The 70,386-nt window shown below is 49.0% G+C and overlaps 5 protein-coding genes across 8 annotated transcripts; all 5 read left to right on the top strand.

Annotated features, from left to right (window-relative positions):
• Positions 1-14,565: 14,565 nt before the first annotated feature.
• Positions 14,566-18,288, top strand: LOC102453166 (olfactory receptor 52K2-like). The gene has a single exon (XM_075923151.1). It carries the CDS (start codon positions 16,070-16,072, stop codon positions 17,030-17,032), a length of 963 nt encoding a protein of 320 aa, XP_075779266.1. The 5' UTR covers positions 14,566-16,069; the 3' UTR covers positions 17,033-18,288.
• Positions 18,289-20,286: 1,998 nt separating this feature from the next.
• On the top strand, positions 20,287-28,403 carry LOC102452917 (olfactory receptor 52K2-like). Of its 4 annotated transcripts, none has more exons than XM_075923155.1 (3): positions 20,287-21,270; positions 26,963-27,129; positions 27,215-28,403. In XM_075923155.1, exon 3 carries the CDS (start codon positions 27,266-27,268, stop codon positions 28,205-28,207), a length of 942 nt encoding a protein of 313 aa, XP_075779270.1. In that variant the 5' UTR covers positions 20,287-21,270; positions 26,963-27,129; positions 27,215-27,265; the 3' UTR covers positions 28,208-28,403. The 4 variants fall into 4 exon arrangements, with proteins under 4 accessions (XP_075779270.1, XP_075779268.1, XP_075779269.1 ...); XM_075923153.1 differs by having other exon boundaries at positions 26,967-27,129; XM_075923154.1 differs by having other exon boundaries at positions 20,287-21,210.
• A 10,327-nt stretch (positions 28,404-38,730) lies between these two features.
• Positions 38,731-39,723, top strand: LOC102452654 (olfactory receptor 52M1-like). Its single transcript, XM_006127848.3, has one exon. It carries the CDS (start codon positions 38,731-38,733, stop codon positions 39,721-39,723), a length of 993 nt encoding a protein of 330 aa, XP_006127910.3.
• Positions 39,724-51,321: 11,598 nt separating this feature from the next.
• LOC102452407 (olfactory receptor 52R1-like) lies at positions 51,322-52,326 on the top strand. Its single transcript, XM_006127847.3, has one exon. The coding sequence runs from the start codon at positions 51,322-51,324 to the stop codon at positions 52,324-52,326; it is 1,005 nt and encodes a 334-aa protein (XP_006127909.3).
• A 16,734-nt stretch (positions 52,327-69,060) lies between these two features.
• On the top strand, positions 69,061-70,104 carry LOC142830808 (olfactory receptor 52E8-like). The gene has a single exon (XM_075938140.1). It carries the CDS (start codon positions 69,100-69,102, stop codon positions 70,102-70,104), a length of 1,005 nt encoding a protein of 334 aa, XP_075794255.1. The 5' UTR covers positions 69,061-69,099.
• The last annotated feature ends 282 nt before the right edge of the window (positions 70,105-70,386 follow it).

The raw sequence follows: 70,386 nt of genomic DNA on the forward strand, positions 1-70,386 counted from the left end.
GCTCATGATACCATCTACGTATTTTGTTAGTCTCTGAGGTGCTTCAAGACTATTCACTGTTTTTTATTTTTTTTTCCAGTTACAGACTAATTCGGCTGCCCCTCTGAAGCTGGTAAATCATTAATGTAAGGATACATCTAGACTACAGGCTTTTGTTGACAGAAATTTTGTCGACAGACTGCATCCAGTTCTGTCGACAAAGCAAGCCGCTTTGTAGACATGACAGTGTAGACGCAAGGACAGTGTAGATGCAATAACGCCTTCTGTCGACAGAACTCAAAAGGCGTTATTCCTCGTGGAATGAGGTTTACAGCCGTCGACAAAACTGCCGAGTTTTCTTCAGAAAAGCTCCCTGGGAGAGATAAGCAGTGACACACACAGATTGACTCCAGGCTGTGGCTTTTACGTGATCCTAAGCGATGGGCAAAAGACTCGCAGTTCATCAGCAAAGGAAACGAAAATATAAACTCATAGTCTACATTCTCAAGCATATTATACGGGGTGACAAATAGATTAAGCAGTTTTTTCCTCACCCCATTATAGTCCTTCATATACAGGATTCTACCTTAAACAGAGGCTGGTCTCCTCCGTTGGGTTCTTCAGTCTTCTTTTCAGTATCTTTGTGGTTGGCAGCAGAGGTGGGTGCAGGGGAAAGGCCCAGCATATGTTCTGTGTTATAGCCTCCATCTCATGGAGTTGGGAGCCAAGGTCCAGGTATGTCTGGTGGGCAGAGCTGAGCTTCTAAGCAACATTGTGTAGTTCCCAGGTGTGTCCTCACACAAGTGAGTCATTGAATTGTAGTTCTCTGGCTGGACAATGCCTGGTTAGTTCTGGTCAGCACCCACCCGGGAGTTGGTTTCCTCTCATGTCATTGTCTCTGGAGACCTCTTATCTGGGCAACTCCCAAAGCTAAGAGAAAGAGAGGCTAAGAGAAAGAGAGGGAGACAGACAGTTCTACGTTCAGCAGCCTGTGTGTGTGTGTGTGTGTGTGTGTGTGTGTGTGTGTGTGTGTGATTTGTAGTGGGCAATCTTCAATTCCTAATCAGGGATGTCGAGTCAAACTCTATCGATTAGGCTCCTGGAAGCATATTCATGGCCTCGATGATGGCACAGAGTTACAGGCAGTGCGTGGACCCTGCCTGGCAGTGTATGGTAAACAAGCAAGACAAGTCTGAAGACTGAACTGTGTGGAAACCTCTTTTTGTGGATGTACTTTAAGAAACTTCTCCTATTTAGCAAGGTGGCAATCCTATCAGTGAGTGAGTTGTGCCTAGTCTAACTATTCACTTTGTCATGCTGATATAGCACAGTAAGGTCAGGAAACAATTTAATGTCTCTTTGACTGTCCAGTGATTCAGGGCAGAGGGGCTGGTATCGTGTCCCTGGACACCTCTGCTTAGAGAGAGAGCCAGAGCACTAGGGCTGTGTCCAGACTCAGGGGTTTTTTCGAAAAAAGTAGCCTTTTTTCGAAAAAACTTCCCCTGCATCCAGACTCAAGCCTCATTTCACGAGGAAGAACGCCTTCTTTCGAAAGTTCCTCTTTCGAAAGAAGGCGTTCTTCAATGTAAATAGGGCTTCTTCGAAAGAGAGCATCCAGACTCACTGGATGCTTTCTTTCGAAAAAGCAAGCCGCTTTTTCGAAAGTTCAACGTGCAGTCTAGACGCTCTCTTTCGAAAGAGGCTTGCAGTCTACACACCGGAGCTTAACTCAAAATAAGCTAGGCAAATTGAGCTATGTCAATTTCATAGCTTATTTCGAAATTGGGAGAGACTACAAAATAAATCCAGGCTAGCAAAGCACAATGTGACAGAGAGACTGTAATAATTACTGATGTGGATGTCGGCAGAGGCAAGCTTCACCCGAGCCATGTGCTCGTAATTCGAGTGGGGAATGATGTTGGTTCTGCAATATGACCACTGCCTCACACTGCTCAAGCCACAGCCCCATCTGTAGCCTCAAATTCAGCGCTAGCACTGCTTCTGCTTTGCCTCCAACTCCCCAGCCTGGCTCCCTGGCTCTGGCTGGCACAGCTCTGCTCCCAGCTCAACCCAGGCCCCTGCTCTCCCCTTAACTCTGCCCTGTTCTGGCTCAGACATTCCCAGCTCATGTGGAGAGTACGATTCCTGGATTCCTGACTCCCTCATTGGTCTGCCTGCCCTATCGATCAAGTGGGCCAGGAGATAGGGCCACTCTCCATTTCCTCTGGGGTCAGTCTCTGGAGCCTGGTTTCTCGTTGATGCTTCCCCTTTCTTTTGGTGCCGGGAAAGGGCCGATCAAAAGTCCTTTCTACGTTTTAGTGATTCCCACCATTCTGATTGCTTGTTTCTGACTGCTGCTGTGCACTGAGCAGATCTTCTCAGACAACTGTCCACACTGACTCCAAATCTCTCTTGAGTAGTGTGAACGCTAATGAAAGGGTGGCTAGTCAACTGAATAGCAGCACTTGGCTAACAATAGGCCTTAATAGGTGCCAATCCACATCTGAGGAACTGTTGTGAATGTCCAGACCCTCATGAGAGCAATGGCTGCTACGAACACGTGCATGGACAGGTGACTTGCTCATGTGACAAACTCCATCTGGGGTTGACTTTCACAAAATAATGCTCTCCATTTGAGCAAGGACATAGAGGATCCAGGGGATTCCTCCATCCTGGTCTCCATTCCTGTCTTCATTCCAGCTCATCACTTCTGAAACATCTTTGCTGGGAACTGAGCCCAAAAGGACCGATGGACCAACATTACAGAGGATGTACTCCAGGGAATTCTAAGACAGATTTATCCATCTTGGCTACAAGTCTGCACCAAGAAACTTGTAACTTGATTCCTTTAGCAACTTTACTCTCAACCTTTTCCTTCCTTCCTTCCTTCCTTCCTTCCTTCCTTCCTTCCTTCCTTCCTTCCTTTGCTACATCTAGACTAAAATGTTTTTAAGGGAGGTATCCCGGAAAAACAATGCTGCGTCCAAGGAACGCATCTGCTTTTCTGAAAAAAATTTCAGAAAATCAGACCCGTTCTTTCGCCATCCCTGTAAACCTCGTTTTACAAGGAAGAACGGATGGCTCAAAAGAGCAGGTTTTTCTGAAATCTGGTGTGTGTAGATGCGCCACATTTTGGAAAAGCCTCTTTTGTAAGAAAATCAGAAAAAGATACGCAAATTGCAATCTGTTTTTTTTCTGACTTGTCTTTGTCATCTAGATGTAACCTTTCTTTCTTTCTTTCTTTCTTTCTTTCTTTCTTTCTTTCTTTCTTTCTTTCTTTCTTTCTTTCTTTCTTTCTTTCATACACCCTGGCTGTGTCTAGACTGGCCAGTTTTTCCGGAAAATCAGCCACTTTTCCGGAAAAACTTGCCTGTCTACACTGGCCGCTTGAATTTCCGCAAAAGTACTGATGATCTCATGTAAGATTGTCAGTGTTCTTGTGGAAATACTGTGCTGCTCCCATTCGGGCAAAAGTCCTTTTGCGCAAAACTTTTGCACAAAAGGGCCGGTGTAGACAGCTCAGATTTGTTTTCCACCAAAAAGCCCCAATCGCGAAAATGGCGATCGGGGCTTTTTTGCGGAAAAGCGTTCATGCCAATCTAGAAGCTCTGTTCCGAAAATGCTTTTAACAGAAAATTTTCCGCTAAAAGCATTTCCGGAAAATCATGCCAGCCTAGATGTAGCCCCTTAGGGTGTGTCTAGACTATAGGGTTTTTTTTTTAAAGTGGCCTTTTTTCGAAAAAAAACTTTCCCTGCATCTAGACTGCTGCTGCGTTCTTTTGAAAGTAAATCGAAAGAATGCAGCAATTTTTTTGACCGCGGAAAACCTCGTTTTATGAGGAAGAATGCCTTTATTCGAAAGTGCTTTTTCGAAAAAAGGCTCTATGTAATGCAAACTGTGCTTTTTTGAAAGAGAGCATCCAGACTGCCTGAGTGCTTTCTTTGGAAAAAGCAGCTTGCTTTTTCGAAAGTACTGGTTGTAGTGTAGACGCTCGTTTTCAAAAGTGGCTTTTTTTAAAGTATCTTTCGAAAAAGCCTCTTTCGAAACAGACTTGCAGTCTAGACATAGCCTTAGCTTTTAGATTCTAAAGGATTGGCACAGCATGCTCTTATGGGTAAGATCTGAGGCATACATTGACCTGGGACTGGGGCTATTCCTTTGGGATCAGAAGAACTGGAAGCCCTACACCGAGTCCAATTCCCCCGGCACATGGAACACACCCAACAAGACTCAAAGAATTTTGCCAGTTTTTGAAATATTTTGTTTGGAGTAATTAACTTTTTCGGTGCAGAATTCTCTCAGGAGTCATATGATTCTGCTCTTTCTTCAACATCTAGGGACACCACCAGTGTGACCTCTTCTCTCTCTCTGTTAGATTGTGTACTCTGGTATTACTGGCTCCTATTGACTATCCTCCTTCCTCCATGTTTCTATGATGCCCATCACATCAACAACCGCATTCAGTAAGAGGCACTGCAGTTCATAGAATCATAGAATCATAGGACTGGAAGGGACCTCAAGAGGTCATCGAGTCCAGCCCCCCGCCCTCAAGGCAGGACCAAGCTCCGTCTACACCATCCCTAACAGATGTCTAGCTAACCTGTTCTTAAATATCTCCAGAGAGGGAGATTCCACCACCTCCCTTGGCAATTTATTCCAATATTTGACCACCCTGACAGTTAGGAATTTTTTCCTAATGTCCAATCTAAACCTCCCCTGCTGCACTTTAAGCCCATTACTCCTTGTCCTGTCCTCAGAAACCAAGAGGAACAAATTTTCTCCTTCCTCCTTGTGACACCCTTTTAGATATTTGAAAACCGCTATCATGTCCCCCCTTTATTGATCAATAAAGCTGGTTGTTAGCCTCCTAAACACAGAGAAGTCTTTTGCTTCGACAATGGGTAGATGTAGACCAGGGGTGGGCAATAAAAAAAATGCAGCCTGCATGATTAGTCCCTGGCGAGCCACCCCCACTATGTTTACCTGCGCCTCAGCAGGTATCGGAGATTCTCATCTCTGGTTGGCCATGAATCACTGTTCGCAGCCAATGAGAAGTGCAGGAAGTGCCACAGACCGGGACGCCATTTCCCGCCACTTGCGTTGGCTGTGAACGGCGATTTGTGGCTGTAGGGAATAATTCCGGACACACTGGGTGCAAGTGAAAACAAGCAGAGGATTTATTGAAAACCAGCACTGGTGGAGTACCAACCAGGGGTTAACCTGGAGAGCACTAACTTAACCAAAACATACATTAGATTATATAGGTAGCAGATGGACGGAGGGGAAGTGATTTGATAGGTCTAGCAGTGGAAATTAGATGTGCACATAAGCCAATGAACTAAGAAGGTTACACAGTATCTCCGCCCATTGCCAATTAAACACGTTATCACTAATAAAGGTAGTTATTCCTAACAAGCTAAATGAGCCAACATAAACAAAATGGACATATTGATGTTAACTTGTTTTGCTGAAATTGTGATGTGTCTACTGTGAGAGGACTACTTCCTTGTGTTGGCAGAGTCCTTGGGATCCAGGCTGATTAATCTGAAATTACAGGAGACAGTAAGAAAAACCGCGCAGCCTGGCTGGTACCAACCAGGCCTTATCAGAGTGAGGCCCCTTTGGAATGTAGTTGCCAGGGGAACCAGGGTCACGGTAACTGTATGCTTCCCTGGCCTGGCCTACTGACTTAGGATTTGAGCTGCACGTTCTCAGCAAGATACCACGGTCTACCTCATTTTTCCCTATAGCAGCCAACCAGAGCTGCAATCCTTCAATACTTGTGGAGGCTTAGGTAAACAAGGAGGTGGAGGCCTGTCAGGGACTAACCTTGCAGACCGGATCCTGCCCGTGGGACAGAATTTGTCCACCCTGATGTAGACAGACAGATCTGGGGACAGATGACTTAGGGAAGATACAAACAGATTTCTGCACACGCATGGGACTGTTGATAAGGATAAGTGATCAGTAATTGTCATCGGTAGCTATAGTTATATTGAACTACACATTTTGTTCATGGATCCTCAAAATACCTAGCAAAGAAAATGACAGATGGACCCAGGAGTCCTGATTTCCCTTTTCTAGCCATTGTCTTTTCAGTGGTAACGGAGTGACAAGGGGAATTGGAGTTAGAGCCTAAGTTCACCCCAGCTCCGCAGATTAGCACCCCATTGCTGAACCATCTTGCTCTGGCCAGAAGCCTGATAAATGAGAGCTTTATGACTCAGTTCACACCTCCCTCAATCAATGTTCCCTCTAGTTTTTCCCATCCATTTGTGCAAAACATTGTATTGTGTGCACAGAGGCAGGCTGCTGGCTGTGGGCGGCTCGGGGCGCTCTGCTGATCACCTGGGCAGCATCTGAACCTCTCCTGGGCGGCCACCCAAGGGCCCAGCATACAGGGAATCCTGCCCTCAATGTGGAGAGGACCATGCACCAACCTCTGTTCCTCAACAGATTTCTCGTTTTCATTTCAAACAACACAGTTTTAGGTTTCCAAAAATATAAAATAGATTCATTAAGTACAGTAAGATAGATTTTAAGTCATTATAAGTACTGCATGTACAAATCAATGTAGATTACCTAAGAAATGAAATAAACTCACAATCTGCTTTCTGGGGGAGGTCTAGGTTGGATATTAGGAAAAACAATTTCCCTAGGAGGGTGGGGAAGCACTGGAATGGGTTCCCTAGGAAGGGGGCGGAATCTCTCTAGAGGTTTTTAAGTCCCCGCTTGACAGAGCCCTGGCTGGGATGATTGAGTTGGGGTTGGTCTTGCTTTGGGCAGGGGGCTGGACTCTATGACTTCCTGAGGTCTCTTCCAATCCTAGGATGCTAGGATTCGAGGATTCTAAGATATGTACTATCAGGAGCTCCAGCTGTTGCCCAGTAGTGATGGCTTGTGAGTATGGGAGACAGAACTTGCATGGATATTTCATTGGAGCTAATATTGTGCAAACAAGTCTCAGTGGATTCAGACACAGGACACATCCTCCCAGGTCTGTGTGAGTTGAATGTTGGATCAAGCCCTGAGACAAGCGTGCCCATACTCTTTGCTGGCACAACCCCATTTTCGTGAATTGTTTCCTCCTGGCACCCCAGACAACACGGAGGATGGCATTTCGAAGAGCAAAATGGCACCTTCCCACACAGCGTGACGTCTTGCATATGGTGCCGGTGAGGTCACTCCCTGCAGAAGTGCCATTTTGTCAAGGAAAACGGTGTCCTCCATGCATCAATGGCCTTGCACGCCCCAGACATGGGAGGTCCCACTATGAAGATCCAAATGGGGTCCTCTGTACACTCGGCATCAACCCAGCCTCGGCCACAAGCCACGGTTTCCAAAATGCTGCCCTAACAGCCTCCCAGGCTGGGCACCTTTCACTCAGCCTTCCAAGCAAGGCATATTCCAGGTCCCAGGCCTATCCCAGTGGCGTGGGCACTGCATGTCGAAAAGAACCTAAATCCCTGGGGTGCAGAAAGGACGTCCCTGCTCTTCAGGCTCAGTGGCTGTAAAGCTGATTTATGCAGCCGACAAAACTTTCCCAGGGGCCAGGCCCAGACTGTGGAGCACAATCCCGTTAGAAATATGGACCAGCCCCAAACTTCCCCTGCATCTGTTCCCTGTGCACGTCTTCAGCCAGCCTTCTCTAGCAGGAGCACAGGGCCTTGTGGGCATTGGAACCCCCACATCCTGTCACAACGAACCCTCCACAGTAGCTGAGCAGCCACGGCTGAGAGGAGAGTGTGAGACATACAGGTCCCTGCTTTTCCTTGCTGCCATGTAACTCAATGGGGTCTCAGTTACGAACATGTCGAGTTACAGCCAAGTGTTTAGTCCGTAACTCGTTCGTAACTCGGGAGAGGCTGTATTATGGGAAGGCTTAAATTACGCTGCCTTACTTTCGCCGCTCCAGGCATAATTTGATAGAGCTCCACCACATGTTTCCGTGAAGGGCTCACCCTCTTGTAAGCGCCCCCCCTGTGGCCAAGGGCATGTCCACCACTTCACTGCCCTGCCTGACTTGGGGGGATGGAGGTGTCCCAGATGGCTTTTTTGGTCAGTTGCTTGGGACTAGGCTTCTTCTTATCCCCTTTTGCTAGCTAGTGTGGGTTTGGGGGGCCCCAGGCCAACACATTCCTCTGGGTCCCAGCCCAGGGACCCTGTAAACAGTGGGTGCCCATTATCACTGCCATCCACTGCTACCTCACTCCCTGGGCCACTTGCTCAAGAAGCAGCTCCGTCCAGCCCCCTCTCTCAGGGACTGAGGTCAAGTTCTTACCATGCCCTGTCCAGGGTTCTGCAATTTATTTGTAGTTTATCATGGCCAGTCTTCAGCCGCCAGCCCTGGGTCAGCCACGTCTGGAGAGCAGCTCTTCTGCTCTTCTCCCTGGGGTGGGGTGCGGCAAGGCCTCCAGCAGGGGGCGTCAGTTCTAGTCCACCCCATCACAGTTCCCTTCATCATCTCTTTTCCAAGCTAAAAAGTTCCAGTCCCATTAATCTCTCCTCATTCAGTTGCCCTTTTCGGTACCTTTTCCAATTCCGATAGACCTTCTACTTACACAGAAGTAATATGGTATCGTTCTGCCCCTTTGCCAATGATTTCCACAGTGACTCCAACGTCTCTTTCTTATTGATCGGTAAACTAAAGGTCAGCCCTGGTGCTGCCTGTAGCAGGATGAGGGCCTGAAACATAAGCCAGTTGTGAGCCCTGAGGTCAAGACTTTGCTAATATAAAGCAAAGGGAAGCTGGAAACCAGGGGCAGACCCTGCCCTCAGACGTTGGCAAGAACAGGACTGATATGAGAGAAACTCTCACACCTAAGAGGTGCTAGGTACGGGCCATAAGCACATTCCAAAGGGGTCGCAACAGAAACACCTCATGAAGAAACCTCTCAGGACCAACCTCCTCCCCACAAATAACAGGCCTTCTCACCTAGGTTCAGGACTGGGTCCAAACCGACAGGTTGATAGACAGTGGTTGAATCCCCCAGGCATGAGGTGGTATATAAGTAGTGTCAGAGGGCAGCAACCTGGTACATCAGGAGTGACATGTAACTTGTCTGTATCTCCGTGTAAAATTTGTACCCCAAAGGAGTTGTCTTTGCCCAGGCTAAGGAGCAGTGTCTCATCCCTGGGACTGACTGAGCTCTCCGTCGTCAGGGGGTACGTGTACATAGTGGCTTGGTAGAGTCTAGTGACAGCCATTACCGGATTTGTTTGATAATAAACCTGTCTGGACACCGTGGATCATTATCTGATTTTGTGTCTTTGGGGGCTCTCTCAGAGTCTGCTGTGGTGGCTATTTGCACCAGCCAATATGGCACCCAGAGGAGCATGTGCCCACAGCCGAAGGGCTGCCATCCCTGAAGGAGCAGGTCTGTCAGGACACCACGCTAGGGAGCCCTGACTACGATGCTGCCTATTGCAGGGTAGGCCGAAATGACGGAATTGCTTTGGTATAAATACGCCGCACGGGTCGTGACACCTCCCCATGGCTGAGCGCTACCGCGATACCAGCCTAAGCAAGAGTGTAGACGGTGCTGTGCCAATGGGAGAGCTTCTGGCCAAGGGGGTCAACTGTGCTGCATCCACAGAGAGCATGAAAGCGCTCACGTGGCGCATTTAGTGGAACCCTTATCCTAGATACTAGACCTGGAATGGGTTGCAATGCTCTCAGATACCTACCATACGTACAGGAAGAGAAACTGTGATGCAATGAGGGACTTCAATCCGGGAGTCAGATGCTGAGTTGGCAACAGGGTCCTTTGCCCTCCGATTGGGGTTACATGTTCCCCTAGATCCGATCCCTGAGCTCTTGAGCCAGCCCCAGATCAGAGACCCATGGTGGCCTTATGGGAAACTCTCCAGTCCCAGAACAAACCCTGACTCCCACTTCTCCCTGGGGACTTCCTGAGCCTGAACTCTGGCATGACCAGGCAGCCACAGAGTGTGGAAACCTCAAGGTCATGGGGGATCCAAGCTGCTGAGGGTGCCCAGTCGGTACCATCACACAGAGTTGGCCAGACCCAGGGGCAGTGCGTGGCATTGTCACCTGGGCTGTGTGTGTGGGGGGGGGGGGTCTTACTGCCACTCAAATTTGCAGCAACTCTCCAATGTTGTGCTTTCAGCCACCAAATGACACTCAGCGATTCTATTGCCTCCAAATCTCTGAATAAGCGACGAGGAGTCCTGTGGCACCTTATAGACTAACTGAAGTGTAGGAGCATAAGCTTTCGTGGGCAAAGACCCACTTCGTCAGATGCATGTAGTGGAAATTTCCAGAGGCAGGAATAAATATGCAGGCCAGGATCAGGCTGGAGATGACCAGGTGGATCCAATCAAGGAGGATGAGGCCCACTTCTAGCAGCTGATCTGGAGGTGTGAATTCCAAGAGAATAGAAGCTGCTTTTGTAGTTAGCAAGCCATTCACAGTCTTTGTTTAATCCAGAGTTGATTGTGTCAAACTTAAAGATGAACTGTAGCTCAGCAGTTTCTCTTTGAAGTCTGGTCCTGAAGTTTTTTTGCTGCAGGATGGCTACTTTTAGATCTGCAATTGTGTGTCCAGGAAGATTGAAGTGTTCCCCTACAGGTTTTTGTATGTTGCCATTCCTAATATCAGATTTGTGTCCATTGATTCTTTTACGTAGGGACTGTCCTGTTTGGCCGATGTATATAGCAGTGGGGCATTGTTGGCACATGATGGCATATATTACGTTGGTGGATGTGCAGGAGAATGTACCAGTGACAGTATGGCTGATCTGGTTAGGTCCTGTGATGGTGTTGCTGGTGTATATATGTGGGCAGAGTTGGCACCGAGGTTTGTTGCAAGGATTGGTTCCTGAGTTCGAGTTATTATGGTGCGGTGTGTAGTTGCTGGTGAGAATATGCTTCAGGTTGGCGGGTTGTCTGTGGGCAAGGACCGGCCTACCTCCCAAGGCCTGTGAGAGCGAGGGATCATTGTCCAGGATGGGCTGAAGATCACTAATGATGCGTTGGAGAGGTTTTAGCTGGGGACTATAGGTGATGGCCAGTGGTGTTCTGTTGGTTTCTTTCTTGGGCTTGTCCCGTAGCAGGAGGCTTCTGGGTACACGTCTGGCTCTGTCAATCTGTCTCCTCACTTCCTCGTGTGGGTATCGCAGTTTACAGAATGCTTGTTGAAGGTCTTGTAGGTGTAGGTCTCTGTCTGAGGGATTGGAGCATATGCGGTTGTACCTCAGTGCTTGGCTGTAAACAATGGATCGTGTGGTGTGTCCGGGATGGAAACTGGAGGCATGCAGGTAAGTATAGCGGTCGGTAGGTTTTCGGTATAGGGTGGTATTGATATGACCGTCACTTATTTGTATCGTGGTGTCCAGGAAATGGACCTCCCGTGTAGATTGGTCCATGCTGAGGTTGATGGTGGGGTGGAAGCTGTTGAAATCATGGTGAAATTCTTCCAGAGTCTCCTTCCCATGGGTCCAGATGATGAAGATGTCATCGATGTAGCGTAGGTAGAGAAGGGGTGTAAGTGGACGAGAGCTGAGGAAGCGTTGTTCCAGGTCAGCCATAAAAATGTTGGCGTATTGTGGGGCCATGCGGGTGCCCATAGCAGTGCCACTGGTCTGGAGGTATATGTTGTCACCAAATCTGAAATAGTTGTGTGTGAGGATAAATTCACAGAGTTCAGCCACCAGTTGTGCTGTGGCATCATCAGGAATACTGTTCCTGACAGCTTGTACTCCATCTGCATGTGGGATGTTTGTGTAGAGAGCCTCTACATCCATGGTGGCTAGGATGGTGTTTTCTGGAAGATCACCTATGCATTGTAGTTTTCTCAGGAAATCCGTAGTGTCACGAAGGTAACTGGGAGTGCTGGTGGCGTAGGGTCTGAGCAGAGAGTCCACATAGCCAGACAGTCCTTCAGTAAGAGTGCCAATGCCCGAGATGATGGGGCGTCCGGGATTTCCAGGTTTGTGGATCTTGGGTAATAGATAGAACAACCCTGGTCGGGGCTCTAAAGGTGTGTCGATTTGTTCCTGTGTTTGTTTAGGGAGTGTCCTGAGCAGATGGTGCAGTTTCTTAGTATATTCCTTAGTGGGATCTGAGGAAAGTGGCCTGTAGAATTTGGTATTGGAGAGTTGTCTGGCAGCCTCCTTTAGGTAGTCAGGCCTGTTCATGATGACAACAGCACCTCCTTTGTCAGCCTCTTTGATTATAATGTCAGAGTTGTTCCGGAGGCTGTGGATGGCATTGCGTTCTGCACGACTGAGGTTACCAGGCAAGCGATGCTGTTTTTCCACAATTTCTGCCTGTGCACGTCGGCGGAAGCATTCTATGTAGAGGTCCAAACTGCCATTTCGGCCCTCAGGAGGAGTCCATGTGGAGTTCTTCTTCTTGTGCTGTTGGTGGGAAGGTATCTGTGTGTCAGTGCACTGTTCAGTGTCGTGTTGGAAGTATTCCTTGAGACGGAGACGGCGAAAGTAGGCTTCCAGATCACTGCAGAACTGTATCATGTTAGTGGGGGTGGCGGGGCAAAAAGAGAGTCCCCGAGATAGAACAGATTCTTCTGCCGAGCTGAGTGTGTAGTTGGAGAGATTGACGATATTGCTGGGTGAGTTAGGGGTACCATTGTTGTGGCCCCATGTGGCAGGTAGGATTTTAGACAGCTTACAGTCCTTTTTCCTCTGTAGAGAAGTGAAGTGTGTAATGTAGATCTCCTGTCTTGTTTTAGTAAAGTCCATTTGTGCAGAAGGTTGGTGTTTTATGAGAGACTCCAGATTGGAGAGCTCTTATTGGAGAGCTACCCCTCTGATAAATCTCTGAATGACTCCTAGAACCTACAGCAGTTGAATGGGGCCAAGAGTTCCTGAACTTCAGCAAACTCTGCCTGGCCTTTCATTTGTCTGATAACTAAACAAACAATTTGTTTGATAATTACACGATGTGTTTTCCCCATTGTCTTTGCTGGGCCCTGGCTCATTATCCTCCCCAGCTCCCTCGGGGCGCCGAATACCGAATACAGTTTGTCTCATGCTCTCTGCTCAGGGGAGGCCCAAACCCTGATGGGATTGCACCGCGATGGCTATAAACCTCCCCGCCCAGCTCTCCTCCGGCCCAGCACAGAGCCGCTCAGGACACTGCCCATTGCCCACGTCAGCCCCTCTCTGTGGCTCAGGAGCTGGGTGAGTTCGGGGCTGGGGAACTCAGAAATAACCCTGGTTAATGGTCACACTAGAGCCCAGAAGAAGCAGAGAGCTGAGATGGGTGTGGGGGACCCTGCAGGTCGTCAGAAGGCAGGGAACCTCAGAGCAGGTCGCTGGGAGCCATGTCCAGACGGCTGGTCTGCAGGAAAGGTGCTTAGCCTAGGAACATTCAGTTCCATTCCACTTTAACTGCTCAGAAGGGCAGGGCTGTCCCGTGGGGCTTGGCTGGGAAAAGTGAACTCAGGAGTGAATTTCCCTCTCCCCAACAGGCTTCCCAGCTCTCCTCCTTGTGGCAGAGTCCCCTGTACATTCTGGGCGGGATGAGTGGGGCGATATTCTGTGTCTAGGCTCTTCCCTGTGAGGTCTGATTCCGCCCTCACAAAGTGGCTGCTGCCTTAGTCGCATCGGATCCAACAGCCCCCAACTGCACCGGGCTGGAGGCCGAATTTGGATGGCGGGGGACTGTAACTGTGATGACGATGTCTGCAGGCAGCTTCTGCCCTCGGACACAGCAGCCCCTGGAAATGGGGGATTTATTCAATGTATTGATAAGGGTCTCTGGCCTTCAGTTTCTGTCTCCTGGGTGTGTGCTCTCCCACAAGGTTTGTGAATGGTTCAGGTCCCATACGTGTGCGGGGCAGGGCTTTCTCTGTGGGTGGTCTGGCGTTGTTTGTAGTACATCAGTCCTCAGACGCCATGATGATCAACTCTGCCAAATTCACTCTCTGCCCGACCCACAAAGGACAGAAGAGTTTGCATCACTGCACGTGGGATGGAGTGAGCTGATTCCTGGAGCGGCTCCGTTAGGGTCCTGTCCAGCTGCCTGAGCGTTAAAGGGGAGATGCCAAGAGAAAACCATCTCCCACGAGTGACCTGCAGGTTAGTCACACTCCTCTGGCAGCAGATCCGTCCCGTTCACATCCAGGTTAGCAGGAGTCATTTGTGTAGAGGCGTGTGCACAGTGCTTCCCAGAGCCAAGCTCAGACTTTCGTGGATCCCACATCACCACTCCCCACGAGGCTAGCATGACTGTGAGGATTTGCCCCCCACTTTGGGATACCACCTGGGATAGTGGGATACCACCGAGCCCACGTATCCTGCCATCCTGGATACCCTGTACTATGTCCTGCTGAGACAGTCTCTGCTGGTTCCTTCAGCACCCACACGGGCAGGGCCACACCCAGCTTCAGAAAGATACAGGCATTGAGACCAGCTCTGGAAAGACTGCGTTAGGGGCTTGTCCTAGCACTCAGGTGCCCACCTCCCAGGGGCTACATCTAGACGACACGCCTTTTTCGAAAAAAGCCTCTTTTGAAAGAGAGCATCTAGACGACAACCAGTACTTTCGAAAAAGCGAGCCACTTTTTTGAAAGAGAACACCCCGGCAGTCTGGATGCTCTCTTTTGAAACAACACAGTTTGCATTACACAGTGCCTTTTTTTGAAAGAGCACTTTCGAAAAAAGGCCTTCTTCCTCGTAAAATGAGGTTTTCCATGGTCGAAAAAACTGCCACGTTCTTTAGATTTACTTTCGAAAGACCGCGGCGGCAGTCTAGAGGCAGGTACAGATTTTTCAAAAAAAGGCTACTTTTTCCAAAAAATCCCTGTAGTCTAGACACGCCCTGGGAGTGAAATCAGAAAATTCTGCCCTTCCCTCCATGTGGAGAAGGATATTGCACAGACCTTTGCCCCTCCCGATTATGAACTAGAGATGTAAAGGACTAGTCGACTAGTCGATTATCTGATAAGCAAATGCTTATCGGACAGTTGACAGGATAGTCGACTAGTCACTCCCCCCCTTGCTGCCTCCATCACATAAAAGTGGCGGAGGGGAGGAGGGAGGGAGAGAAGAGAAGGGGAACTTAAAAGTGGCAGCGCCACATGGAGCCTGGGGTCAGCTGCTCTGTGTAGCACTGCTGCCTTAAATGCCACAGGGAGACCAGCGTCAGGCTCCTTGCAGCATTTCAAAGGGGCAGCGCCGGGTGGAGCCTGGGATCAGCTGGGGACTGCTGACCGCGGGTTCTGCCACTTTGAAACGTCGGGTGGAGCCTGGGATCATGTTCCAGCAGAGCAGAGTCGCTCCAGCTCTGAGTCCTGCCACGAGAGACTCGAGACACCACAGAACCATCTGGCTGCTGGGTTTGCTCCCCTCCCGTGAGCTTACGGCTGGAACCGAGGCTGGCTTGAGAGCCCTGGAGGAAGCAATAGTCCCCCATGCTATGCCCACAGGCGGCATCTCTGACCGAGAGAAGCTGTCTTTAAGGATACGGAGGTCAGCTGAGTCTTCCAAGCCCACCGTGTCCTTTATGTGGAGATTCCCTCCAAGGGACCAATTAGCCCTCACTGCGCCACAGCCATCAGGACGGAGCCGTCCAATCCCAGAAGCCACTTGACTGAGAATCCTCCCTTCGCTTTCCCGCCCCTCCCCTGCTGCAGCCAATCAGCTGGCAACGCAGAGTCAGTGGAAATGGTTCTGATCTGGTCTCTCTTTCAGCAGGCTGCCCTACGTTGAATCTCCGGCTGGCGTCAATGGGGACAACTTCAGTGGTTCTCTGCCCATCCGCACTAGCTCAGGACTGGGCCTGATGAGTCTCTTCTCAGCAGTATTTTTTTTTCTCATAGACCACTCACAGGGCATCTAACAAGAGGAGTGTAGGGAAAAAGAACCACTGGTCTGCATTGACACCAAGCCTCGCTCACTGCTAAACCCTGCGTAATACGGATGGAATGGCTGAGGGCAAGAGCCAAGGATACGTTATTTACGACTCACTTTCTGTCTGCTGTTAGCCCGGGATAGATGCAAAAATAATGCTAAGAAAATCCCCCTTATCCTCTTCCCATTGGCCAATTAATGATTAATTAATCGTTCATTTCAGGGTCAGGAAGCAGCCATGCTGTGGATCTGAATGCACCCAGCCAGCCTCACCATGGCAGCTTCCAACTGGACCACACCCCACCCCTCCACCTTCATCCTGCTCGGCGTCCCGGGGCTAGAGGCAGCCCACGTCTGGATCTCCATCCCCTTCTGCTCGGTCTACATCCTGTCCCTCCTACGGAACTGCCTCCTCCTGGCTGTGATCAAGACCGAGCCGAGCCTCCATGAGCCCATGTACCTTTTCCTCGCCATGCTGGCCTTCGCCGACCTGGTTATCTCAACTGCTGCCATGCCCAAAACCCTCTGCATTTTCTGGTTCAGGGACCAGGCCATTCATATCGACGCTTGCCTGATCCAGATTTTTTTAATTCATTCACTTCATACCATGGAGTCTGGGTTCATGCTGGCCATGGCCTTCGATCGCTATGTCGCCATCTGTAACCCGCTGCGACACTCGGCCATCCTGACCCATCAGGCCATAGCCAAGATAGGTCTTGTTGTTGTGGTGAGGGGGATCATGTTACTAGGCCCACACCCGTTCCTGCTGAAGCAACTCCCATATTGCGGGACTCATGTCATTTCTCACACCTATTGTGAGTTCATGGCCCTGGCAAAACTGGCTTGTGTGGACACCACAGTCATAAGTGCCTACAGTCTGGCCATAGCATTTTTCACTGGGGGCTTAGATTTCATTCTCATTGTCCTGTCTTACATCCTGATCCTCCGGGCTGTCTTCAGCCTGCCCTCCAAGCAGGCCCGGCGCAAGTCCCTCAGCACCTGCAGCTCCCACGTCTGCGTCATGCTGGTGTTCTACACCCCAGCGATCTTCACCTTCCTCTCCCACCGATTTGGCCACGTTGCTCCCCATATCCACATCCTCATCGCCAACATTTACCTGCTCCTCCCTCCCATGATGAACCCCCTCATCTATGGGGTGAGAACCCCAGGGATCCGGCAAAGTGTGCTCCACATCTTGGGCCTCAAACCAGCCTGATGGCCCATGGGATGGGTCAGCTGCTGGGGTGCAAGTTCCATTCAGTCAACATCAGGACCCACAAGGCAGGGGATCCAGATGGCTCGGTCACCCCCCTGCGGTAGAATCCCACTGCAGCCTGCCTGGGCAGCAGGGATAAGAAACATGATTGTCGGGCTCTTTTCACTGCCGTAGAGCAGTGTTATTGGTGTATTTTCACCCAGTCCAATGAGACCAGGACTCCTCGTATGAGGTGCTGTGCAAAATACAGCTAGAGACTGTGCCTGCCCCAGGGGGTTCAATCCAAATTGTGTTGCAGGCACCCATGTCACAGCCAGGGGGGTACAGCCTACAGACTTCCCCAAGGATCACCCAGGGAGTCTAAGACAAAGCCAGCAATTACTTCAGGCCACCAGCCGATCTCTCCTGATTGGAGGTCAGGAGGAAAAGTCCCCTAGGGGCAGGTTACCCCCTGCCTCATGCAGAGGGTCTTGCACCTTTCTCTCAAGCGCCTAATTTGGTCACGGTCAGGCAGAAGAGATATGAGTAGACTGCACCCTGGCCTGAGCCAGTAAACCCAGATCTAAGCCCTGGTCCAAACCTTACCCATCCCGATCTACCATGTGAAGTTACTGGATTTTTGTTGGGAACATGCAAAGCTTTGTTACACCCACGGCTGTGCGGTCTCCCCAAAGGTTACACAAAGTGGGCTAAGTGAGGTGTCTATTGAATGCTTTGCGGATTCTCTTTATACTATTCACACGCCTGCCCGATTTTGTATAGGAAGTTGTGAGTATTGACTCTGGACAGATCTTTCAAGTATTTGTTCCTGAGAGACACCAACAGGCCTTTCCTATCTATTGTGGACTGACAAAGGACCTTAAGTGTTGCCAATGCACATCTGAGGAATTTTGCTGTACACTTGCAGTCAAGCAGGTATGCCAGGGATGAGTGCCTAAAAAGGACATGGACCGGTGACTTGCTTGCTTGAAAATCTTAATTTTGGGAGGTATCTCTGCACAGGGAAAACAATAAGATGCCCTCCACATGGCTAAGGGTATAAACGGAGTCCTGGGGGTTCCTCCATCTCTGTCTTCACTCTTGCTCTTCACTGCAGAATTCCCTTTGCTATGAACAAAGGGCCGAGAAGGATTTTGACCCATCCTAAGAAAGGATGTAATGTGAAGACTTTTAAGGCAGGAGAATATTCCATCTCTGCTACAAGCCTGCACCAGAATGTGGTAATTTGTCTATCTCATTTGTTTCCTAAAACAATTTTACTCTCCACCTTTTATTTCTTTTATCAATAAACCTTAATAATAAGGGAGGGATAGCTCAGTGGCTTGAGTATTTCTTCAACATCTTTATTAACGACCTGGATGAGGGGTTGGATTGTACACTCAGCAAGTTTGCAGACTAGGGGGAGGGAGAGATAGATACACTGGGCAGGGATAGGGTTCAGAGTGACCTAGACAGATTAGAGGATTAGACCAAAAGAAAACTGATGAGGTTCAACAAGGACAAGTACAGAGTCCGGCACTTGGGGTGGAAGAATCCCAAGCATTGTTACAGGCAGTTCTGCAGAAAAGGACCTGGGGACTACAGCGGATGAAAAGCTGGATGTGAGTCAACAGTGTGCCCTTGTAGCCAAGAAGGCTAATGGCATATTATGTTGCATTAGGAAGAGCATTGCCAGCAGATCTAGAGAAGTGATTAGTCCCTTTTATTCGGCTCTGGTGAGGTCACATCTGGAGCATTGTGTCCAGTTCTGGGCCCCGCACTACAGAAAGGATGAGGACGCAGTGGAGAGGGTCCAGTGGGGGTGACCAAAATGATGAGGGGGCTGGAGCACATGACCTATGAGGAAAGACTGAGGTATTTGGGTTTGTTTAGTCTGCAGAAGAGAAGAGTGAGGGGGGATTTGAGAGCAGCCTTCAACTTCCTGAAGGGAGGTTCCAAGGAGGATGGAGAGAGGCTGTTCTCAGTAGTGACGGATGGCAGAACAAGGAGCAATGGTCTCAAGTTACAGTGGGGGAAGGCTAGGTTGGATATTAGGAAAAACTATTTCCCTAGGAGGGTGGGGAGGCACTGGGATGGGTTCCCTGGGGAATGGGTGGAATCTCCATCCCCAGAGGTTTTTAAGTCTCAGCTTGACAAAGCCCTGGCTAGGATGATGTAATTGGGGTTCGTCCTGCTTTGGGCAGGGGCTGGACTTGATGACTCCTGAGGTCTCTTCCAGCTCTATGAGTCTATGATTCTATAATTGACTTCACAAGAGCCCCCAAAGACCACAGTCTCAGATAAGATCCGAAGGCACCCGAGTCAGGTTCATTGTCAAACAAAGTTCATTAATAGCTGTCAGTAGCCAGATGGCCTGCAAGCCCCTTTGTGTTTGTACCCAGGACAATGGACACAGGTCAATCGATAGTATGGATATCACTATCGCCCCATAGGGCTGGCCAAAGAAGTAAGTGAGGTACCCCCACATTTATAGACAGAAATGAACAATCCATGATACCCAATGTAAATTCATCTTACCCACTAATCACATGTTTGGTACCTCCCCTTGGACTTTCCTCCAAAGCAAATTCACCTCCCATTTTTATGCTTTCCCTCTTGTTTCAAACTATTTTATCGTGTACTTATCTGGTTGTCTCTGTACTGTCCCGCTGGAATGTATTTACACACTTCATGTGCTTTTAGCAGCGCTAGCAGGTCTAGTGCCGAGAAACACGGACTCGCAGGCAAACATCTGCTTGTGACACGGCCTGTCTGTGACTTGTAGCATAACTCTCGCCGGCTTCGGTTCAAGCACCAGGCCTGTGCGCCAGGCTCTTTCTTTCTCCTCCTGTGGATTACTTCTCAGAGCCTCTCCTCTGTGTAGCCAGTGGTGCTGGCTGTGGCACAGGAGAAGCTGGGGAGTCTTGCTGGCCAGTGTGGCAAACAGAAGTGCTCTGTCTGGCTGGTTTGGTGCTTCGAGAGGAGGATCCCCCGTCATCAATGGATATAAAATGGCTAGTAGGAAGTTTAGGCTTGAGATGAGATGCAGGTTTCTAACCATCAGAGGAGTGAGGTTCTGGAAGGGCCTTCCAAGGGAAGCAGTGGGGGCAAAAGATCTAGCTGGCTTCAAGATTAAGCTGGATGGGTTTATGAAGGGGATGGTTTGATGCGATAACATGATCTTGGTAACTAATTGACCTTTCACTACCAGTGGGAAATAGGTCAATGGAGGGATGATAGGGGTTACTATAGAGAACTTTCTGGGTGTCTGGCTGGTGAGTCTTGCCCACATGCTCAGGGTTTAGCTGATCGCCATATTTGGGGTCGGGAAGGAATTTTCCTCCAGGGTAGATTGGCAGAGGCCATGGAGGTTTTTCGCCTTCCTCTGTAGCATGGGGTACAGATCACAGCTGGAGGATTCTCTGCATCTTGGGGTCTTCAAAGTATTTGAAGGCTTCAATATCTGAGATCTAGGTGAGAGGATTATTCTAGGAGGGGTGGGTGAGGTTCTGTGGCCTGCACTGTGCAGGGGTCAGACTAGATGATCAAGGTCCCTTCTGACCTTAAAGTCTATGAGTCTAGGAGTCATGGGCTGTACGAAGCCCTGGTTTTAAGCAATTTGCCCCCGTTTTACCTCTTAGCGGTGCCCCCAGAAACCCGATATGTAACAGTGGGCGCAGAGGGAGCCGGCCAAACCCAGGGGCAGTGAGTGGCACTGTGACCTGCCAGATGGGGTCACAATGCTGCTCAAATGTGCAGCGACTATCACAGGTTGTGGCTTCTGCCACCAAACCCAAGTGAGTGATTTTTTTGCAGCAGATCTGTGAATGCCAAGGTCATGGCCCTTAGCAAACTGAGCTTGGCTTCTAATTGGTCAGATAATAAGGACCGTTTTCCCACTGTCCCTGGCTAATTGCCCTTTACGGCTCCCCGGGGACACTGTACACCCAGGCAGGGGGACTGTCTCCATTTCTCCCTGGGGCATTACCCTCCCTCACTCCCTTAGGGTGCCGTACACCCAAGCAATGGGAAAAGCATGGGTCTCATGCTCTCAGCTGCTCAGGGGAGGCCCAAACCCTGCTGGGATTGCACAGCGATGGTTATAAATCTCCCCACAAAGCTCTCCTCTGGCCCAGCACAGAGCTGCTCTGGACACCGCCCGCTGCCACGTCAGCCCCTCTCTGCTGTGCCGGAGCTGGGTGAGTGCAGGGCTGAGGATCCCAGAAATTTGTTAGCAGCACCCGCCCCTGCCTCACAAGGTAACACAGAGGAAGCACGATGCTGAGACAGATGATGTGTGGGGTGGAGAGGTTCCCATATGTTCTTCTTGGCCAGGGAAGCTCAGAGAGGGGCAGGAGCCGGGTCTGGGGAGAGTCACACGTCCGGAAGGCAGGTCTGCAGGAACGGTGCTTAGCCTGGGGACACTCACAGTTTCACCCTCCTTTACCTGCACAGAAGGGCCAGGATATCCAATGGGGCATGGCTGGGAAACGTGAATTTAGTGTGAATTTACCCCACAGGCTTCCCAACTCTCCGCCTTGTGCCAGACTCCCCTGTATGTTCAGCCAGGGCGGGTGGGGTAATATTCGGTGTCCAGGCTCTTCTGTGTGAGGTCTGATTCCTCACAAAGTGGCTGCTGCCTTAGTCTCATCAGATACAACAGCAACCGCTTGCACTGGGCTGGAGGCAGAATTTGGCTGGCGGGTTATTGTCAGCGTATTACTGAATCCTTCCATGCTGGGTGTAATTGTGATGACGGTGTCTGCAGGCAGCTCCTGCCCTTGGACACAGACGCCTTGAACCGTGCGACTAGTTCAATGTGTCGACAGCGGCCTCTGTGCTTCGGTTTCTCTCCGCTGGGAAACGGCTCTCCCGTGAGGTGTGCGAATGGTTCACATGGCCTGCGTGTGTGGAGCAGAGCTCCCCCCGGGGGTTGTCTGTTGTGGTTTGTAGCACAGCAGTACTCAGACGCCATCATGAGCCGCTATCTGCTGAGTTCTCTCTATGCCCTTCCCGCAACAGACAAAAGAAGGCCCATCCAAAATAGTTGCAAGACAAAGTTTGACAAATGCAGGTCTAGAGTCAACAAGTACAAATAACCCCTCAGTGGGGATAGAGCGATCCTGCTGCCAGGCTGCCTGAGGGCTGAGATCTGTCAGCTAAATGAGAGATGCCAAGAGAAATCCTGCTCCCAGGTTTGTAACACTCCTCTGACTGCAGATCCGTCTCATTCACTTCCACGTTAACAGGAGTGAATGATTTCAAGCCTAGGGAGGTTGTGGAATCTCCATCACTGGAGATATTTCAGAGCAGGTTGGACAGACACCTGTCAGGGATGATCTAGACGGTGCTCAGCCCTGCCGTGAGGGCAGGGGACTGGACTCAATGACTTCTCAAGGTCCCTTCTAGTTCTAGTGTTCTGTGATTCTATGAGGTAGAGGCGTGTTCATAGAGCTTATCAGAACCAAGTGCAGATACCATATGATCCCATATGAGGAGAGGTTAAAGCGACTGGGACTTTTCAGTTTAGAAAAGAGGAGACTGAGGGGGGATATGATAGAGGTCTATAAAATCATGAGTGGTGTGGAGAGGGCCGATAAAGAAAAGTTATTTATTAGTTCCCTAAATAGAAGAACTAGAGGACACCAAATGAAATTAATGGGTAGCAGGTTTAAAACTAATAAAAGAAAGTTCTTCTTCACACAGCGTGTAGTCAACCTGTGGAACTCCTTGCCAGAGGAGGCTGTGCAGGCTAGGACTATAATAGAGTTTAAAGAGAAGCTAGATAATTTCATGGAGGTTAGGTCCATAAAAGGCTATTAGCCAGGGGATAAAATGGTGCCCTTGGCCTCCGTTTGTCAGAGGCTGGAGAGGGATGGCAGGAGACAAATTGCTTGATCGTTGTCTTCGGTCCACCCTCTCTGGGGCACTTGGTGCTGGCCACTGTCGGCAGACAAGATACTGGGCTAGATGGACCTTTGGTCTGACCCAGTACGGCCGTTCTTATGTTCTTATGTACTTGTGGATCCCACCTCAGCACTTCTCCCTGAGTGTCACAGTTTGCCCCTTTAGGAAGCTAACTGAGATAATGGGTTACCACTGAGCCCACCTGTCCTGCTAGTCTGGAAACCCCTTACTATGTCCTGCTGAACCAGTCTCTCCAGCATGCACACAGGCAGCGCCACACCCCGCTGCCGAAAGACACAGGCACTGAGCCCAGCTCTGGGAAGACTCAGCATTAGGAGCTTGTCCCAGAACTCGGATAACCTCCTCCCCAGGAGAGAAGAGTGAAAGTGATAGAAAATTCTGCCTTTTCCTCCACGTGGAAGAGGATAAGCACAGCCCTTTGCCCCTTCCAATTATGAACTGTGTACACCGGGTTTGAGACTAAACAAAAAAACCCACATTCATCAGCCAGAGACCACTGGATTTTAAGTCATTATGGACTACACTGCACTATTAGTTCCAGATAACTAGCACTATTTCAAAATAACAAGGCGAGCGTCTACACAGCCATTCCGTTATCTCGAAACAATTTTGAAATAACGGACAGCTTATTCCGAAATCGGTAAACCTCATTCTATGAGGAATAATGCCTATTCTGAACTAGCCCTCACCGCGGCCATTCTAAGTTATCCCTCCTGAGGCTCTGAATTGCGATACCACATCTACATTAGGGAATCCTGCCTCGGACTAATTCTGAGGCTTCCCTGTAGTGTAGACGTGCAATTTTAACTATTCCGGAATAGCTTATTTCGAAATAGCCGTGCAGTGTAGATATACCTATTCGAGCCATCAAACAGAACAAAGCAGATTCTGGAACAAATAAAACAGACGCACAAACTAGTCTTAATACACTAAGGACACTGGCTATAAATAATATTTTCTCACCCCAAAGCAGGGTTTCCCAACCTATGGGTCAGGACCCACGTATGGGTCGCCATTACATTCCAAAAGGGTCACCAAGTGTCTTCCCAGGTGGCTCTGCCCTCCCTCCTCCCCCCATTTTTGAATTGCTGTGGGTCACCTGAATTGTCAAAATGGGTCCCCATCTGGAAAAGGATGGGAACGACTGCCCTAAAGGCTGTTTCAGACAGAATGCATGGGTTCCTAGAATCCATCTGTACTGAACTGCAGCTTGAAACTTAGCTACTTTATGTGTATAATGGAATCCTTTGTCTTCCCATGGGAAAACATTGGCCCTCCAGGATAGGATCCAGTTCAAGGTGACTCAGTCACCTGTCTCTGGGTATGTCTACACTACCCCGCTAGTTCGAACTAGCGGGGTAATGTATGCATACCGCACTTGCTAATGAAGCCCGGGATTTGAATTTCCCGGGCTTCATTAGCATAAGCGGGGAGCCGCCATTTTTAAATCCCCGCTGCTTCGAACCCCGTGTAGCGCGGCTACACGGGGCTCGAACTAGGTAGTTCGGACTAGGGTCCTATTCCGAACTACCGGTACTCCTCGTGAAACGAGGTGTACCGGTAGTTCGGAATAGGCACCCTAGTCCGAACTACCTAGTTCGAGCCCCGTGTAGCCGCGCTACACGGGGTTCGAAGCAGCGGGGATTTAAAAATGGCGGCTCCCCGCTTATGCTAATGAAGCCCGGGAAATTCAAATCCCGGGCTTCATTAGCAAGTGCGGTATGCATACATTACCCCGCTAGTTCGAACTAGCGGGGTAGTGTAGACATACCCTCTGTAGGGTTGTAGCCTGGTGGGGGCTTGGAGTGTCCACAGGAAGACTAAGCATGTTCATAGTCTATTCTCTTTGTGGATGCGCGCTCAGCCCTGTTCGGTTTTTTCCTTGTTGGACCTGAAGTTGTTGATGCCACCCAACAGAGCACATGTAAAATGCAGTTACAAGTTCGATATCCTTTCACTTCAGATACAAACTTGATACATGTGTACTAACATAATTAGTGAACCGTAGCTTTCCCAATGACGCCTTACGTGATTCCTCTTGTATGAAACATGTCGTCTTTATGCCGTATTCACATCAGAACAATAAGTCAATGAAAAATATGTGAGGCAAGGACACAGTGACCCTCAAAATACCAGCTGGGGAACTGAAGGTGCAAGAGGGAGGCTGAAACGCATCTGTCTGTCTTGGAGAGCCAAGTCGGTATCTTAGCCAAAAGTCCCCGGGCAGGATGTGTGCGTTGGGGAGCAGACATGCCACAGGGAGCGTTGGCTGGTTGATTGGACTGGCAGTCCTGCAAACCAGTCCGATGGTCTGTTTTGTCCTGGGAGTGTCCTGCCCTTGAGCCCAGGGGGTGAGGAACCCTATGGAACTGAAATGGGTTCTTTCAAAATGTGACAGGAAGCTGCGATTCCAGGACAGGCTCGCTGCCCCTCACTCCAGCTTCTGGGCTGGAACATCACTGCTGCTGGACTGATGCCTTGAGTGGAGTTGTCCTTACGATGTACAGGGCCCAATGGAACTACAGCCACCTGCACTGCATGTCTTCTGCCAGGGCTCAGGGTCACCCTCCCCACCCATGGACAGTCCCCCTGCCCCACAGCTGCTGATGGTGTTCTGGAGCTTGCCTCCCTCCCCCTTGACCTGGCTCCTTCTGGGGCTTAAGGGCTTCCCAGGTGCCATGGAGCCACACAGCCGAAGGGCTCCTCGCTGTCCCCATTCTGGCAGGAAGGAGCCTTCTGTTCGTTCCATGCTCCCAAGAGGAGCACATGGGGGCAGGAAGAGGGGAGAAGCCCTGCTGGACGGCTGCCAGCAGGAGACAGCAGTTAGGGGGAGGTGCCCAGAGAGGAACCAGGCAGTAGATTTGACAGAGCCACCCTTAGGGTTACAGGCACCAGCAGATATGTAGGGCCACCAGAAAATCTGGAGCTCACCACTGTGTCCCCCGGCACTCCCGCAGGGGAGATGTGAATCCTGCAAGAAGAGACTTCCATTTAGACACCAAACTCAGTCCTGCTGAAGGGTTTTCTCCTCTCGCATGAGCTTACAGCTGGAATTGATGCTGGCGTGAGAGCCCTGGAGAACCCTTCCGGGGAGCCAAACAAGAGTCCCCGATGACAGGCCAACCCACGGCATCTCTGATGGACAGGCAGGGCTGGATTACCCAATAGGCAGACTAAGCACATGCTTAGGGCACCAGCAAAGCAGGGGCACCAAAAAAAAATTGTGACAGTATAGTATTGTTTTTATTTTGAATTACAGAAGGGGGGCACCATAATCAATTCAGTGCTTAGTGCTTCTAAAGCAGTGGTCCCCAATAGGGTGCCCGCAGGGGCATTTTTGTGCACCCGCCAAGTGCTTGGGGCTGGCCTGGCCCTGGACATATGGTGCATGCGCTGTGCCGGAGCCAGCCTCGGGCGTATGGCGCACGGAGAGTGCCGGCCCTGGGAGTGTGGCGAAGTTGCCGCCCGCGCTCCAGATGCGCAGCACATGGGGAGCACTGGCCCCTGGTGTGCTGCTATGGGGTGCACCAGCCCAGGCACGTAGCTCATGGGGGTGTGGCATATGCATGGCCCCACCCCCTGGTGCGCTGCTATGGGGTGCGCCAGCCCCAGGCATGTGGCTCATGGGGGTGTGGAATATGCACGGCCCCACCCCCTGGTGCGCGAGTGTCTTCACCCTCTGGTGCCCGGCAGGCTAACGGCCATGCCCCCTGGTGCCCGGCGATGTCTAACGGTCTTAATCCGGCCCTGTGGACAGGGGCTGCCAGTACGACAGCCCACTCCCGCTTGTCCTTTAGGCTGAGATTCCCTCCAAGGGCCCAATTAGCCACAAGTATCCGGGCGGAGCCGTCCATTCCCATGAGCCACATGAATGAAAAGCAGCCAGCGAAAATGGTTCAGATCTAGTCTCTCTTTCAGCTGGCTTCAATGGGCCAAATGTCCAGCTGGTGTAAATGGGCACAACTTTAGCGGCACCCAGTCATTTAGTCCAGCTCAGGATTGGCCTGATGAATCTCTATTCAGACAGGGTTTTCGTGGGCCGTTCGTAGGAGGAATCCAGAGAAAAAGAACCGCTGCTCTGAATGGATCCAGAGCCCTCTCTTCCTGCCTGTAATGAGAGTGGAATGGCTGCAGAGCAGGAGCCAAGGAAACGTTATTTGTGACTCCCTTTCCATCTGCCGTTAGCCCAGGTAGATGCAGAACTGATGCTGAGATAATGCCCCCTTGTGATGTTCCCAACGGCCAATTAATGATTGTTTTCATGGTAAATTTCAGGGGCAGGAAGCAGCCATGCTGTGGAGCTGAACATACCCAGCCAGCCTCACCATGGCAGCTTCCAACTGGACCACACCTCACCACTCCACCTTCATCCTCCTCGGCATCCCGGGTCTGGAGGCGGCCCACGTCTGGATCTCCATCCCCTTCTGCTCCATCTACATCCTGTCTGTCGTAGGGAACTGCCTCCTCCTGGCTGTGATCAAATCTGAGCCGAGTCTCCACGAGCCCATGTACCTTTTCCTCGCCATGCTGGCCTTCGCCGACCTGGTTGTCTCCAACACCACCGTGCCCAAAACCCTCTGCATTTTCTGGTTTAGGGACCAGGCCATTCATATCGATGCTTGCCTGGCCCAGATTTTTTTGATTCACTCACTTACTACCATGGAGTCCGGGTTCATGCTGGCCATGGCCTTCGATCGCTACGTCGCCATCTGTAACCCGCTGCGACACTCAGACATCCTGACCCATCAGGCCATAGCCAAGATAGGGCTGGGCGTTGTAATGAAGGGGGTTGCGTTACTGGGCCTCCATCCATTTCTGTTGAAATGGCTCCCATACTGTAAGACCAATGTTATTTCTCACACCTATTGTGAGTTCATGGTGCTGGCAAAACTGGCTTGTGTGGACACCACAGTCATAAGTGCCTACAGCCTGGTCATCGCATTTTTCACTGGGGGGTTAGATTTCATTCTCATTGTCCTGTCCTACATCCTGATCCTCCGCACAGTTTTCAGCCTGCCCTCCAAGCAGGCCCGGAGCAAGTCCCTCAGCACATGCAGCTCCCACATCTGCATCATACTCATGTTCTACACTCCTGCGGGATTCACCTTCCTCTCCCACCGCTTGGGCCACGTGGCTCCCCATGTCCACATCCTCATTGCCAACATTTACCTGCTCCTCCCTCCCATGATGAACCCCCTCATCTACGGGGTGAGAACCCCGGGGATCCGCCAGAGGGCTCTCCACATCTTGGGCCTCAAACCAGCCTGATGGGTCAGTGGCTAGGGAGCCGGGTCCATGAAGTCAACATCAAGGCCAGCAAGGCCGGGGATGCAGATGGCTCAGTCACCTGTTGTGGAATCCCAGCTCCACCTGGCTGGGCAGCAGGCAGAATCATCATGCTGCTGGGTTCTGTGGCAGATCATGGCATTGACTTTTCGCTGCCCCGGAGCCCCGTTACTGGTGCATTTCCACCCAGCCCAGAGAGATCACGGCCTCATTGTGTGAGGTGCTGTGTGAAATACAGCCAGAGACTGTCCCCGCGCCAAGGGCTTCAATCCAGAGAGAGAGGACAACCAACCGTGGGCAAGGCAGTGTTGCAGTCACCCCACAACACAGGTGGGGAGTGCGGCCCAGGCAGTCCACGGACTTGCCTAAGCTCACACAAGAGTGTAAGGCAAAGCTTGCATGTGCGTCAGGGCAGCAGCCACACTCTCCTGATTGAGGGTCAGGAGGAAAAGTCCCCTGTGGGAAGATTACTCCATGCTGCCCCATGCAGGTGGCATGTGCCTTTCACCTGATCTGGTCCCGGTGAGACAGAGGAGACCTGTGAACCTAGATCTGAGCCCTGACCCAGAGCCTTACCCACAAAGCCAGGCCACGAATATACCATGTGGCAAACACACACCCAGTAAGCTGACTCCTCCCCCTCTCACGCCAGACATCTCTCTCTTTCCCCTACAACGAGCTGCCCCTCTCCCCTCTCATCATCTTCCCCAGCAGTGGGAGAGGGTTCCTCTCGTCCTGGCCCGACCCCATCCCGTCACACATTGTTTGGCATTATTTCTGGACCCAGATCCTTCAGCAAGTTTCCTAGAAGGAATGAAGAAGAGAGGGACTCCTGTCGCCTATGCCAAGCTTCTGACAAGAGAGGCTAGGGACAAGACAAAAGCAACAAGAATGATGGAAGGTCTAGAGAACAGGAGCTATGAAGGAAGGCAGAAAGAACTGGGCTTGTTGCGTTAGGAAAGGAGAGGATTGAGAAGGGATATGAGAGCAGTTTCCAGGTATCTAAAAAGGTGTCACAGGGAGGAGGGAGAAAAATTGTTCTTAGCCTCTGATGATAGGACAAGAAGCAATGGGCTTAAACTGCAGCAAGGGAGGTTTAGGTTGGACATTAGGAAAAATTTCCTCACTGTCAGGGTGGTTGAACACTGAAATAAATTGCCCAGGGAGGTTGTGGAATCTCCATCTCTGGAGATATTTAAGAGTAGGTTAGATAAATGTCTATCAGGGATGGTCTAGATAGTATTGGGTCCTGCCATGAGGGCAGGGGACCGGATTCGATGACCTCTCAAGGTCCCTTCCAGTCCTAGTGTTCTATGATTTTATGATTTTATGACAGCCGAAGCATGGGGCTGTATCCGTGCCCAGCCTGGCTAATAACGACTGGTGGACCTACCCTCTGGGAACGTGTATGGTTCTTCTGTGAACTCAGTGATCATTTTGGCCTTCACAACACTCCCAGAAAAGGATTTCCCATGTGGGCAGTGCATTGTGTGAAGAAATTCTTCCTCGTGTTTGTTTGAAACCTGCTGCCTTAACTTCCTGGGGTGTGTAATGGGAAGGGGTGAACGACTCATCCTTATTTGCTCTCTCCGCACCACTCACAACGGTCCAGACCTCGATCAGATCTCCACTCAGTTGTCTCTCTCCCAAGCTGAACAGTCCCTGCCCCCAGGAGTGGCTGAGTTACAGCCTGACCCTATTCCTGGTCACCTACATGCTGGGCTGAGCCGGTGTTCCCCTCCCCCTTCCCACACCCGCTCAGGAGGCAGGGCACCTCCCCTGCGCCTGTGCCAGAGCTGAGCTGTTCTGGGTGCTAGTGCCACAGTGGGATCCCCTTCCCGTCCATCCATTGCCAGCCAGAGTCGTAGAGATTCCTGGGCACCAGCCACCCTCAGCTACAAGGAGCAGGCCCTAGACAGTGCTCAGCCTGTAGCCACTGATCTGCAATGGTGTCATGGCCCCCAATGGAGAAGGTGACATACTCTGGGCACCCTGACTTCATCCCAACAGCTGCCTGTTTCTGCTCATGCTATGGGAAGGGGACAACAGGAGACCCCCCTCCCTCCAAGAACGTTTACTAAGCTCTACCCAGGGCTGCCTCCCCATTACTGATACGTGTGCATAACAGTCTCTGTAGGAAATAATTCTGGACACTCTGGATGCAGGTGAAAACAAGCTGAGGAATTATTGTGCACCAGCGCAGATGGAGTACCAACCAGGGGTTAACCTGGAGAGCACTAGATAATCAAAACATTACAATGAACTATATAGGCAGCAGATGGGTGGAGTGGAAGCAATTTCATAGGTCCTGGCAGCAAGACACAATGAGCACATAAGCCAATAAACTACAAAGGTTACACAGTATCTCCGCCCACAGCCAATTAAACATCTTATCAACGATACAGGGAGTTATTCCTAACAAGCTAAATAAGCCAACATCAACAAAAGTCATGTTGATGGCAACTTTGTTTGCTGAAATTATGATGTGTCTACTGTAGGATGATTACTGCCTCACATTGGCATGGTCCTTGGGATCCAGATTTATTATCTAGAATTAAGTGCTGTAGTGTAGACATACCCTGAGTGAGGCCCTCTTGGAACGTGGTTGCCAGGGCGACCAGGGTCATGTTAACTGCTTGTTCTGTGTGTTCCCAGGCCTTGCCTTAAATTTAGGATTTGAAAGAGAGTTCTTAGCAGAGTACCATGGACTGCCTCAGTTTACCCCTACAGTCTCCACATAGGGATGACCCCTCATGTGAGCAGACACCTGGATCCCTGGAGGACAGCCAGCGGGGGCAGCGTTCTGCTCCAGGAACACCCTCTTCCTCCCCCGCCGAGAATGCCCCTCTCCAGCACAGATTCAGGTAGCAAGGTGTGACCCCCTCTACTCCCACCATGCTTTATGAAATTGACACAAATTGACATAACTCAAAACTGCTCAGGACAAATTGCCTCATGTAACCCATCAATCTTCACACCATAATCCGATACATCTGTCTATCTTATTTTGGTGCATGTGTGTAAAATTAGACATTTGGGCTGCGTCTAGACTAGCATGATTTTGTGTAATTTCCCCCCATCTCTACTGCAAGCCTGCACTAGGGACTTCTCCAGGACAGGCATAAGGATCTTGTGCACAATGGGGTTTTGCGCAAAGAACCCATCAACACTGCTCCTTTTTGCGCAAAAACTCCTTGAGCAAAAAGAAATGGCAGAAAAGATTCTAATGAGATCACAACTTATGCTAATGAGTCTCTCTTAGCATATTTCCTGCTGGAAGAATGGGCAGTGAAGACGTAGCCTTGGGTTTTAGATTCTAAGGGATCGGCACAGTGTGCTCTTTTGGGTATGAACTGAGGTATAAATTGCCATGGGAATGTGGCTGATCCTTTGGGACTTGGAGACCCTGTTCAGAGTTGGTGAGTCTGGTTTTCCTAAACTCTCACCTGTATAAGGAGTGGCGCTGGTTGTGGCACAGGCACAGCAGGTGTCCGAGGAGGCTGCTCTTGTCACTTCTTGCTGGACAGTGTGGCAAACAGAGGTGCTCTGTGTGACTGGTTTGGTGTTGTCCAGTAACGGACCCCCAGGCTTGGGCTATAAGGCTACATCTAGACTGCACTAGATACTGTCGACAAAGCCTGTTGAAAAAGAGCATCTAGACTACAGCCAGTTCTGTTGAAAAAGGAAGCCACTTTTTTGAAAGAGAGTGTAAAGTCCCAGTCCGCGTCCCAATTCGCGTATGGAGAAGTCCCAGTCCGCGTATGGAGAATTGGTGAACTATTGTTTGCCCATCAGGCGAAACTGCTTGATTCCAATACTGTCTAGTTGATAGAACTCAGCTTGCAATTATGCTTGATTTCTTAGGCAATCTACTTCCATCTCTACACTTATTACCTATAGGCTGTGTCTAGACTGGCAAGTTTTTCCGCAAAATCACATGATTTCGCGGAAAAACTTGCCAGCTGTCTACACTGGCCGCTTGAATTTCCACAAGAACACTAATGATCTCATGTAAGATCATCAGTGTTCTTGCGGAAATACTATGCTGCTCCCGTTCAGGCAAAAGCCCTCTTGCGTAAATCATTTGCACAAGAGGGCCAGTGTAAACAGCACAGTACTGTTTTGTGCAAAAAAGCCCCAATGGCTAAAATGGCGATCGGGGCTTTTTTGCGCAAAACCGTGTCTAGATTGACCACGGATGCTTTTCCGCAAAAAGTGCTTTTGCGGAAAAGCGTCCGTGCCAATCTAGACGCGATTTTCCAAAAATGCTTTTAACGGAAAACTTTTCTGTTAAAAGCATTTCCGGAAAATCATGCCAGTATAGACGTAGCCATAGTACATGTCTACACAGCAGGACTAAAGCCAAAATAAGCTACACAACTTGAGCTACGTCAATTGCACAGCTTAAGTTGAAATAGCTTATTTCGGCTTTTGTTGCTGTCTACACAGCAAGAAGTCAAAGAAAGAGCATTCTCCCTCTGACTTCCCTTATCCCTTCTAAAATGAGGGTTACGGGAGTCGGAGTAAGAATGCTTGATAGTATTTTGACATTATGTCGAAATATCTGCTTCTCGTGTAGACACACACTATGTTATTTCAAAATGACGTCAGTTATTCTGAAATAACACTACTATGTAGCTGTACCCATAATGACTTACAGCATATCTTTCTGGGGTTAGTCACCCGATTTAAGGTTTTAACCAAAAGCAGTCTGTTTGAAGTGCAAAGGGAAATGTGTTCAGGCATAGGGACCGTGCCTTGGTTTACCTATGTGTAGAATGTGGATATATTCCTAGAGACTTTCCTTTGCTTGGTATATGGAAGATCTTTCAATGAAAGATGCTGCAGGGTATAAAGATAGTTACTGAGGAGACTTATGATCTCTGATTCCAAAGTCACAGGCTTGTGTGTCTGCAGAAAGTGTTTGCTTCTCCCTTTCCTAATGTTTCTTCATGGCTGTCCACTTTTCTCTTGTTTTCTTACTGATTAACTATAATTTGCAAATACACACAACTACACAAAACAGCCAATTCCTCCTTGACTCAGCCCAGGGCCCAGGAGTTCTCTCACCCTGTGGGAAGGGCCCTTAATTGCTGTTTACTCCTACAGCTGGGTAACGAACAGAGACGCACAGACATGGAAGAGAGAGATTGGCTGGAGTGAGTCCCATCTCCAGCCTGTTTACATTCAGATGCTTGTGGTCCCTCCCCCATGGCTCAGTGTACCCCACTGGGATAGCACACAGCTATATTACAGAGTGGAGATGCCTGTGTTTGCCGTCATTGGAGGAGGCTGCAGATGCTGGCGTGCGGGACACGGCCGCTTGAAGGGGCTCTTAGCCAATTTCTCAGGTACCCATCTCTTGCTGAGGAGCTCAGCTGCTTGGCAGACCTGGTGCAGTGATCGCCTGGCCCTTTCTGCCCTGCCCGGCCATGACACATCCCGGGGGACAGGCCCCAGGTGACGAGGTTCCTCCAGTTCCACTTGGCAGTATGTGTTGCGTTGCTGAGCCCCCTGACTGGCTGCCGGCTGGGGCTCCGAGGCAGCTGCGGGTCAGTGGCAGAGGGAATCCTTTGGGTGAAAGGTGTTAGTAGATGGCCCATGCAACAGCAAAGAAACACCTCAGGAGGCAGCTGTGTGCTGAGGCACAGCCACTGTTCCCTCCTCCTCTAGCACGTCAGGGCTCTGGCTGATAACCGGGGAGTGGAGGGGGCAGTTACCGAATTTTTACCTGCAGTAAGGCATGGAGGTGCTAGGGTGCCTCACTGGAGCAAGCATAAGAATTTTTCAACCAGGACAAGACATCTTCTCTCCAGGCTCCAGTTGAGAATTGGGCTGAACTGTTATGTCTGAGCTGCAGGGGGTCGCCGAGTTCGTCTGTTACAGAAAAAACAACAAATGGTCTGGTAGCACTTTCTAGTCTTACATCTCCATGTTTTGTTAGTCTAGAAAGTGCTACCAGACCATTTGTTGGTTTTTTTGTTGTGTCTGAAATATTCAAAAACCAATTCCACTGGAAGCAGACCCCCAGAATGGGAACTTTCAGTCCAAGTGCGTCAATGTTTTGACAAATTTATAAGCAACCAGAAATGAGGTCTCCGAATTGACGGTGTGAAAAAGACTTTGTCAAATGTGGTGTCATCAGCACCACCTGCAATGGCCACTCCATTTGTGAGTCCCACTCATCTAATCTCCTAGGGTACGTCTACACTAGCCCCTTAGTTCGAACTAGGTACGCTAATGAGGGCGACCGAAATTGCTAACGAAGCACAGGATTTAAATATCCTCATTGGAACTAAGGGGTTTATCTCAGAATCCCGCTTCTCTGACACATGTAGACTCAGGCAGTTACTTCGGGCTAGTCAGTTTCCAAAATGGCGATGGCCGGGAATATGCTAATCAAGCGTGGGATATTTAAATCCTGTGCTTCATTAGCAATTTCCATTGCCCTCATTAGCCTCCCTAGTTTGAACTAAGGGGCTAGTGTAGACGTACCCTTAGTTCCAATAATGTCGGTGGTGAGGAGTTCCACAGGCCCACTATGGAGCAGGTCAACAGTTTTATTTTATCCACAAGCCCACAGAGCCAATGGGGAACAGTTTAACCCTGGGTGAGCAATAATTTTCACTTGGAGGGCCACTCCCCACATTTTCACAAGTCATCAAGGGATGGCTCCAGGCCTCTGGAAGGGGCAGGCTTAAGGTGAGAAAGGGAGAGAGAGAGAGAGACACAGAGACTTTGTCTCACAGATTGTATGTGTGAAGTGGTCTGCGACACAGAGAATGGGAGAGTGTATGTTGCATAGTGTGGGTGTGTCTCAGTGACTCTCTGTGTGTGTGACACTCTGGGCATGTCTAAACTACATCTCTCTTTTGCAAGAGGGATGTAAATTAGACAGATTGAAATAGCAAATGAAGCCGGGATTTGAATTTCCCATGCTTCATTTGCATAATGGTGCCTGTGCGTTCTTTCGAAAAAGGGCTTTTGGAAAGTGAAACCGTCATCAAGACGTGGTTCTTTAAAAAAGAAAACCTTTTTCAAAAGATCCTGTACTCCTCAAAACATGAGATTAAGGGTGTGTGTGTGTGTGTGTGTGTGAGAGAGAGAGAGAGAGAGAGAGAGGCTGTGTGTGACACTGTAACAGTGACTCTGTGTGTGTGTCACTGAGACAGGGTGTGGCAGACACAAAGTATGGACACAGACTAGTTGTGTGACAGACTGTGGGTGTGGGTGTGTGACACAGAGTGTGTGTGCTGGCTGCGGCTGGGTATGTTTCTAAGAGAGGCCGTGCGGTATTTCTTTAAGACAGGGAAAGTTGCCCCCTTGCTCTGTCATCTCAGCTTCCCTGCTCTGAAGAGATGGGTGATGTGGGTATGAGAGTGCGTGTGTATTTGAGTGTGTGTGTGTGTGTGAGTGCGTGTGTATTTGAGTGTGTGTGCGTGTGTGAGTGCATGTGTATTTGAGTGTGTGTATGTGTGTGCGTGTGTATTTGAGGGGGTGTGTGTGTGTGTATTTGAGTGTGTGTGCGTGTGTGAGTGCATGTGTATTTGAGTGTGTGTGTGTGTGTGTGTATTTGAGTGTGTGTGCGCACTGCCTCTCTAAGAAAGGCATTCACCTCAGTCATTCACCAGCCCAACCTGAGCTCCCCCGTGTGCGTCCCTCTCCCGGACCCCTGCTCTGCAGAGATGGGGGACAGGAGGGTACCCTGACACCCACACTCCCCTCTGGAACCCTCTTCCCCCTGCACAAATAGCAGGAGGGTCCTGGCAGCAGCTCGGCTGCAGGACGGCGCAAGGGGACGGGAGGGGCAGCGGGACACATGGCTGCCGGCTGTAAGTCTGCTCTCTGCTGATCAGCTGGAGAGAAATGGCGGGCTGAGTTAGACTGGCCGGCAGGCTGTATTTTGCCCACTCCTGGTTCAACCCCTTCCTTGAGAGCTAACGGACTGGAAAGTGTCACAGCACCTGAGGAGAGACGACCCCATCCTACGGCTTCTTTCCAAAAGCAGAACACATCCGCCCTTCCCTTTAACAACCTTCCTTTCCCTCTCTCGGAATTGGCCTACACCCTTTCTGGGAGTTTTTTTTTTTTTTTTGGTAATATACCTAATAACCTCCTTTCCGTCATCCTTAGCCCTGACTAGAATGTGGTGTGTCCTGATGACTTTAATGCAGAAAAAAATAAAGGATTTCTTGAACATATCAACCTTTTCTGTAACTTTAACAAGTTTCCCTTCTCCCTCTAGGATTGGGCGTCAACCTTTTCCAGGATTTTTGTGATTTTACATACACTTAATAACATCATTTTTCTTATCCTCAGCCCCACCAAGCTTGGATTTCTCCCTGAAGTGTTTAATGTGAGTTATCTATTCTCGTATCTTGTATCTATTTTGCCTTTCTCTCGTTGATGGTTTTGTTTTTTTCCACTTAGGGCATGTCTATACTGTGGTGCTATTTCAGGATACTTCCGGTATCCCAAAATAGCTATCCCACATCTTAGAAACAAGCCGCTTATTTTGAAATACAATGGGCTCACTGTTCCGACATCCCTGTAAACCTTATTGCACGAGGAGTAAGGCATGTTTCAGAAGAGCAGTTTATTTTGAAATTTGCCACTGTGTAGCCAGCGTCACATTATGAAATAAGCTATTTCAAAATGAACTCGAAATAAGCGATGCAATTTGCGTAGCTCAAATTGCACCGTTTATTTCAAGCTAAGAGTGCAGTGTAGACGCACCTCTAATGACTACCTTACCATGTCTCTAAGTCAGTTTTACTGCCAGATATACTGGCATTGGAAAAGGTTCAGAGAAGGGCAGTTAAAATGATGAGGAGTTTGGAACGGGTCCCATGTGAAGAAAGATTAAAAAGACTGGGACTTTTCAGCTTGGAAAGAGGAGACTGAGGGGGGATATGAGAGAGGTCTATACAATCATGAGTGGTGTGGAGAAAGTGAATAAGGAAAAGCGATTGACTTGTTCCCATAAGGACTAGGGGCCATCAAATGAAATTAATGGCCAGCAGATTTAAAACAAAGAAAGGGAAGCTGGTTTTTTTTCGTTTGAATGTAATTAGTAGTTTCATTTTGTTCTCCTTTATCACAGGGGTGGGCAATCTTTTCTGAAGGGGGGCCCACGAATTCCAGAAGTATTGTAGGCTGTCTTGGACAGGCTGATGTCTCAGGTGGAAGGGGCGGGGCCAGGAGACTTCACACACTCCCCCACCCACAGACCCTGACTGGCCCCGGGGGTGGGGAAGTACGTGAAGTCGTTGCCCCCTATCCCTGTCCTGCCGGGGCGCATGGAGAGATCCACCAACTGTATTCAAGAGCTGGCAGTTCCCTCTAGGCGACACGCACCTCTGACGGTGGGAAGAGGTTTCATGCGCTCCCCCGTCCTCAGCTCTTGATTGGCCTGGGGGCAGGGAAGCGGCAGGGCAGTCGCAGGCCACATCCAGTGGCTTGGCAGCCAAATCTGGCCCTCAGACTTGACTATCTGTGTCTTGCCCACCCCTGTTCTATCATATACGGGGGGAGGGATCGCTCAGTAGTTTGAGCATTGACCTGCTAAACCAAGGGTTGTGAGTTCAATCCTTGTGGAGGCCATTTAGGGCAAAAAATTTTCAGGGATGGTACTTGGTCCTGCTGTGTAGGCAGGGGACTGGACTCAATGACCTTTCAAGGTCCCTTCTAGTTCTAGGAAATAGGAAATCTCCATATGCCCCCTTGTTTGTCTTATTCCTCAATAGTCCCAGACTTTTCAGTGCAGCCACATGCAGCCTCCCCCATAACATAACTCAGAACCCCCCTTGCTATCGGCTGTACCCTTCAGAGAGACAGGGGGACCACAACTGAGCAGGGGTCCAGATCTAGTTATTCTTCAGCCCTTTGCTTAGACCTCCAGCCACTCTCTTTGTCTGTGAATGAGCAAGTGTTTCCATGGATCTACTATCAATGACACCGATACAGTTAATAGACTCATAGAATCATGGGTTGGAAGAGACCTCAGGAGTCATCGAGTCCGGCCCCCTACTCAAAGCAGGACCAAGCCCAACTCAATCATCCCAGCCAGGGCTTTGTCCCGAGCTGTGTTCTACTTAGGATATTTCCCCTGGCACTTGTCTTTGAAAAGGGTTAGATTGTTTCCTCTCTCAGATTTTGAGCAAGCAGATGACTCTCTAGCTTGGCATGCAATGAGGGATAACCAGTAACCATCCTCATGTTTCCTGCGGGTGCCAATAAGGTTCCCCACACTACAGCATCCATGTGGCACCATCAAATATGGCCTTGGCATCAGTAGGGTGAGTTGTCCCTAATTCATTTCTCTCAATAATGAACATGTCATTTTTTCAGTGTGAAGACCGACTGTGCTACTTCACCCTTGAGAACAGCCTCCAGTAATACTCACATTGTCTCATAGGAACATTTTCCCTGCATCCAGGCATTTGTACTGTCACTATCATCCTAGCCTCTGGACATATACAGGAGGTCAGGAGATCATAAGGTACATGCAAGAGACAAAATTCTGCTTCAGCGGTGGACACCTCTCCTGCTCCATGTCAGATTCCAACACAACCGACTTCACTAACCCCTCCATCTTCATTCTGCTGGGTATCCCTGGACTGGAGGCGGCCCATGTCTGGATCTCCATCCCCTTCTGCACCATGTACATCACAGCCCTCTTGGGGAACTTCACCATCTTGTTCATTGTGAAAACGGAGCGAAGTCTCCACAAACCCATGTACTATTTCCTCTGCATGCTGGTTGTCACTGACCTGGTTCTATGTACTTCCACTGTGCCCAAAATGCTGAGCATCTTCTGGTTCAATTCCAGGGAGATCGATTTCAGTGCCTGTCTCACCCAGCTGTTCTTTATTCACTGCTTCTTAGTGGTGGAGTCTGGGATCTTCATGGCCATGGCGTTTGATCGCTACGTGGCCATCTGTGATCCCCTGCGACATTCCACCATCCTGACAAACCACTGCATGGCCCAGATTGGCCTGGCTGTGCTGCTGCGTGGCAGCCTGCTCTCATTGCCCTATCCCTTCCTGGCCAGGCAGTGGCCATATTGCAGAACCAACATCATCCCCCACTCGTACTGCGAGCACATCGCCGTAGTGAAGCTGGCCTGCGCCGACATTCGCATCAGTAGTTACTACGGCCTCTCTGTGGCACTCGTGGTGACTGGTCTGGATGTGATATTTATCGCTGTGTCCTATACCCAGATCCTCAGGGCCATATTCAGCCTCCCCACCAAGGACGCCCGGCTGAAAACTTTCGGGACCTGCAGCTCCCACATCTCTGTCATTTTAGCCTTTTACATCCCAGCTCTCTTCTCCTTCTTCACGCACCGGTTTGGCCAGAATGTGCCCCTGTATTTCCACATTCTCATTGCTGACATGTATCTTCTGGTGCCCCCCCTGCTGAACCCCGTCATCTATGGAGTGAGGACCAAACCCATCCGGGACAAGCTGCTCCAGCTGATTCCACGGGCAGACTAATGTTTTCTCCTGGCTCCCAGACAGAACTGTGTGCAGAGTTGGCTGGCGACATGGTGCTGGGCCCTTTTTCTCAATTCACTAAAAAAAATCTTTCCTCCACCTTTCTGTGTTGTATCTATGCTATAATCTGGGGAATCCACCTACGTACAAGTCACAGGGTTGTCACTTTTCCAGCTGGTCCTCTGAGCCTCTCCCCCCCACACTACCCCACCTCTTCCCCCGTGACTCCTCCTCCAGTCCCATCCAGTCTCTCAATGCCCAGGCTCCTTCTTCATCACTTCTCCATGGTCCCACCCCATCACTCACATCTCTCCTCCACCATCCCATCACTCTCTGGATCGGCCACATCCTTGCCCACACCAGCTGCATCCTCTCTGCTCTGAGGCTGGGACAGGCAAGGAACTTGTCTGCTGGTAGGAGCAGCCCCAGTTGAGGAGGGGCTGAAGAGGGTTAATTCCCCAACATCTCTTCCTGCTCTGCTCGCACTCAGCACTGCCGAATCCCCCGTTTGACTGGAGGGGCCAGTTTCAAACCTGGTCCCTGGCACTTGGAGACAGACTCAAAAATCAGACTATCCAGGAAAATCCAGACAGATGGAAAACCGATGGACTCATTACCGCACAGTGTAAACCAGCTGTACCCTTGTCTTGGGCATTTCCTATACTGTTCACTGACCCTCCTTGTGCTCAGAGGAGGAGGCTGGGATGGAGCGGCTGTCACCCAGGCAGAAGAAGGGGTGCCTTTATTCGAGATATTCTGGAGTGTTGTGTGCAGTTCTGCTCCCCTTCTCCCCACTACAGAAAGGATGTGGACACATTGGAGAGGGTCCAGCGGAGGGCAACCAAAATGGTGAGGGGGCTGGAGCACATGACCTACGAGGAGAGGCTGAGGGATTTGGGTTTATTTAGTCTGCAGAAGAAAAGAGTGAGGGCAGCGGGGAGGAGGGGGGATTTGAGAGCAGCCTTCAACTTCCTGAAGGGGGGGATCCAAAGAGGATGGAGAGAGGCTGTTCTCAGTGCTGGCAGATGGCAGAACAAGGAGCAATAGCCTTAAATGGCCGTGGGGGAGGTCTAAGTTGGATATTAGGAAAGATTATTTCCCTAGGAGGGTGGGGCAGCATTGGGATGGGTTTCCTAGGGAGGGGGTGGACTCTTCATCCCTAGAGGTTTTTAAGTCCTGGCTTGGCAAAGCCCTGGCTGGGATGATGGAGTGGGGTTGGTCCTGCCTTGGGCAGGGGGTTGGACTCTGACCTCCCAAGGTCCCTGCCAGCCCTGGGATTCTATGATTCAGAGGGTGGGGATGGGACCTTCCCAGAAGAGGGAACAAAGTGAGGAGAGGGTGGTGCAGCCCTTTAAAAACAGCCTGGGTGACCCAGAAGATGCTGGGGCAGGAGAGAGGAACAGGGACATCAGTACATCAGTGGGGACTCAGTTGCAGGGTTATGGCTGCAGCAGAAAGAGAGGTTCCAGCTGGGGAAAAGGCCAGGAGGTGCAGGAACTGACTTCGGGGTACCCCAGCGGGCTCTGACCAATCCCAAAGAAAGCCCCCGGGTGGAGGACACCGAGGCAGGGAAGGCCTGGCCGGTGTTGTATCCTGTTTACTGAGCCCGGGGGATCCCTTGTGATGTTTAAAGTAGAGGAAGAGTTTCAGCAGCCCCTTTTGCCAGGCCTGGGTCTGGTTGCTTTCACCACCCTGTGCCCTGAAAGAGAGAACCAGGAAACAGCATGAACCCCTCCCCAGGGGCCTGCTCTGGGAAGAGCGCGCTGACCAATGAGGAAGTCTGAGAGAGCTGAGTCAAAACTGGTTCCAGGGCCTTTGGCCCAGCATGCAATTCTCCAGTGCCCAGAGGGAGGCACGACAACGCGAGCGGCATGCTCAGACTGGGCCAAGAAACTGAGCCCCATAGGTGGGGCCTGAACACTGCTGTGGGGCTAGGATTGGCAGTCATGGGGGAATGGTGCCTGGTAGGGAAAACTGGCAACTCTTACCCAACTCTAGGGCATATGGGCTCAGTGTGTGGGACCCAGAAACAGCCACCTGCTGGGGGTCCGGCCACCAGAGGGCTGGGACCACACACTTGGAGCTTCCAGGGCTGAGAGAGGAAGGCCACAAGGTGATGTCTTCACCCAGATATAACGCCTCTGTCCTGGGGGTTTCCCTGAAGGCTCCTCTGAAGCAATGTTTCTTCCAACAGGCAATGCTTCTTCTGTCAATGTCAATTCCCCACTCTGGTGCGATGAATGCAGAAGTGGGGGCCAGCAAATGTACCCCCAAACCTTCTCCCAGGCTTCGGTATAAAACTTCCCCCCAAAATCTTAACAACCTAGATTTTGGGGATGAAAATCCACTCCCACCACCCAAGTAATGGTCAGAAAACCAGGGACGAGATCACTTGGGAAATCTCAGCCCTAAAGGAAAAACAGGACCAAAAATTAACCAATGCCAGGTTAATAAAAAAGAAAGAACTTGTATTATCACCACAATACTCCTGTTACATGCATAATGACTAGATGGAAAAGTCACCAATTGATAAACTCATGGGCTGTGTCTACACTGGCCCCTTCTTCGGAATAGCCATGCTAATTTAGAACTTTGGAATAGGGAAATGCATTGGGGATTTAAATATCCCCTGCGGGATTTAAATAAACATGGCCGCTGCTTTTTTTCCGGCTTGGGGAAAAGCCGGAAAAAAAGCGTCTAGACTGGCGCGATCCTCTGGAATAAAGCCCTTTTCCGGAGGATCTCTTATTCCTACTTTCAAGTAGTTCTAAATTAGCATGGCTATTCCGAAGAAGGGGCCAGTGTAGACGTAGCCATGGGGAATTCCACCCTGGGCCAAAACTTAGTTGCAAAACAGAGGAAACCCCGTTTTTAAATGCACCGACATCAGATTCCCATTCCCAAATCATAAAACATCTAAACATTACCCTACATACAGATAGTGAAGAGTCTTTTCTTGGGCTATGTCTAGACTACACCTCTCTGTCGACAGAGAGATGTAGATTAGGCACATCGAAATTGCTAATGAAGCGGTGAATGAAATATCCTGTGCTTCATTAGTATAAACATGGCCGCTGCTTTTTTCCGACATGGAGTTTTGTCGACAAAATCTCGGCAGTCTAGAGGCAGATCTACAGAAAATAAACCCTTTTTCGACAAATCCTGTAAACCTCGTTTTTGAGGCATACAGGTTCTTTCGAAAAAGGGTTTATTTTCGACAGATCCACGTCTAGACTGCCTAACGTAGTGAATACAAGCAGAGAGAGGGTAAGTTTAGAAGATAGGATACACAAAGAACAAGTTAAAAATCACATAGGAAAGTTAGATGTCAGCAAGTCACCAGGTCCTGATGAAATGCATCCCAGGATACTCAAGGAGCTGATAGAGGAGGTATCTGAGCCTTTACCTATGATCTTTGAAAAATCATGGCAGACAGGGGAGATTCCAGAAGACTGGAAAAGGGCAAATATTGTGCCCATCTATAAAAAGGGGAATAAGAACAACCCAGGAAACTACAGAACGGTCAGTTTAACGTCTGTCCCAGGGAAGATAATGGAGCAGGTAATTAAGGAAATCATATGCAAACACTTGGAAGGTAATAAAGTGATAGGGAATAGCCAGCATGGGTTTGTGAAGAACAAGTCATGCCAAACTAATCTGATAGCTTTCTTTGATAGGATAACGAGCCTTGTGGATAAGGGAGAAGCGGTGGATGTCATATACCTAGACTTTAGTAAGGCATTTGATACGGTCTCGCATTATAGTCTTATTGATAAACTTGGCAAATATAACTTAGATAGAGCCACGATAAGGTGGGTGCATAATTGGCTGGATAACCATAGTCAGAGAGTTGTTGTTAATGGTGCTAAATCCTGCTGGAAAGGGATAACAAGTGGAGTTCCTCAAGGGTCTGTTTTGGGACCCGTACTGTTCAATATCTTCATCAATGACGTAGATATTGGGATAGAGAGTACGCTTATTAAGTTTGCAGATGATACCAAACTGGGTGGGGTTGCAACTTCTTTGGAGGAGAGGGACATAATTGAAAATGACCTTAGCAAGTTAGAGAAATGGTCTGAGGTAAACAGGATGAGGTTTAATAAAGAGAAACGCTTAGGAAGGAACAATCAGTTCCATACATACAAGATGGGAAGCGACTGTCTAGAAAGGAGCATGGCAGAAAGGGATCTAGGGGTCATAGTGGACCACAAGTTGAATATAAGTCAACAGTGTGATGCTGTTGCAAAAAAAGCAAATATGATTCTAGGTTGTATCAACAGGTGTGTTGTAAGCAAAACTCGTGAAGTCATTCTGCCGCTCTACTCTGCACTAGTTAGGCCTCAGCTGGAGTACTGTGTCCAGTTCTGGGCGCCACATTTCAAGAAAGATGTGGAGAAATTGGAAAGGGTACAGAGAAGAGCGACAAGAATGATTAAAGGTTTAGAGAACATGACCTATGAAGCCAGGCTTCATGAACTGGGCTTGTTTAGTTTGGAAAAAAGAAGATTAAGGGGGGACATGATAGCGGTTTTCAAATATCTAAAAGGGTGTCACAAGAAGGAAGGAGAAAATTTGTTCCTCTTGGTTTCTGAGGACAGGACAAGGAGTAATGGGCTTAAAGTGCAGCAGGGGAGGTTTAGATTGGAGATTAGGAAAAAATTCCTAACTGTCAGGGTGGTCAAATATTGGAATAAATTGCCAAGGGAGGTGGTGGAATCTCCCTCTCTGGAGATATTTAAGAACAGGTTAGATAGACATCTGTCAGGGATGGTGTAGATGGAGCTTGGTCCTGCCTTGAGGGCGGGGGGCTGGACTCGATGACCTCTTGAGGTCCCTTCCAGTCCTATTATTCCATGATTCGATGATTTTTGTCGAAAAATCTCTGTTTCAGAAAATCGCTTGATCATTGTCTTCGGTCCACCCTCTCTGGGGTACCTGGTGCAGGCCACTGTCAGCAGACAGGCCACTGGGCTAGATGGACCTTTGGTATGACCCAGTACGGCTGTTCTTATGTTCTTATGATGGAAGACACAGTGGCACCGAGCAGAGAAAAGTTCAGTCAGGCAGAGAGCAGGGGGTTACATGCTTCTGTGGAAATTTGACGAGCTGAGTGTACCGCAAAAAGAGCAAAATATTCCAAGAGGAAAAGGTTCGTCTTGGAAGCAAATTATTCCAAGAATTCCTAGCCGATGGACGTGGAGGAACAGTCCTGCTCTTATGGGAACATCTGTGGGGTAGACACCAACCCGGTGGAATTGGCTAGCAAAAAGATCTGAGTCTCCTTTTACCCAGAGGCCTGGCTGACTTTGAGGGCTCCCCTTCCACTGCTCTGGGTGTTGGAATCCTCGTAATCCCTACAAGCCTGGGCCCGGGATTCCAGGGAGGTCGACCCCCCAGCCTTGTTTTCCTTTTTAGCCTTTCCCTTTAGCCTTCGGGTTTAGTTTTAGTTGGTTGCTGTTTAATGAATTGGGGCTGCTGACAGGCAACACCTGGGAGTGAGGACGCCCTACTTCCCTGCTAAGTGACCACAGCGAGCGAGGGGTCGAATTCTGACCTCTGCTCCTTTAGCAACAGCCCCGTGTATCCCCAGGAAGCGCTCCTGTCACCGCTGAGTCATGACTCTCCACATGTCATTCGACCCTCTCCCCAGCCACCCTGGGCATTGCCATGGTATCCGCTAATGTCCACAGAGGCACACAAGTGCCCAGAACAGCCAATTCCTCCTGGACTCAGCCCAGAGCCCAAGAATTCTCCTTGCCCTTTGGGATGGCTCCTTAATTACTCTGAAATCTGAATACTGGGTCATTAGCACAGAAACACAGACAAGCTTCTCTCCCGGCCTGTACACAATCAGACCCAAGCTTATCCACGAGGGACTGAGGAAATTCCCATGGGGCTGCACAGAGCTGTATTATAGAAGGCCCACAGCCCTGTCTCAGCTCTCGGCGCGGGACGCTGCTGCAGACGCTGGGCTGAGAGAGGTGCGGGACGCGGCTGCCTGAGGGGGGTTCCAGGGAAGACACGTCCCTCTCAGCACTCATAGGTACCAGCTCTAGCTGAGGGGCTCCCCTGCTCCACAAACCGAGTGTAACATTAGTGTGATGGGCTAGGGACTGGGTCTGTGGTCATTGCTGCTCTGCACAGCCATTAAACATCCCAGGGCCCTTGGTACACATTTGGCATAAGAGGATAAGAACGGCCAGACTGGGTCCGACCGAAGGTCCATCTAGCCCAGTATCCTGTCTGCTGTCGACAGTGGCCAATGCCCGATGATCCAGAGGGAGTGGCCACTCTTTTCTGTGCACCTCTCCGCATCCCAATTGATGGGCTGCAGGACCAAGGGGTCTGCATGTCAGTGGCACAGTGGATCTTTTACAGTAGACGGTGCTAGCAGTTGTACAATAGGAAGGCCAAATTCTGAAGCCCATGTTTGCTCAGGCCTCAGTAAGGCAAATCTGTGTGTGTTAATGCAGAGAGGGTCACCTCCTCTTCTTGCACCTCAGGGCTCTGGCTGTTAACGGGGATGCGCGGGAGCTGTTATCTGACTTTCCTGCGCTTGAGGGCATGTAGCTGCTAGGACAACTCATTACAACAGCTTACAGAATTTTTCAACCAAGGCAAGACGTCTTTTCTCCCGGCTTCGTTCAAGAGGTCTGCTGAACTCTTTTGTCTGAACCGTTCCTCCCAGCCGGAACCAGACACCCGATATCACACAGTTCAGTCCAGACGCTAAACGTCTGGCACACTTCTCAGCAACTGAAAGTGAGCTCTGCCAAGTGAAGGTGACGGACTCTCTTATCTAAGGGTGGTGTCACCAGCACCGTCTACAATAGGCAGTCCATTTGTTAATCCCAATCAGCTAAATTCTTTTCTCGAATATATCTGTGGCAAGGAATTCCACAGTCCAAGCATGGCTTAAGCAAACATTGTCATCAGTGTAATATGCCCTGACTTTCAATGGAATTGAATTTTCCCTTGTTCCTGTGCTGTAAAAGTAAGTATAAATGGCTGAGCTACTTCCTTTACCAAAAGATCAATAGGGTTTACATGCAGAATAGACCATCCGGGCTGACTTCCTGTTACCCCTGTATTGGGCTCTGTAGCTTCATGATTTTACATCACAGAACCATGGAGCTACATGGTGAGAGGATTGTGACAGTTATCTAGCCTAATGCGCTGAGAAGATGCAGGATGTGTTGTGCCTAATCCATCCGGGGCAGATGAGTATGCAGCCTCCTTTGGTAAATATTCAGTGAAGAAGATTCCACAACTTCCCAAGCGTGTCTGGTTTATTGCATTTCCCTTCTTTCAGCAAGGAAGGCTTTTTTGTCCCCCCTGAGATTTCATCTCAATTGGCTACACTGTAGTTTGAACCCACCAATTCTTGATCTGCCCACCATGCTAAGACAGATAATCTTTCCTCCCTCCTTTTTTATGGCAGCTTTTCAAGTATCTCTGTCCACTGTTGGGTCATCTTCTCAATCTCCTCTTTTCCAAACTCAACGTGCCCAGTTCCATCAGCCTTTGTTTGTATGGCCCATGCATTCGATTTGTTTAACAATAGTAAGAGACCCGCACTCCTGAGAGATGTAGCTATTTGAACCTAAGTCACATGCACACAGCATGAGGTCAAGGAAAGAATTCAGAAAAAGGGCAACAAAAATTATTAGAGGTTTGAAACAGGTGCCAGATGAAGAAAGATTAAAAAGATTGGGACTTTTCATCTTAGAACAGAGGAGACTAAGGGGAGATATGACAGAGGACTATATAATCATCACGGGTATGGAAAAAGTGAACAAGGAAAAGTTATTTACATGTTCCCATAGTATAAGAACCCAGGGTGACCACATGAAATTAATAGGTAACTGTAGTAAACAAAAGGAAGTTTTTCTTCACTCAGCACATAGTGAACCTGTGGAACTCCTTGCCAGAGGATGTTGTGAAGACCAGGACTTTAACAGGGTCCCAAAAAGAGCTAGATAAATTCATGGAAGTTAGGTCCATCAGTTGCTATCAGTCAAGATGGGTAGGAATGGTGTCCCTAGCCTCTGTTTGTCAGAGGCTGGAAATGGATGACGGAAGAGGGATCACTTGATTATCTGTTCTGTTTACTGACTCTGGGCCATCTGGCATTGGCAACTGTCAGAAAATAGGACACTGGGCTTGATGGACCTTTGATCTGACCCAGTGTGGCCATTCTTATGTTCTTGCAACAACCTAGTCAGCCAATGCCAGGGTGATGGATTACCTATGCTGAGAGCAGAAGCCCCATCAGTGGTCTAAATCGTATCGACACCGATGTTCTTTGGCAGCGCTGCTGTAGCATTTTACGTGCAGACAACCCTCAAGCAGATCTTCCAGAAAGGCATGTAGTCTGGAGGGAGTTAGAGAATCTGTCACTTCCCTTCGCAGCATTTTCCAAAGGCTAATCCCCCTCAGTGCTAAAGCTCTGGCCTTTGTTTCCACCTGGAATTGGTCTTCCTTCCGATGTCCATCTTTAGGCTTACTTCTGCCTTTCTCTCCTAGGGTACGTCTACCCTACATGCCACTGTCGGCAGAGGCATGTAGATTTGTTTGTTCAGCAAAGGTAAATGAAGCCACGATTTAAATGATCGCGGCTTCATTTACATTTACATGGCTGCCGCGCTGAGCCGACAAACAGCTAATCAGCTGTTTGTCGGCTCGCCGCTAGTCTGGACATTTCCCCTGTCGACATCAAAGCCCTTTGTCGGCAGCCCCGGTAAACCTCATTCCACAAGGAATAACGGGGCTGCCGACAAAGGGCTTTGATGTCGACAGGGGAACGTCCAGACTAGCGCGCTGACCCGACAAACAGCTGATCAGCTGTTTGTCGGCTCAGCGCAGCAGCCATGTAAATGTAAATGTAGCCGCGATCATTTGAATCGCGGCTTCATTTGCCTTTGCCTATCTGTCTAATCTACATGCCTCTGCCGACAGAGGCATGTAGTCTAGACACAGCCCTAGATTCCAGAGCTCATTATACCCATGGCTTTCTCCCCATGCAAGTCTCCAGTCGACCGTCTTTTTGATAAGGTTAATATATGAAGCTCTTTAACTTTCTCTCTCTGTTAGTCATTTTCTTCAGCCTCCGGTCATTTTTGTTGCTCTTCTTGGAACGCTCTCCAACTTTTGGACATTTTACTTCAATGTGACCCTAGAACTGGATGCAGACAGTTTCAGCCATGGTAAAATCCTTCCCCTGCTCCATTCCACCATCCCCGGCTTATGAATCCTCAGATCGCATCTGCCTTTTCCTCCCAGCATCACACAGGGAAAAGGAGACTTCCCGGGTCAGAAGGCTGAGCTGGAAAAGAAACAGTTTAGTGCGAGCTGATAATGAATCTGTAATAAGTTTGCACTGAGGTTTCAAAATAGAAGTCGAGAAATATTTTCTCTTATTTTGAGCTTGTCACCTACTTTGCTCATCCTGTTCTTGCTTACGGCCACTTCAATCCTACTGCTTGCACTTAATAAAATCACTTTTATTTTCTGTCTAGCCCAGTGAAAATCGGCCACTTTTCCGGAATAAGCTGCGAGCTGTCTACACTGGCCCTTGAATTTCTGGAAAAGCAACGATGCTCTACTGTACAAAATCAGCCACTATTCCGGAAAAGCTACGCTGCTCCCGCTCGGGCATAAGTCCTTATTCTGGAACACTGTTCCGGAAAAGGGCCAGTGTAGACAGCCCAGTAGTCTTTTCCGGAAAAAAGCCCTAATCGCGAAAATGACGATCGGGGCTCTTTTCCGGAAAAGCGCGTCTACATTGGCCACAGATGCTTTTCCGGAAAAAGGGCTTTTCCGGAAAATCAGCCTGCCAATGTAGACGCTCCTTTTCCGGAAAAACTGAACACGGAATAGTATTCCGTTTTAAACAGTTCCGGAAATTCATGCCAGTGTAGACAGCCCCCCATGAGTTTTCAAAGGAGGCTCTGCAGTCACATCAGTGAACTTGCTGAGCACCCTCAGATGCATTTGATCTGGCCCCATGGAGCTGTGTGAATCATGAAGGTACAAAATGAGAAGGATTTGTTTGGTTTATTTTCAGTTTTACATAAGCCATATTGTTGACTGGCGTTAATGATATACCGAGATTTTTTTTAAAGAAAAACAATCAAAAAACCATGCCAGCTGTTCCATTGTTTCCTAATGTTGTCAAACATTTTTTTTTATTTTGAACTTATCCTTCTTTTTTAACAATTACATTTAACAGAGATCTGTTCTGAATTTGCCTCCTTTCTTGACCGGTGCGGGGGAGAGGTCTCTGGTGCTTGCTGCCTGATAGCCTATTTCTGGTTCTGAATGAGATGTGCGATTGATTGTTCAGTGCGTAATTCTGGTACTTGTAACACTAAGGTTCTACTGTACATGGTGTTTAATACCTTCCAGTGACAGCTAATGCACTGGGACGTGTTTCATCACTTAAGGTGACCTGAGTACATCGTAAGAGCTTCTTTCCCAATGCAGAAAAAATGTCTTGACCTTTTCTCCATAGTTAACGAATTTCCTCTCACCTTCTGGAAACTGGCCAAAACATTTTCTAAGGTACATTTTTTCCCAAATACAATCAATAGCCTCCTTTTTTTGTAGTACTTATCCCTACCAAGGGTTTTCCCTAATATTGGCCACATCCTTTACCACTTTTCAAAATTTCGTATTTCTATTCTTTGCATCTATTTTTGTTTTCTCCTGAGAGTTATATGGCACATTTTCTCCCTTAATTACTTCCTTCATTTAACCGCTGAACTGGGTTTCAGCCAAAGTATCCACTTTCTTAATCATGGAATCATAATTTATAGGAAATCCCAATTTTCATTCACATTTTCTGCCTAACTTTTCCTCCCAAATGGTTTTGCTGATGCTTTGACACAGCTTCGTGGAATGAGCCCTTTGGAGCAATTAGTCACTAGTGATATTATTGATAGGCAACTGTTCTCCGTTTCTCCACTTGAATGTAATGTAACGAGTCCTGTTTTTTATGTTCCTCTCCTCTGTCTGCCCCAGACCTCTCAGGCTGGCTACATATGACAGCTCCCCCATCCTTAACATTTGCGTCTACCTGCTGTTTCCTATACAAAGACTGGGTGAGCCAAACTAAGCACATAACCATTTCAGCTTTTTTTCCAATCCTTTCCTTAGGCAGCTGAACATGGTCTTTGTTGCAGCCAGTGCCATGACTTAGGTGTTGTTTCCATGGAGTTTTTATCAGTTAAGACCAGGTCTTTTCCCTGGAGTATATTTCCTGCTGGTGCCTATTAATGTTTGCAAACCATAATGTATAGAAAATAATGATGACTGGAGAATTACCAAACATAGAATTATTAGTGTTTATTGTTCATAATTCATGTCTCCAGATAATGAAAGTGCCATTTTTCAGAGTGTGAAGAAAGTACAAATCTCTTTCCCCCACGAGAACAGCCTCCAGTGGTGTATGTGGTATCTCATATTCACATTGTGTCCAACACAGGCAATTACGCTGTGACCCTGGACACGTACAGAAAGTCTGCGGAGTATCTGCTTCAAGTCAGAGGCGCTGTCTGCCTCAGAGTTGAATTGCTTCACCTGCCTCCCTCCGACTCCATGTCAGATTCCAACACAACTGCCTTCACCAACCCCTCTACCTTCATCCTGCTGGGCATCCCTGGCCTGGAGGTGGCTCATGTGTGGATCGCCATCCCCTTCTGCGCAATGTACGCCATAGCCATCTGGGGAAACTTTGCCATCTTATTTATTGTGAAGAGGGAGCCCAGTCTCCATGAGCCCATGTACTATTTCCTCTGCATGCTGGCCGTCACCGATCTTGTGCTGTCCACGTCCACCCTGCCCAAAATTCTAGCAAACTTCTGGTTCAATTCCAACGAGATCGATTTCAGTGCCTGTCTCACACAGATGTTTTTCATTCACTGCTTCTCAGAAATCGAGTCTGGGATCTTCGTGGCCATGGCATTGGATCGCTACGTGGCCATCTGCCATCCCCTGAGACATTCCACTATCCTGACAAACTCCCTGGTGATAAAGATTGGCCTGGTCATTGTGTTACGTGGCAGCATTCTTGTACTGCCTTGTCCTTTACTGGCAAGGCAGTGGCCATATTGCAGAAGCAACATCATCCCCCACACTCAGTGTGAGAACATGTATGTGGTGAGGTTGGCTTGTGCGGACACCCGCATCAGTAGTTACTACGGCCTCTTTATGTTATCGTGTAGGTTTGGTCTGGATGTGTCTTTTATCACCCTTTCCTATATCCAGATCCTCAGGGCCATCTTCAGCCTTCCCACAAAGGATGCCCGGCTCAAGACTTTTGGGACTTGTGGCTCACACATATGTGTCATATCGGCCTTTTACATACCGACTCTGTTTGCCTCCCTGACATCCCGTTTTGGCCACAATTTGCCCCGTTATGTACAAGTTTTCATTTCCAATGTGTACCTCCTGGTTCCCCCTATGCTGAACCCCATCATCTATGGTGTGAGGACCAGAAAGATACGGAACAGGCTGCTCCAGTTCTTCACTCATAAAGGAACTAAAGTTATCTCCTCAGGTGGTAGCTCTCAGACAGAGCTTTGTGTGGGTGCTGGTTGGTGAGATGGTTCTCTTCCCTGATTCGCTGACTGACCAATCAAAGAAAAATTAAATTCCTTGCTGACTTAACTGTGCTTTCTCAGCCTGACATACTGGGGAATCTATCTGTGTACAACTTATAGGGTTGCCTCCTTTCTAATTGTATTTCTAATTTTAGCTGGACACCCCAGGTCTTGCCTTTGCCCCTCCTATTTCCTCAGAGCCCTACTCCCTCCCATTTCCTCCCTGCCACAAATCCCTTCGAGTCTCCAGCCACTTCTACGTCTGGTCCCTCAACTCCCCATACTGGTTGCTTATTCCTCTTCTGCCCCTCTGCCCGCTTGGATCATCTCTATGTTGGGTCCCTCTCAGGTGCCTCCTGGGCCCGAGGTACAACTCAGCTCAGTGTCGCACCAAACTGGCAGATTTATTAGCAACAGATGGTTGCAGGGATGGTGGGTGGCAGCAAACTGGTGAAATTCAAGTACGATAAGAAATGAAGCAAACCCACAATCTCAACGTATTTCTAGTGAGGATTGTAATGGAGCATTGTCGTAGGGAGAGTGAGAAACAGTCATCATGCCATGGCTTCTTTTATATTTTCTTCCAACCGGTTAGGAGCCCGTTGGCTGTGATCAGGGTTGAGCCGTTCCCGTTGTGCAGGACTGCATGGGAGAGGTTTCTGTTGCTCTCCGTTCCTGGGCAATGCTTGGGCATGTCTGAATTCCCTCAATAAACTGACACCGTTCTTTAGCCCTTCCATTGCTGTACCTGAAAGGTGGCTGGAGGGGGGATCCCAGCTTCCCCCCACGTTTCTTCAGCACAGACAGAGCCAGACTCCAGACCTGCCTAGGCTTAGGCCACCTGACAAGCTGTTCACACTCTGCAGATGGAGCCTTTCAGAAGGACCCCTCCTAAAGCCCCACTGAAGCCAGGAGGACAAGGGCTGAGAGAGGCAGAAGGATGAGTTCCTGTGTTAGCAGGCGAGGTGGGATGCTGGGCAGACACCAGGACATAACTACACAGCTCACAACACACCAATAGCCTCATTATATGTAACTAGCACAACCCAGAGGAGCAAGACCAGCTCGGGCCCGGAGCAATGGCAGGAGGTGGTCAGCACTCCATGCTGTGGTCTCCCGTTTCCCTGCTTCCCTCCTGCTACAGGTGAGGAGGGGGCTGCTCTCCAGCCCTCAGAGTGAGAGTCCCCAGCAAAGAGCTGGGGCAGGTAGAGAGCGCTGAGAGGGATCCACTGGTGAACTGAGCCATCCCATGGCTATCTGGGGAGCGCTCTCAGCCAGAATGCTGATTGGGGGATGAAGTGAGCTGGGGGCAAATCTGGAACATTTTCCTCCATCAGCTTATCTGACAGCTCAGGCTATGTCTAGACTGCATCCTTCTGTCGAAAGGGGGATGCAAATCAAGCACATAGAAATTGCTAATGAAGCCGGGATTTAAATACCCCATGCCTCATTAGTATAAACGCGGCCACCACTTTTTTCAAAACTGATTTTTTTCGAAACACCCCTACCCCCGGCAGTCTAGACATAGATCTGTCGAAAGTAAACCCTTTTTTGACAGATCCTGTAAACCTCATGGCTGTGTCTAGACTGGCAAGTTTTTCTGCAAAATCTTCTGCTTTTGTGGAAAAACTTGCCAGCTGTCTACACTGGCCGCTTGAATTTCCAGAAAAGCACTGACGATCTCATGTAAAATCATCAGTGCTTTTCCGGAAAAACTATGCTGCTCCTGTTCAGGCAAAAGTCTTTTTCCTAAAGACTTTTGCGCAAAAGGGCCAGTGTAGACAGCATAGTACTGTTTTCCGCAAAAAAGCCCCGATTGTGAAAAAGGCGATCGGGGCTTTTTTGCGGAAAACCGCGTCTAGATTGGGCACGGACGCTTTTCCGCAAAAATTGCTTTTTCCTGCCAATCTAGACGCGCTTTTCCGAAAATGCTTTTAACGGAAAACTTTTCCATTAAAAGCATTTTCAGAAATGCATGCCAGTGTAGACATAGCCCATGCCTGTAGAAACCTTTCTTGTTTCCCTTCACATCCCCTTGCTAGCTACAGTTTGAATTCCACTTAGGCCTTCCTGATCACACCCCTGCATGCTCAAGCAATATATTTCTACTCCTCCCTAGTCATCTGTCCCTGTTTCCACTTCTGGTCAGCTTCCTTTTTGTGTTGCTTTTCTTACTGCGCATTGGGATGGTTTCTTCCTGAGCCTTCAATAATGATTTTTAAAAATACAGCCAGGTCTCCTGGACTCCTTTCCCCTTCGTGTTAGCATCCCAGGGGACCCTGAGGGAGTCTGAGGTTGATTTTCTGCAGTCCAGGATGTGTATTTTGTTGTTCCCCTTTCTGCCTTTTGTTCGGATCCTGAACTTGACCATCTCATGATCCCTGCTGCCCAATTTGCCATCCACATCTACTTCCCTACCAATTCCTCCCTGTTTGTGAGCAGCAGGTCGAGCTGAGCATGGCCCCTAGTTGGGTCCTTCAGCAGAACAAGGAGCAATGGTCTCAAGTTGCAGTGGGGGAGGTCTAGGTTGGATACTGGGAAAACCTATTTCCACAGAAGGGTGGGGAAGCACTGAAATGGGTTACCTATGGAAGTGGTGGATTCTGCATCTCTAGAGGTTTTCGATGTTCTCCCCAACATTCTCCACAAACTCCCTGTGGCAATTCCCCACAACATGCCTGCTACTGTAAAAGGCCCAGAACATACTTCTGTAGGGAATAATTCCAGACACACTGGCTACGTCTAGACTGGTATGATTTTCCGCAAATGCTTTTAACGGAAAAGTTTTCCATTAAAAGCATTTGCGGAAAAGAGCGTCTAGATTGGCACGGACACTTTTCCACAAAAACACTTTTTGCGGAAAAGCGTCCATGCCAATCTAGACGTGCTTTTGCGCAAGAAAGCCCCGATCGCCATTTTCGCGACCAGGGCTTTTTTGCGCAAAACAATACTGCGTTGTCTACACTGGCCCTCTTGCGCAAAAGCATTTGTGCAAGAGGGCTTTTGCCCGAACGGGAGCAGCATAGCATTTCCGCAAGAAGCACTGATTTCAGACAGTAGGAAGTCAGTGTTCTTGCAGAAATTCAAGCGGCCAATGTAGACAGCTGGCAAATTTTTCTGCAAAATCATCTGATTTTGCAGAAAAACTTGCCAGTCTAGACACAGCCACTGGGTGCAAGTGAAAACAAGCAGAGGATTTATTGGTTCCCACAGCTGGTGGAGTACCACCCATGGGTTAACCTGGTTAGCACTAGTTAAATCAAAACATACATTAGATTTAATAGGTAGCAAATGGGTGGGATGGAAGTGATTTGATAGGTCTAGCAGCGAGGCATAAGGAGCACATAAGCCAATGGGCTACAAGGTTACACAATCTCTCTGCCCAAAGCTAATTAAACATATTGGCTATGTCTACATTGGCCCCTTTTCCGGAAGGGGCATGTTAATTTCACAGGTCGTAATAGGGAAATCCGCGGGGGATTTAAATATCCCCCGCGGCATTTAAATAAAAATGTCCGCCGCTTTTTTCCGGCTTTTAGAAAAGCCGGAAAAGAGCGTCTACACTGGCCCCGATACTCCGGGAAAAAAGCCCTTTTCCGGAGGATCTTATTGCTACTTTGAAGTAGGAATAAGATCCTCCGGAAAAGGGCTTTTTTTCCGGAGGATCGGGACCAGTGTAGACGCTCTTTTCCGGCTTTTCTAAAAGCCGGAAAAAAGCGGCGGACATTTTTTATTTAAATGCCGCGGGGGATATTTAAGTCCCCCACGGATTTCCCTATTACGACCTGTGTAATTAACATGCCCCTTCCAGAAAAGGGGCCAATGTAGACGAGCCCATTATCAATAATACAGATAATTAATCCTAACAAGCAAAATGAGTCAACATAAACAAAAGGGACATGTTGATGGTAATTCTGTCGGCCGGAAATATAATGCGTCTACTGCGGGGGTGATATTGCCTTGGGTTGGCGCAGTTTTTGGGATACAAGCTTATTTTCTAGGAATAAAGCAGACAGTTAAAACAAGCCCCGCATGGCTTGTTTAGGCACCAGCAAGGGCCTTATCGAAGTGAGGCCCTTTTGGAATGTGGTTGCCAGGACGACCGGGGTCATGGTAGCTACTGTCTGTGTGCTTCCCAGGCCTGGCCTTAATGATTTAGAATTTGAATTCTCAGTTCTCAGCAAGATACCATGGGCTGCCTCAGTTTACCCCTACACTTCTAACAGCCAGGGCAGGGCTGTGCGTTGGAGCTGTCTCACTACCACCCAGCAGCCTGTGTAACCAGCCCTCTTTAGTGATATTACTCCTCTGTCTCTCCCCTAACCCTTTTGTGGTTTGTTTCACACTGTGGGGCTACGTCTACACTGGCCCCTTTTTCGGAAGGGGCATGCTAATTTTGAAAGTGGGAATAGGGAAATCCACGGGGGATTTAAATATCCCCCATGGGATTTAAATAAACATGGCCGCCTCTTTTTTTCCGGCTTGGGAAAAAGCCAGAAAAAAGCGTCTAGACTGGCCCAATCCTCCGGAATAAAGCCCTCTTCCGGAGGATCTCTTATTCCTACTTTGAAGCATAGATCTCTTATTCCTGTAGTAAGTTGAGGTCAGTAACATGGAGTCAGCAGGCCTAAATAGAGGCCTATAACATGAAAACAGCAACAGGCCTGCAATCTAGTGAGCAAGACTTTGGTTCAGTAACAGGAGCCAAGAAAGGGGCCCTATTGCTAATTGTGTGATTGTGTAAGTTAGGTCGAGCATGGAAGGACACAGGAAGGTACTGGGTACAGACTGTGAGCCAAAGGGGAGTATTGGAACATCTTAAGAAGAAATGTCTTGGTACAAAAACTCCCAAAAAACTAATGCACACATCAACCTAGGTTCGGGACCAGGTCGAGATTGACAGCATGAAGGATAATAAGTAAGCTCCCCTTCCATAAGGTGAGGGGTGGTAACTATGCAATAGAGGGTGGTAACCTGGTGCGTAAAGAAATGATGTAAGTTGTTTGTACCTGTCTATAAAAGGACACCGCAGAAGGTGCTCTCCGGCCGACCTGGGGGGGGTGCACTAGGCGCATGAACGGCAGGTGTCATTGCCTAAACTTACAGACTGCACAGTAGCTTAACTTTGACTAACTGCTGTTAATATCTGATATATGGCAATAGGCCTGCCCGGTGTTGGTACCTTGTCAACGCGGGCCATAGTGCCCAGTCGTGTAACATTGTACTGATCTCTGTTGCCAACTGGTAGAGCTTCGCATTTGACAATAAACCTGATCGATTGATTTCAAACCTTGCCTGCATCTGTCGTTTCCGGGGCCTCTCAGAGATCTCTTGTGTTGACCCAAGTGCACGGGGTCTAACGCTCTAGATAAAGGGAGTACCGATTGTTACGCACGCAGCCGAAAGTTTAACAACGGAGTAGAGGTCCTGTCAGGAGCGCGCCAGGACAACCCTGACCAGACGACGCTGACACTGACAGTCCAGACCACCGAAGGTACCGAGGTACGAAAACACGGAGGTACGACAATTCCTACTTTGAAGTAGGAATAAGAGATCCTCCGGAAGAGGGCTTTATTCCGGAGGATCGGGCCAGTCTAGACGCTTTTTTCTGGCTTTTCCCCAAGCTGGAAAAAAAGTGGCAGCCATGTTTATTTAAATCCCGCGGGGGATATTTAAATCCCCTGCGGATTTCCCATTCCCACTTTCAAAATTAGCATGCCCCTTCCGAAGAAGGGGTCAGTGTAGACGTAGCCTGGCTATGTTGTGTCTTAATTCAGTGTTGAGCTCCTTGGACCAAGGCCTGTTTGTCCCTCTCTGTTTGGGAAGGTCCCAACACAAGGGGCCCTGGAGCAGGATCTCTGGAGGCTTCCACAAAACAGAGAATGACCATACATAACAACACAACAGTCCAGCTAAATCAAGGCCTAGCACCCACCCTCTTAGCCTTTAGCTACAGACAAAGATCAAGCCTTGCTTGGCAGCTACAGAGAGTTACGCTATGTCTGCACAGCAGCATTCCAAAATAGCTAGTGTTAGGAACCTGCATATTGATGGACATAATGCCCTGTTTGACTCAGACACAAAAATTCATTCAGTCTCATTCCAGGGCTTAAACACTGAGATGTTTCTGCACCAGAGAAATACCCAGATTAGCCAGAGCAGCAGGCAGAGTCCAGCCCTGGGGATCCAAGTGTCCTCCAGCCGGGCTGAAAAGTTTGACTTAGCCTGGAACATCTGATTCCAATTCCCACTGAGAGACACTGGAAGGAAATGATCTAAGAGGGAGAGGGCCCTCCTCGTTCCAGGGCAATTTTGAGGGATGGTGAAGTATTTGTCCTCAGGACAGGCCCCCAGCATCACCCTACCCATACGAACATCCTGACAGTGTGGCTTTTACTGAGTCTGTTTCCTGAGAGCCACCCCACGGATTGTGATGGCCTGACAGAGATCTTAGTGAGCTTGTCTGCACTACAGGGAAGATTGATGCGGCCACACTTGATTTTCTAGAGTTTGAATTAGTTGTTCTAGTGAAGATCCAACAAATTTGAATGGAGATCCCTCTCTCTTCAGCCCCAGTACTCCTGCTCCTTGTAGTAAGGTGAGGGTCATTAACATGGAGTCAGCAGGCCTAAATAGAGGCCTGTAACATGAGAATAGCAACAGGCCTGCAATCTAGTGAGCAAGACTTTGGTTCTGTAACACAGGAGCCAAGAAAGAAGCCCTACTGATAACTGTGTGGTTGTGTAAGTTAGGTCGAGCATGGAAGGACACAGGGAGGCACTGAATACAGACTGTAAGCCAAAGAGGAGTAGCAGAACATCTTAATAAGAAATGTCTTGGTACAAAGACTTCCTGAAAACTAATGCACAGACCGACCTAGGTTCAGGACTGGGTCAAGATTGACAGCATGAAGGATAGTAAGTAAGTCCCCCTTCAGTAAGGTGAGGGGTGGTAACTAGGCAACAGAGGGTGGTAACCTGGTATGTAAAGAAGTGATGTAAGTTGTTTGTACCTGTCTATAAAAAGACACCGCAGAGGGTGCTCTCCGGCCGACCTGGGGGCGGGGTGCACTAGGCGCCTGAACGGCAGGTGTCATTGCCTAAACTTACAGAATGCACAGTAGCTTAACTTTGACTAACTGCTGTTAATATCTGATATATGGCAATAGGCCTGCCCGGTGTTGGTACCTTGTCAACGCGGGCCATAGTGCCCAGTGGTGTAACATTGTACTGATCTCTGTTACCAAGATTGATTTCAAGCCTTGCCTGCATCTGTCATTTCTGGGGTCACTCAGAGATCTCCTGTGTTGACCCCAGTGCATGGGGTCTAGCGCTCGAGATAAAGGGAGTACCGATTGTTACGCACACAGCCGAAAGTTTATCACCACCAATGGAGTAGAGGTCTGTCAGGAGCACGCCAGGATGATCCAGACCAGACAACGCTGACACTGACTGTTCAGACTACCGAAGGTACCGAGGTACGAAGACACCAAGGTACGACACTCCTTATGAGGAGTAAGGGAAATCAATGTGTGTGTGTGTGTGTGTGTGTGTGTGTGTGTGTGTGCGTGCGCGCGCGCGCTCGTGTCTACTTCCCACTGTATGGATGGTATAAAAAGCCAATTTAAGATACTTCAACTCCAGCTACATAATCAACCTAGATGGAATTGTGTGCCTTAAGTTGGCTTTCCCCTTTAGTGTCGATCACACCAGTAGGAGCAGAAGTGGAGTCCAGGAAATCACTCCTCCCAGGATCCGGGAGCTCATAAAGTCCAGCTAGTTCTGAAAGCATCAGATTCACCTAGAAAGAATGGCTCAGGCTCAGCATCCCTCTTCCAGCCTTTCCCCGACCTCCCAATCAAGGAAACGTCCCTGATCTAGAAGGATTGTGGGTACTGCAGGGAAGTCAGGACTCCTGGTTGTCTGTCACCCTTCTACTCAATCTATCTTACCCTGGCCAATTCAGGTTTCCCTGATTATCTGTATGATGGTTCACAGTGACTTTCCTTTGCAAGGTCTTTTCAATGTCCGTCAGGGAAAGGTGCGGCACAATGATAGAGGATAGTTACTGATGAGAATTATTGATCTCTGATGACATAATAACAGCCCCACATGGCTGCCAAGAGTGTTAGAGTCTGTCCTTAGTCACCTTTCTGCAGCTCTATCTGTTGATATACTGGGTATGTACAGCATATCAGACCCTAGGGAGACACAGACTCATAGGCTGTGTCTAGACTGGCAAGTTTTTCCGCAAAAGCAAGTGCTTTTGCGGAAAAAATTGCCAGCTGCCTACACTGGCCGCTTGAAGTCCGCAAGAACAATGACTTCCTACTGTCTGAAATCAGTGGTTCTTGCAGAAATACTATGCTGCTCCCATTCGGGCAAAAGTCCCATTTGCGCAAAGCTTTTGCGCAAGAGGGCCAGTGTAGACAGCTCAGATTTGTTTTGCGCAAAAAAGCTCCGATTGCAAAAATGGCGATTGGGGCTTTTTTGCGCAAAAGTGCGTCTAGATTGGCACGGACACTTTTCCACAAAAAGTGCTTTTGTGGAAAAGCATCCATGCCAATCTAGACGCACTTTTGCGCAAATGCTTTTAATGGAAAACTTTTCTGTTAAAAGCATTTGCAGAAAATCATGCCAATCTAGACGTAGCCTGTTACTTTAAGGTAAGAAGGGACCATTATGATCATCTAGTCTGACCCCCTGCACAACGCAGGCCACAGAATCTCACCCACCCACTGCTAGAATAATCCTCCCACCTATATCTCAGATACTGAAGTCCTCACACGAAGGTTCAAAGACCCCAAGATGCAGAGAATCCTCCAGCAAGTGATCCGTGCCCCATGCTACAGAGGAAGGCAAAACACATTGTCTCTCTTTTTCTTCCTAATCAACTACAATTTTTAAATAAACACAAGTGCACAGAGCAGCCAATTCCCCTCGGACTGATGTCAGAGCCCAGGAGTTCTCCTCTCCCATTGGGAAGGGCCCTTAATTACTGTTTACTTTTAAAGCTCGATAAATAGCCCAGAAGCCCAGACAGTCTTGTCGACAGCCTTTTTGCATCAAGATGCCCATGTGAACCCAACGAGGGTTGCACAGAGCTGTAATACTAACGGTGCTCTCAGTGTGGGATGCTGCTGCAGATGCTTAGGTGAGGGACATGGATGCCTGAGAGGGTCTCCCAGGTAAGTCACTTCTCTCTCAGAATTCACAGGTACCCAACGAACCCAGGGCATCAGAGGATAGAGAGTAAGGCTGGGATCCTTTCTGCTCTGCACAGCCAGGAAACAGCCCAGAGCCCTTGCCGGTATCCCCAGGCAAAATGTGACTCTTTTCTGTGTATCCACGCCCCTTCCGGATGATTACCTAGAGCTGCAAAGGGTCTGCATTTCACTGGCACCAGGCATCATTTAGCTGGCAGAGAATCATATGTTTGGAAGAGACTTCAGGATTCCATCGAGTCCAGATCCCTGCCCAAAGCAGGACCAACCCCAACTCAATCATCGAAGCTGGTGCTTTATCAAGCTGGGGCTTGAAAACCTCTAGAGATGCAAAATCCACCACTTCCGTAGGTAACCCATTTCAGTGCTTCCCTACCCTTCTGTGGAAATAGGTTTTCCCAATATCCAACCTAGACCTCCCCCACTGCAACTTGAGACCATTGCTCCTTGTTCTGCCATCCGTCACCACTGAGAACAGCCTCTCTCCATCTTCTTGGATACCTCCCGTTAGGTAGCAGAAGGATGCTCTCAAATCCCCCTTCATTCTTCTCGTCTCTAGATTAAATAAGCCCAAATCCCTCTGGGTATGTCTACACTACAAAGTTAGTTCGAACTAACTTAGTTCGAATTAGTTAATTCGAACTAAGCTAGTTCGAACTAACGCATCTAGAACTAAAAACTAGTTCGAACTAGCGTTTTGCTAGTTCGAACTAGTAAGTCCACATTGAGTGGACTCTGAACAGGGCTTAAGGATGGCCGGAAGCAGTGCTGGCAGGGCATAAAAGGAGGACTTAGAGCATGGAGATGCTGTCTCAGGCTAGCCGAGGGCTGCGCTTAAAGGGACCCGACCCCCACCCCGGACACACAGTTCTAAGGGGTGCCCCGCTTGCAAAGAAGTTCTGGCTTGGAGTGCCCTGAGTGCCCACACTGGGCACATCACACCACTCGGCCATCAGCCCGGCTGCACTTGCCGCAGGCTGCCATCTGGGGAGAGGGAGTAATTGGGGGGCTGCAGGAGAGCTTCCACCCTCAGAAGCCCACAGAGCCAGCCCAGTCCTCCCCATTGGGGGCTCGTACCCCATTCCTCCCTCACCTCCTTCCACTTACCCTTCCCTAGCCCCCCTTCTTATTGATGTACAAAATAAAGATAACGTTTCTTCCAACATTGACTCTGTCTTTATTGAAAAAAACTGGGGGAGACTGGGAAAAGGAGGTGGGAGAGGGGAAGAGAAAGGCTGGGAGAGGGGAGGGCAACTAACATGATCAGGGGTTGGGAACAGGTCCCAGATGAAGAAAGGCTACAGAGACTGGGACTGTTCAGCTTAGAAAAGAGGAGACGGAGGGGGGACAGGATAGAGGTCTCTAAAAGCAGGGGTTGGGTGGAGAGTGTGCATTCAGAAAAGTTCTTCCTGAGTTCCCATAAAGAAGGACTAGAGGACACCAAAGGAAAGGAATGGGTATCAGGCTTGAAACTAGTAAGAGAAAGTTGTTGTTCTTGACAAAGCAAATAGTTAACCTGTGGAACTCCTTGCTGCAGGAGGCTGTGAAGGCTACAACTAGAACAGAGTTTAAAGGGAAGTGAGATAAAGTGATGGAGGTTGGGTCAATGGAGTCCTATTAGCCAGAGGGTAGGAGTGGTGTCCCTGCCCAAAGTTTGTGGAAGGCTGGAGAGGGATGGCACGAGACAAATGGCTTGGTCATTGTCTTCGGTCCATCCCCTCCAGGGTCCCTAGGGTTGGCCGCTGTCGGCAGACAGGCTACTGGGCTAGATGGACCTTTGGTCTGACCCAGTACGGCCATTGTAAGCTCAGGGCTCAGTGTCGGGGGTCTCAGTGGACCCCCTTGATTTTCATGCACACCTGGTCCTGGGTGGCCAGGCTGGCAGCTCTCCTGCCCTAGACGGCCACTTTCCTGTGCCTAGTGCGGAGATCGTGGACGAGGTCCACGATGTCCGCACTAGCCCAGGAAGGTGCCTGCCTCTTGCGGTCCAGGGCAAGCTCCCGGGAGCCGCCAGCCTGGTCCCGGCAAGAGGGGGTGGGCTGGGGGGCATCGGGTGGGTGGCTCTGTGCCGTGCCAGGTGCAGGGTCTGCTAGCTGGGTGCTGGCAGGCTTGCACCTGGCACGGGCACCGTAGCCAGCCCGTGCCCCTTTAAGGGGTCCGGGGCTGGGAGGGGGGCATAGAGTTTCCCTGGTGTTGGCCAGAGTGGCCACCAGGGAAACCTGGGGAGGGCTAGCCTCCCACTAGTTCGAACTAAAGGGCTACACAGCCCTTAGTTCGAACTAGCTAGTTCGAACTAGGCGTTAGTCCTCGTAAAATGAGGTTTACCTAGTTCGAACTAAGCGCTCCGCTAGTTCGATTCAAATTCGAACTAGCGGAGCGCTAGTGTAGCACCTATTAAAGTTAGTTCGAACTAACGTCCGTTAGTTCGAACTAACTTTGTAGTGTAGACATACCCTCAGCCTCTTCTTGTAGGTCATGTGCTCCAGCCTCCTAATAATTTTGGTTGACCTCCTCTGGACCCTCTCAAATGCATCCACATCCTCTCTATATTGGGGCCCCAGAATTGGACATAATAATCCAGATGTGGCTTCATCAGTGCTGAATAAAGGGGAATAATCTCTTCCCTACATTTCTAGGCAATGCTCCTACTAATGCACCCCATTATGCTGTTAGCCTGCTTGGCTACAAGGATGAAATGTTGACTCGTATCCAGCTTCTCATCCACTGTAATCCCCCAGTTCCCTTTCTGCAGAACTGCTGCTTAACCAGTTTTCCTAGTCTGTTACAATGCCTGGGATTCTTCATTGTCAAATGCAGGACTTTGCATTTGTCCTTGTTGAACCTCATCGGATTTCTTTGAGCCCAATCCTTCAATTTGTCTAGGTCACTCTGGACCTTGACCCTACCCTCCAACATATCTAGCTCTCCCCTAGCAAAAAGTGACATCCGCAAACTTGCTGAGGGTGCAATCCACCCCCTCAGCCAGATCAATGAGAAGGAGGTTGAACAGAACAGGCACAAGAACCGATCCTTGGGGCACTCCACTTAAAAACAACTGGCAACCAGACATCGAGCTGTTGATCACTATGCGTTGAGCCTGATGATCTAGACAGCTTTCTATCCCCTTTTCAGTGCATTAATCCAATCCGTACTTTAACTTGCTGGCAAGTATACTGTGGGAGACTGTATCAAAAGCTACGCTAAAGTTAAGTTATAGCTCATCCACAACTTTCCTCATATCCTGAGAGCCATTTACCTCATCATAGAAGGCAATCTGGTTGGTCAGGCATGACTTGCCCTTTAGGAATCTTTGTTGGCTATTTTTGATCACTTTCTAAATGGTTCAAAATGGATTCCGTGAGGATCCCATCCATGATTTTTCTGGCCACTGAGGGGAGGCTGACCGGTCTGTAATTTCCTAGATTCTCCTTCTTCCCCTTTTAAAGATGGAGACTTCATTTGACTTTTTCCATTCATCCGGGACCTACCCTGATCGCCACGAGTTTTCAAAGATGGGTCTGCAATCACATCAGTGAAATCGCTCAGCATCCTCAGATACACATGGACAGATCTAATGTATGACCACTTTTCAAAATAGTTCTAAATCTTTAGTTATGTGCCTGTAGTTAAGAACCAGTAGTTCTCCTGGTAATAGGACAATATAGGTCTTAATTCTCAGGCCAGGACTCTTCTTTTCCCCAGGACCCACGATAAAAAATTGCCCTTTTTTGATATTGACTAAAGACTCAAAAAGCCAGCTGTGTGTTAATACACGTAGACTGATATCTCCTCCTCTTGCATCCAAGGTTCTGGCTCTTAACTGGTTCATGGAGGTGTGCGGACTCAGACCATTAATTGACTTTTATATCCTGGAAAGCATGGAGGTGGAAGAGTTTCTTATGGGAACAGCATGGTGAATACATAATTTCTCCTAGCTTCTTTCGAGTAGTCACCTGAACCGTTATGTCTGAAACTATCCAAAACCAATTCAGCTGGAAGCAGAGACGCGGTGTGGGAAATGTCACTCCCGAAACTTGAAATTTGGAAAATATGCAAGTACCTGAACTAGAGCTGTTCTCAGTGAGTGTCCAACGACTTTTACCTAAAGTTGAAGCCACCGGCATACCTACAACTGCCAAGCCCTTTGTTAATCCCATTCAGCTATACTTTTCACTCCAATAAAGGCTGTGACAAGGTGTTCCACAAGCCAAATATGGATTGTGTAAGCAATTTTCTTTTATCAGTGTTATACATTCAAATGTTCAATGGAATTGTATGTTCCCTTCCTCGTGTGTTATGAGACAGTCACTATAAATGCCTGATTTGCTTTCTTTAGCAAAACAGTCAGGGTATGTCTACACTAGCTCATTAATTCAAGCTAGGTAGGCAAATCAGACAACCGGAGTTGCAAATGAAGCCCGGGATTTAAATATCCCAGGCTTTATTTGCATGTTCCCATCCGGCCGCCATTTTTAAATCCTCCTTAGTTTGAACTAACTGCTCGCGGCTATACGCGGCAGTTTAAAGTTAATCCAAATTACGTCCTTAGTTCGGATTAACTGTTACTCCTCGTGGAATGAGGTCTAACAGTTAATCCGAACTAAGGGCTTGGTTCGGATTAACTTTAAACTGCCACATGTAGCCGCGGGCAGTTCGTTCGAACTTAGGGGGATTTAAAAATGGCGGCCGGATGGGAACATGCAAATAAAGCCTGGGATATTTAAATCCCGGGCTTCTTTTGCAACTCCGGTTGCCTGATTTGCCTACCTAGCTCGAATTAATGAGCTAGAGTAGACATACCCTCAGAGAGTTTAAAGTCTGAAAGGATCACAAAATAATCCCTTCTTAGTGCTGCTACTCCCATCTCTCCCCTAACCCTTTTCTGGTTTGTTAAGACAGTGGTGGTGTCTTGTCTTAACTGTTTGTAAACTCCTTCGGGCAGGAGCCGTTTGTTAACAGTGCACAGCCCCATGCCGGCTCTCAGAGTAGGACACTGCTGCAGATGCTGGGCTGAGGAAGATGTGTGACATGGCTGCCTGAGGGGAGCTGCCATATAAGACACGTCCCTCTCACAACTCACAGGTGGACAACTCGGGCTGAGGAGCTCCTCTGCTGGACAAACCCAGCGCACACCAGGACAGAGTAAATCTGGGATCCTTTCTGCTCTGCATAGCCAATAAATAGCCCCTTGCCACAGGGATGAATTTGCTCCAGTATCAATAGGTAAAATGTGACCCTTTGGGGGGCATCCCCTCCCATTACTTACAGGCGTAAGCCCTTCCAGTGGCATAGGGCATCATTCAGATCGTATAGAATTCCAGGGCTGGAAGAGCCCTCAGGAGTCATCGAGTCCAGCCCCCTGCCCAAAGCAGGACCAACCCAACTAAATCATCCCAGCCAGGGCTTTGTCAAGCCGAGACTTAAACACCTCTAGTGATGGAGACTCCACCCCCTCCCTAGGGAACCCAGCCCAGTGCTTCACCACCCTCCTAGGGAAATCGTTTTTCCTAATATCCAACCTAGACCTCCCCCACTGCAACTTTAGACCATTGCTCCTTGTTCTGCATCTGTCACTACTGAGAACAGCCTCTCTCCATCCTCTTTGGAACCTCCCTTCAGGAAGTTGAAGGCTTCTACCAAATCCCCCCTCACTCTTCGCTTCTGTAGACTAAATAAGTCCAAATCCCTCAGCTCCAACCCCCTAATCATTTTTGTTGCCCTCTGCTGGACTTTCTCCAATGGAACGACATCTTTTTTGTAAAGGGGGTCCCAGAATTGAACTCAGTGCTCCAGATGTGGCCTCACCAGTGCTGACTAAAGGGGAATAATCACTTCTCTGGATTGGCTGCCAATGCTCCTTCTCATAGACTCATAGACTTTAAGGTCAGAAGGGACCATTATGATCATCTAGTCTGACCCCCTGCACAGTGCAGGCCACAGAATCTCGCCCACCCCTCTTAGAATAATCCTCTCACCTATATCTCAGATATTGAAGCCTTCAAATACTTTGAAGGCCCCAACATGCAGAGAATCCTCCAGCTGTGATCTGTGCCCCATGCTACAGAGGAAGGCGAAAAACCTCCAGGGCCTCTGCCAATCTACCCTGGAGGAAAATTCCTTCCTGACCCCAAATATGGCGATCAACTAAACCCTGAGCATGTGGGCAAGACTCACCAGCCAGACACCCAGAAAGTTCCCTATAATGAATGGTCAATTAGTTACCAAGATCAGGTTATTTCATCCAACCATCCCCTTATCATAGAATCATAGAACTGGAAGAGACCCCAGAAGGTCGTCAAGTCCAGCCCCCCGCTCTAGGCAGGACCAATCCCATCTAAATCAACCCAGCCAGGGCTTTGTCAAGCCGAGACTTAAACACCTCTAGGGATGGAGACTCCACTACTTCCCTAGGTAACCCATTCCAGTGCTTCACCACCCTCCTAGTAAAATAGTTTTTCCCAATATCCAATCTGGACCTCTCCCACCACAACTTGAGACCATTGCTCCTTGTTCTGCATCTGTCACTACTGAGAACAGCCTCTCTCCAGCCTCTTTGGAACCTCCCTATAGGGTTCTAATGCACTCCTATATGCACCCCTATATGCCTTTGCAATTTGTATAGCTTAGTATCAAATTTTCTTTTCTCTGGTGTGGGATATGGGGCATTTTCTCCCTTAAGAGCTACCTTCACTTAACCAATGAACTGGATTTTTAGCCAAATTGTCCAATTTCTTAACCATGGAATCGGGTTTTTTTTAGGAAATCCCAATTTACATTCCTATTTTTCTGCCTAACTTTTCCTCCCAAAAAAATGTGGGATGATTTGACACAGTTGTGAGGAATTTGCCCTTTGTACCAATGAGTCACTAGAGATATTATTGATTGGCAACTCTTCTCGCTGTCTCCATTTCAATGTAATGTAATGAGTCCCGTTTTTTCATTTTCCTCTCCTCTATCTGTCCCAGACGTCTAAGTCTGATTGCATATGGCAGCTCCCCAACACCAGCCTCAGAATTCCCGTTCTACATGCTGTTTCCTTTACACAGACTGAAGGAACAAAACAGAGCACATGTCCGGAGCAGCTGTTGCTCTATCCCTTTCCTTAGGCATCCAAACATGGTCTTTGTTCTGACTGTGCCGTGAATGAGCTGTTGTGTCCATGGAGTTGCTACCACTTCTGGCAAGGTCTATTCTCTGGGATGTATTTCCTGCTGGAGCCTATTAAGGTTTCACACACCATAAGATATAGAAATTTTTGATGCATGGAGCACCATCAGACATGGAATTATTAGCATCTTTTTCATAACTTATGTGTCTAGATAATGAAAGTGCCATTTTTCAGAGTGTGAAGAAAGTACAATTCTCCTTCACCCTTGAGAACAGTCAACAGTTGTGTATGTGGTGTCTCATATTCACATTGTATCTCCAACCAGGCAATTACACTGTGACCATCACCCTAGACCCTGGGCACATCGAGAAACTCTGTGGAGTATCTGCTTCAAGTGAGAGACACTGTTCTGCCTAAGAGTTGAATTGCTTCTCCCCGACTCCATGACGGATGCCAACACAACTGCTTTCACCAACCCCTCCACCTTCATCTTACTGGGCATTCCTGGTCTGGAGGTGGCCCATGTCTGGATCTCCATCCCCTTCTGCACCATGTATGTCATAGCTATCTTGGGAAACTTTGCCATCTTATTTATTGTGAAGAGGGAACCTAGTCTCCATGGACCCATGTACTATTTCCTCTGCATGCTGGCCATCACCGATCTGGTGCTCTCCACATCCACCCTGCCCAAAATTCTGGCAATCTTTTGGTTCAATTCCAGGGAGATTGATTTCAGTGCCTGCCTTACACAGATGTTTTTCATACACTGCTTTTCAGAGATAGAGTCTGGGATCTTTGCAGCTATGGCTTTTGATCGCTATGTGGCCATCTGCCACCCCCTGCGACATTCCACCATCCTGACAAACTCCCTGGTGATGAAGATTGGCCTGGTCATTCTGTTGCGTGGCAGCATTCTTATACTGCCCTGTCCCTTGCTGGCAAGGCAGTGGCCATATTGCAGAACCAACATCATCCCCCACACTCAGTGTGAGAACATGTATGTGGTGAGGTTGGCCTGCGCTGACACCCGCATCAGTAGTTACTATGGTCTTTTTGTGCTATACTGTAGGATTGGTCTGGATGTGTCTTTTATCATCCTGTCCTATATCCAGATCCTCAGGGCCATCTTCAGCCTCCCCACAAAGGATGCCCGGCTCAAGACTTTTGGGACTTGCGGCTCGCACATCTGTGTCATCTTAGCCTTTTACATCCCAACTCTCTTTGCCTCCCTGACATCCCGTTTTGGCCACAATTTGCCCCGTTATTTCCAAGTTTTCATTTCCAACGTGTACCTTCTGGTTCCCCCCATGCTGAACCCTGTCATCTACGGGGTGAGGACCAAAGAAATCCGGAATAGGCTACTTCGTCTCTTTACTCATAAGGGGACTAAAGCTTTCTCCTCAGGTGTTGGCCCTCAGACAGATCTTCCTGGGGTTGCTGGCTGGTGACATGGTACTCCTCCATGATTCACTGACTGACCAAAGAAAGATTAAAGGAGAGTCTCACTTTACTGTGTTTTCTCAGTCTGACACACTAGGGAGTCATTCTGTGCACAACGCATAGGGTTGCCAACTAATTGTAACTGAACACCCGAGGCCCTGCCCTTGTCCCACCTTTTTCCTAAGGGACCTGCTCCACATCTCCTCTCGAACCCCGAGCCACTTTTATCTCTTGTCCTTTAAGGCCCCACACTTGTTGCTTGCTCCTCATCTGCCCCTCATCACCGTTTG

Source organism: Pelodiscus sinensis, chromosome 1 (assembly GCF_049634645.1).
Source record: "Pelodiscus sinensis isolate JC-2024 chromosome 1, ASM4963464v1, whole genome shotgun sequence".
Lineage (NCBI taxonomy): Eukaryota > Metazoa > Chordata > Testudines > Trionychidae > Pelodiscus > Pelodiscus sinensis.

Bases quoted from the DNA above. Each gene is read 5' to 3' on its own strand.
- LOC102453166 (XM_075923151.1), top strand. From the start codon at position 16,070: ATGCACCCAGCCAGCCTCACCATGGCAGCTTCCAACTGGACCACACCC.
- LOC102452917 (XM_075923155.1), top strand. From the start codon at position 27,266: ATGGCAGCTTCCAACTGGACCACACCTCACCACTCCACCTTCATCCTC.
- LOC102452654 (XM_006127848.3), top strand. From the start codon at position 38,731: ATGCAAGAGACAAAATTCTGCTTCAGCGGTGGACACCTCTCCTGCTCC.
- LOC102452407 (XM_006127847.3), top strand. From the start codon at position 51,322: ATGTCAGATTCCAACACAACTGCCTTCACCAACCCCTCTACCTTCATC.
- LOC142830808 (XM_075938140.1), top strand. From the start codon at position 69,100: ATGACGGATGCCAACACAACTGCTTTCACCAACCCCTCCACCTTCATC.